General features: G+C 31.2%; 3 protein-coding genes across 8 annotated transcripts; 2 read left to right on the plus strand and 1 right to left on the minus strand.

The window, feature by feature from the left end:
* Positions 1 to 9,065: 9,065 nt before the first annotated feature.
* LOC139486767 (autophagy-related protein 13-like) lies at positions 9,066 to 24,189 on the minus strand. Its single transcript, XM_071271704.1, has 5 exons — positions 23,756 to 24,189; positions 19,118 to 19,680; positions 14,135 to 14,302; positions 13,332 to 13,662; positions 9,066 to 11,819 (listed from the first exon to the last, which is right to left on the minus strand). Exons 1-5 carry the CDS (start codon positions 23,906 to 23,908, stop codon positions 11,610 to 11,612), a joined length of 1,425 nt encoding a protein of 474 aa, XP_071127805.1. The 5' UTR covers positions 23,909 to 24,189; the 3' UTR covers positions 9,066 to 11,609.
* Positions 24,190 to 24,260: 71 nt separating this feature from the next.
* On the plus strand, positions 24,261 to 37,567 carry LOC139486777 (post-GPI attachment to proteins factor 2-like). Of its 6 annotated transcripts, none has more exons than XM_071271735.1 (7): positions 24,262 to 24,449; positions 27,739 to 27,750; positions 29,355 to 29,613; positions 29,959 to 30,074; positions 30,761 to 30,869; positions 33,243 to 33,440; positions 35,761 to 37,567. In XM_071271735.1, the coding sequence occupies exons 1-6, from the start codon at positions 24,300 to 24,302 to the stop codon at positions 33,389 to 33,391; spliced, it is 795 nt and encodes a 264-aa protein (XP_071127836.1). In that variant the 5' UTR covers positions 24,262 to 24,299; the 3' UTR covers positions 33,392 to 33,440; positions 35,761 to 37,567. The 6 variants fall into 6 exon arrangements, with proteins under 6 accessions (XP_071127839.1, XP_071127836.1, XP_071127835.1 ...); XM_071271734.1 differs by having other exon boundaries at positions 24,263 to 24,449; positions 33,243 to 33,391; positions 35,761 to 35,887; XM_071271740.1 differs by lacking the exon at positions 24,262 to 24,449 and adding an exon at positions 24,645 to 24,758 and having other exon boundaries at positions 33,243 to 33,391; positions 35,761 to 35,887.
* Positions 37,568 to 44,881: 7,314 nt separating this feature from the next.
* LOC139486755 (mucin-2-like) lies at positions 44,882 to 53,693 on the plus strand. Its single transcript, XM_071271693.1, has 5 exons — positions 44,882 to 45,060; positions 45,532 to 45,629; positions 46,899 to 47,183; positions 50,181 to 52,108; positions 53,380 to 53,693. Exons 1-5 carry the CDS (start codon positions 44,897 to 44,899, stop codon positions 53,584 to 53,586), a joined length of 2,682 nt encoding a protein of 893 aa, XP_071127794.1. The 5' UTR covers positions 44,882 to 44,896; the 3' UTR covers positions 53,587 to 53,693.
* The last annotated feature ends 18,396 nt before the right edge of the window (positions 53,694 to 72,089 follow it).

A 72,089-nucleotide genomic window follows, 5' to 3' on the forward strand; every position in this document is an offset into this window, starting at 1 on the left:
ACTGCCAATACACCAGCTAACTTTTATTTTAGTTTATACATGTACCAATGCTATTTTATTGCCTGTTACAATGTTGTTTTGTCATGAATTATTGAAATTCACCTTTTATTTTCAACAAGTATGACAGAGTTGAACATTACTGTAAATTCAGAAATTATTGCATGCATTTATTATTGCGATGTTTGAAGATTTAATGAAAATGTGAGTTTAATTATTGAGATTTTTAGGAAAAGCTAGGTACAGATATGTGTATTTGATATATCAGAATGTGAATTCTTTATTATTGGGAAAAAAACTAGCAACAAGTTCTGAATTAACAGTATCTAGACTATTTGAATACATATGTAGTAGTTTAGTCTGTTATTATCATTTGAATACATATGTAGTAGTTTAGTCTGTTATTATCATTTGAATACATATGTAGTAGTTTAGTCTGTTATTATCATTTGAATACATATGTAGTAGTTTAGTCTGTTATTATCATTTGAATACATATGTAGTAGTTTAGTCTGTTATTATCATTTGAATACATATGTAGTAGTTTAGTCTGTGAATACATATGTAGTAGTTTAATCTGTGAATACATATGTAGTAGTTTAGTCTGTGAATACATATGTAGTAGTTTAGTCTGTTGTTATCATTTTTTCATCTTCATTTAAATAGATTTCCATTTATGCTGTACTAAATGTATTATATTATATTATATATATATATTATTTCTATTAGTTAAATTTTTATATTATTTTTTCACTTGTATTATATTTTTTTTAAATTCATCTTGTATTGAATTCTATGGGGTATGTTTCACAAAGTGCATCTTATTTCATTGTATGGTAATTTGATGCGTTGCAGGCTTGTTATCATGTACTAGTTTATTGAAGCAAACAAAGTCTTGGGCTGCTGAAATAACCTTGTTTTTTTGGAACTTGAATCTTCTGCTTAATTTGTAAAATCTTTTTTAATTCATTTAAATAGTATACAGAAAACTAAGTAGACAGCAATATGACTTCCATTTAGAGATTATTTATATACTAGGTTATTTCTACAAAAGTAATCATTCTTGTTTCAAAGGAAATTAATTCTCAATAAGGGGAGACAATCACAGCACAATATGAAAATTACTAGGTAAGTAAATAAATTCATTGTGTAACAATGCAAATGGTATCAAAAATATTTCCCTAAATCATTCTTATTCCAAGGCAGATGAAAGAAATTATCTTTTTCAAAATTTATAGGTTATTGCTGTGCAAAATTTACACTTAAAGGATCTTAATTTAGATTGTTACTTCCCTTTGCTTCACTTGGTTGCTATTGAGAACTTGAACATCTTCATGAATAAAGCTTTAGAGAATAAAAAGTAAATCATATTATTCAAAGATATGAGACTAAATTATTTTAGATAAAAGCATTTTAAAAAATGAAATTTGGCATAAAAAGGATTATAAAAATGTGAATTATTTTTTTTGTAAAAGAAAGATGTCTTCAGATTTTTGAATGTAATAATCATTAAAAAACAGAGTGTTAAACTGTAGTAAACAGGTACAGGAAATGTATCAATACTCTGAAAATATTTATAATCTGAGTAGTATTTGATAGAATGTTGAGAAAATTACGAAAATTACTATTATTGTGGAAAACGCAATATTCATTTTAAAATATAACTGAAAAGTAGAAGAGATGTGTATCAAATATTATGTAATGTTAAAATTGTCAGTGTTATTCTTGGTGCTTTTTACCTTTCTATAAAATGAAAATTATTGTTATGTGCATTGCCTAGGGTAACTTTTAATGGCATGCTTCTGTCAATAACCCTTACTCATTTGTCAACCCAAAGTGGTTCATATTATTATACTCTGTTGAAAACTAATAACTGTTGTAATAAATATTGTTCAGGTAAAAAATCTCTTAAATGTACAGTAAAGTAGTATAAAAAAATATTTAGGTTAACCTATTCCTCCGAGCAATTTTATGCCATTAACTTTTTATACCCCAACTTACTGAAGCTGCAGTTAAAAACAATCATTGGGTTTATGGTCCATCTGCTCTATATGTCTCTTAACACCTTCTTAACTAGTGGCTGGACTAATAGCCCTACAAACTGAAGCTGCAGTTAAAAGCAATCATTGGGTTTATGGTCCATCTACTCTATATATATCTCTTATCTCTTAACTCCTTCTTAACTAGTGGCTGGACTAATAACCCTACAAACTGATGCAGCAGTTAAAAGCACTCAGTAAGTTTGTTGTCCATCCTCCCCATGTATCTATTTTCTTCAAAACTAGAGACTGGACTTCATTCACCTTCTCATGTCATGGCTGTACAAAGCAATCAACATTCTGTATCTCTAATTACGATAGTAGAGGGACATTATGTTTTCTGATCTGTGCGTCTGTTCGTCTGTCCGTTCGCTTGTGCGTTCGTTCTCTCATCTGTTCCTTCGTCCGTTCGTTCGTTTGTCTGTCCTGCTTCAAATCAAGTTTTTGGGTCAAGGTAGTTTTTGATGAAGTTGAAGTCCAATCAACTTGAAACTTAGTACACATGTTCCCTATGATATGATCTTTCTTAATTTAATGCCAAATTAGAGTTTTTACTCCAATGTCATGGTCCACTGAACACAGAAAATGATAGTGCGAGTGAGGCATCCGTGTACTATGGACACATTCTTGTCTTAAAAAGTGACTGGACTGAGGTGAATCTTATCTTTCATAGCTAATGGCATTGTGTGCATCCTATTTTAATTTTTTATTTGATTTTGGTTTTTTTTTTCGTTTCAAACCTTTGACTTTGCCATATTGAGAAAAGGGGTAGGCATCAGTACACACAATTCCTTCTAGATCTTAATCAATATATTTCAATTTAATACATGATTCTAATGTGCATTACCTTTTGGGAATATATACCATATTACAACATGTAGTACCAACCAGAAAAGCAGAATATGAATTTACAATCTTTCCTCAACAGTTTTTTATACTTATCAATTTGGCTCTAACAAAATAAGCCACTTGAAAAAAAGTTCAACAGATGGATGGTTCTTGCTTAAATTATTGTGTTCATACAAGTCTAGTATCGGGTTAGTTCTGTCCTAGTCATTGTCATTGTGCAATTTATAAAAAGTCAATATTAATTTTTGATATTACAGATATTTGGGTTTTTAAGATTCCTTTTAACTTTGTCCAAATGCAAATCAATTTAATAATTAATGATTCTTCTATAAATGTATTTAACCGTTTCTTCCCAACTACTGATCTTTATTTTTCAAAATTTTGTCTTTAGAGTGTTCAAGTAGAACTTTGAGTTCTGACACACCAAAACTTATGAAGTGCTATTTTATTTGCTAGCATTGCCATTTCTTATTTGTTTATTTGTTTAATTTTTTAAATTTTATTTTCATGTATATGTATCAGCATTCCTTAATATTGCATTCCAGTAGAAGTAACTAGTCTTTGTAATGTGAGATAAGTTTCTTAAGACTTGTAAGAAAAATTACCAGCTTTAGGGACCACATGATGTGTTATTTACTTTTTAGCTCATCTGGCCTGAAGGGCCAAGTGAGCTATTCTCATCACTTGGCATCCGGTGTCCATCGTCGTCCCTTGTTGGCGTCATTAAATTTTTACATTTTGAACTTCTTCTAGGGAACTACTTAATGAAGTAGAACTAAACATGAGGTGCTGACCAAGTGTTGTTACTTTGTAGCCATCCAGATGGCCACCAGCGGTGGACTTAGTTTAACATAGGACCCTATAGGAAATACAAACAAATGTCTCCTTTTAGAGAACCTTTGAATGGAATGAAACCAAACATAGCATGAATGTTCCTTATGAGTTGCTAACCAAGTGTTGTTACTTTGTAGCCAATCCATCATCCAAGATTGCCCCCAGTGGGGGACTAAGTTTAACATAAGACCCTATAAGAAATTTGTATAAATTTTTTCTTCTAGAGAACCACTAAATTGAATGAAACTAAACATGGCATGAATGTTCCTTATGATGGGCTGATGAAATATTGCTACTTTGTTGCTGATTTACTGTTCAAGATGGCCACCAGGATTTATTATTCAATTGAGGGACCATTATTAAACCAAATTTGGCCTAAATCATTATTTAAGTATTTGTTATGATTTTTATCTTTTTTTATATGATTTCAAAAACCAAAGTAGGGTCAGGTGAGCGACACAGGCTCTTAAGATCCTCTAGTCACTATTTTTATTCATGACTTTAAAATACCTCACTATATATAGGTATTTATTTTGCAATAATGCACTGGTCAGTTTTTGGGGCATACTTTGCCCTAAAGTTTTTAAAATTTTAATAACTTTCATAAACTATCCTTGATTTGTACCAAACTTGGACAGAAGCTTGTTTATGATCATAAGATAGTATCAAGAAGAAAATTTTGTAAAAATAAATTTCCACTTTTCTGTATTTTACTTATAAATGGACTTAGTTTTTCTGTGCGGAAACATTACATTCACTCTGTGGTTAAAGTTTTTAAAATTTTAATAACTTTCATAAACTATCCTTGATTTGTACCAAACTTGGACAGAAGCTTGTTTATGATCATAAGATAGTATCAAGAAGAAAATTTTGTAAAAATAAATGTCCACTTTTCCGTATTTTACTTATAAATGGACTTATTTTTTTGCCAGAAACAAAACATTCACTCTGGTTTAAGTTTTTAAAATTTTTATAATGTTCTTAAACTATCCTGGATTTCTACCAAACTTAGACAAAAGCTTGTTTCTGATCATAAGATATTATTCAGAAGTAAATTTTGTAAAAAAAAAATTCACTTTTTCCGTATTTTACATATAAATGGACTTAGTTTTTCTTCCAGTTAACATTACATACAGTCTGCAGTTAAAGTTTATAAAACATTTATTAGATTCTTAAACTATCCTGGATTTTTTACCAAACTTGGAAGCTTCTTTCAATCAAAAGACAGTATCGAGAGGGAAATTTTTATTGATGTTTTTCCTCATTTTTGTTGAGTCTGTGATTAACAGCAAAAGTAGGCGAGACACTGGGTTCCGTGGAACCCTTACGAATTTTTTTTTAATTTAATTCAAATTCGTGTTTGAAACTCGCAATTTAGCTTGTAGTAGTACAAACTTCATGTTTGTTTTCTAGTCCAAAAGTTTGAAGGTCAACATAATAGTATTAAAGAAAAGGGCATTCTGTGGCAATATCATGTGATAGTGCTATGATAGATTTTGAAGAGTTTTGGAAATAATATTTAAACTTTATTTATTTGTTAAAAAATGTAAAAAATCATGCATAGAGGACTTAGTTTAGTATGTATACATGCATATTTTCAATAATTTCCATGTAACTAGTTGCATATGGCTTTACAACACATATTCTTATTTATATTTATAACATAATATTCAGATTTTTATAGGCAGAAACTATTGTGTCTTTACATGTTTGTTAACAAATTTGGTTACAGATGAGTTGATGTAACTGCATATAAGTTTTTATTATGTATATGTATTACCAATAAATTTTAAGTAAACTACAATGGTTGTTATTCTTTTTCTCATTTTATTTCAAGTACCGGTAGGTTATGGACACCAATTTATATTGATTCAGTTATTTCTCCTTATAATTGCTCTTGAATAATTTGATGTATGTTGTAATGTTTAAGCTGTACTAGCCAAATTCAATCATTTTCTCTGCCCACTATAAAATAAGAACCCGAGGCCACATGATGTAAAAGTTTGCAACTATACATCATTGTACTACATTCACAACTATACATCATTGTACTACATTCACAACTATACATCATTGTACTACATTCACAACTATACATCATTGTACTACATTCACAACTATACATCATTGTACTACATTCACAACTATACATCATTGTACTACATTCACAACTATACATCATTGTACTACATTCACAACTATACATCATTGTACTACATTCACAACTATACATCATTGTACTACATTCACAACTATGAGCAAACACAAGGCATATACTTGTATGGATCGGAAAATTTGTATTAAATCTGAAAGATTTACATTGAGAATGCAAAAATAAGATTGTCTATCAAAATTAAGCATATCAAGTAACATTTGGTCCAAATGGTTCTTGAAAGATTATTGTCTTGCCTGTGACCAAAGTGGTAGAATAAAAGACTTAGAGAATTAAACAATCCAGCGTCAGAAGTGTAAACTATTTGTTAAGAAGTTTCTGTCTGTATTGCGTCTAATGACTTCAACCTCACTTTCATGGTTCATTGGCTGCTTAAAAAAATAGGGTTTTTTTTTTTGTCATACAAATTTCATGCTTATTATGAGTAATAGGATAACATTGTTTAGTAAATGGATTCCTTGCAATGTCTACAGAACATTTGTTCGGGTAGGGTTCACCTGACCACAACCTCAGTTCATGGATAAGTAATCAGGGTTTGGGTTGTGTGATCCGGTTTCTTAGATACTATAAGCAGTATGTCAACTTTATGGGTTTTATGTAATGATTGAAAGATGTACATGTCAGTCTGGCAGGTTTCATCAGACTGACCTCATTGTAATGGTTCATGAGAGAGTTTGGATCTTCAGCGAAAGGTCATATCTATTGAAGTAGATTGTAGAGTGTATCTAGTTTTAGTTGACCTGACCTCATTTTCTACATAAGAAAATGCCTGTACCAAGTTAGGAATATGACAGTTGTGTTCCATTTGTTTGATGTGTTTGAGTTCAATATTTGTTATTTTACATTTTTCATGGTTTATTTGTCATTTTTTTTTCTTTTTCTTGGTTAAGTCTGTTTCTTAGATACTATAAGTACACATCAACTATATTTGGGGTATCAAATAATTGTTAAGTGTGCATGGTGTGTATCATCTGACATTGACCTTGTTTTCATTGATAATCAGTCAATATGATTCGGTTACAGTGATGCCACCAAAATTAAAACTTGATCTGTATTTTGTGATTGTGACATTGTGTATAAGTTTCATAACATTTGGTTGAGGCAAACTAAAGATATAGAACGGAAACATAAATTAAGCAATTTTTATGTTTATTGAGGGGCATAACTGAAGAACGGTAAAAGTGATGCCACCTAATTTGGAACTTGATCTGTATTATGTGGTTATCAGTATTGTGTATGACATTAAGTTGAGGCATACTAAAGTTAGAGAATGGAAACAAAAAAATCAGCAGTTTTTCCATTTGTAAAGGGGCATAACTCTAGAACTGTTAAAGTGATGTCACTAAAATTCAAACTTGATCTGTGTTTTATTGTGATAAGCATTGTGTATAAGTTTGAATGAGACAAACTAAAGAACTAGAACAGAAACCAACTTTGGAGGTACAAAGGTTCAGACAGACCAGGGTAAAACTTAATGCCCTTTCCGCTACAACAGGGGCAAACAAAATTTGTCTGAACTTAAGAAAATGCCTATACATGTGTAAAGATAGGCATAACAATTTAGGGTAAGCAGAAAGGCTGGAAACGAAACTCTTTTAGATTTCTGCCCTATCTCATCTTCACTCACTTCTCAATAATAAATTAAAATACCATCAGTATCTTACAGTTTTAATTTCTCCTTTATTAATAACAAAGACAACATGACTGATGTCATGATTTAACAAGTGACATTTTGTACATAAAAAGTAACAAACAGTGGTTAAAGTGTCACATTCACTTGCAAAATGACATTTTCAACATCAAGAAAATCACATCCTGGTTGTCTGTATGATTAAGGGTGGTACCAAACACCTTGACTAAAATTAATTTGGCTAAATAGTTTATCATAAAATTTTGACAAATTATTTACTGTGAACCTTTGACAAAAATATAAAAATTTGACAAAAACTTGAACCGCACACTTTATCTAAAAAAAAAAATTGATATTTAGCAGTTTGACAAACACTAACTTTGATCATTGAGAAGCTTTATTAATATTTCATTAACAATTAAATGTGAATAAAGAGTTCAGTTGATTTTTACAGAGTTATCTCCCTGTAGTGTTATGTACCACCTTAATAAGTACAAATCCTTCAAATTCCATTGATGATGTTAATGTTCTACCATTCTACAGGTATTAAAGCACATTTCCCAGTGAATACTATTAGGTTAAAGATAATAACATACACAAAATAAATTTAGGGTGGGAAAGTACACAAAATCTAGCTATACTGTTAACAAACCATACAAAAAATAAAAACCCACCATTAGACAACCTCCTTTCTAAGTAGCAACAACTATTGCATTCAGTATGAAAATGAACTGCATATAAAAATAAAAAGATGTGCTATGTTTAACAATATTAATGAGACAACTATCCACCAGAGACCAAATGATGTAAAATTGAGAATGGAAATGGGGAATGTGTCAAAGAGACAACAACCCGACCATAGAAAAAACAACAGCAGAAGGTCACTAACAGGTCTTCAATGTAGCGAGACATTCCCGCACCCGGAGGCGTCCTTCAGCTGGCCCCTAAACAAATATATACTAGTTCAGTGTAGTCTGTTTCACATGCATCTATAATTGAAAGCAGTGTGCAAAAAAGTGACATTTGTAAAATATTTGCCCAAAAAATAAAAGCAGTGTAGAAAAAGGGTCAATTGTTCCTGGTTTTTTTTTTTTAATCTATGTACGATCTAAGCAATTTAAACATCAATAGCAAACAATTTTTAAATCATCTCTTTTCAAATACTTTAAATTTAGAGCATTACATGTTTTTCATTACTGGATAAATCAAATGATAAATATCTCTCAATAGGCCTTGTTGGGAAAAAATAATCTGCTGATGTACTGCAGCAAATATATCAAAATTTTATAAATCTTAATTAGAATGGTAAAAAAAAAATATTCAAAATTTCAAGTAAATATCTGTATCTGTTACACTGATTGATTGGGTAGTTGCTTTACATTGTCTCAGCACTAAAAAGATCTTTTATGCAGACATTTGTTACTAAGATATTGATACCTGCAAATACTTAAATATAATGGGGAAGTTTGATTTTGTTCCTAGATAGATACAAACCATTCATTTATTTTTACCTTGTTATCTTTGTAAGGTTTTTTTTTGTTTGTTTGTTTAAAACTTAATAAAAGTATTGTAATTGAATAAAAATATGCACAAATGTGGACACAAAAGCTTTCAGATGCAAACAAAATAGTAAATGCATCAAATTTGCCATGTTCAGTAAAGTAATCACACTTGGGCAGTTATGTTACAGCAAACTTTATTGAGTGTGTAGATAAAGGTAATAACTTGTGTTAGCTTAAAGTCATTATTAGGTTAGGTATACTACCCTCCTTTTGAAGCAGTCTTATCCTACAGACAAATAAATTGGTTACCTGTCAGACTAGTCTACTCTAAAAGGAGGGTAGTTAATCTAACCTAATAATGACTTCACAGTTCAGCTATCAAGCACGCTAACCAAAGATATTAATTTAACCTACACACTTAACACTTAATGAAATCGGATGTAATCATTATTCAATTCACTAATTATAATAACTTACAACAAAAATGTTCATGAACAAATAATGAAATTAAAAAGTTCAAACCAATACTAACAAATGATGCAACAGATTCAAAGATATTCGACGATTTGTCCGTTTTAATTAAGTTTGTTCCGTAATTTGCCTATCTTACGTTTTGTCTGCTGATGAAAAATTATCACTTTAAAAATGTGTTTGTTATTTTTTGAAATAACAGTATGTTAACAAATATGACCAAGAAATGATTTTAACTGAAAATATTTTCCTCACAACTTATTCTTTGTAAAATACTAAACAAATCCACAACATCATAATCAATGTGGCAGTGGCATAAACCTTTATTCTATTTTCATCAAAAAATTGTGTCAAAGCTAGAAAATTTTGAGCTGAATGGCATTTGGATAATTTTGACTTTAGGCAGTTGGAGCTCAGACATTAACACATTTTTTTTAAATTTACATGTAAGTCAAACTATTTGTTATGATAAATATATTTGAACAATTTTAGATTTGTCAAAGTGAAAAAATGACAAACATATTTAGGTTAATGTTACATGTATGTATCATATGAAACTGGATGTACAAAAATCAATGTTATAGAAATCGTGAAAGTGTTTTGCCTCTATCCCATAGGTATTAATTTCAATTGTTTTAGTTAATAATAATAATCATCTTTTGTATACATGTATCGCAATGATTTGTCATGTTTGATATTCATGTTATCTGAAGTATAAAACAAAGTTACCAAAAACCTACAAAATGCACTAACTTGCTATTTGCATCTATGTTGCATCTATGTTGTGTGATCAAAATCTAGTATATTCTTGCACTAGTAGCCATCAGTGAGGTATGAAACTATGGATTCAAGATAAAGAACAGTAATAAAAGTGTTATTCCTTTACATGAAGTTTTGTTGGGTGCTTGTATGTATTTTTTGTTATATAAACTAATTATAAACATCACTTGTTTCCAAATAAATCAATATTTTTTCAATGAACAATGAAAATTGCCTTTCATGAACAAAAGTGTTTTCATAAAATATAGGAAATGATGCACTTTAATAAATATTAAAAATATATCAATATTTATATAGAAAATAATTCTATAACTATGAAAACTGCCCTAATGTTTTCAACATTATTATTTACATGTGTATATATCAGATATTAAAGTCTGTAGATGATACATAGAGAGACTGTTTATGTGATTATAAATACATGTGTACAGTTTATATTCTGCTATCTTTCAAGGTATCTTTCAAGGTATCAGTTGTAAAATGCGCAATTTTCATACTGAGTTTGGCTTAACATGCTAAAAATTAACAACAACACATTTTCTTCCATTGAAAATCCTTTTTTTTTGTGTGTGTAATTTGTAGAGTTTGTAAAAACTTAATATTTAAAATTCATAGAACTTCAATTAAATCAAAGTTAAATTTGAAAATAAAAACAAATAATGAGAATTCATTATTATACTAAGGATACAAATTTTCATGGATCTTGTTGGTTTAGGTAAACATGGTAAATTACAATTTAAAAAAAGGTTAGGTTAGTATAAATTTTTCTTTAGGCTTCATGAAGATGTAGGCAAAAATAATTTAGAAAAATAAAGGAATCTACACTTCTCCATGCATTCTTGTTAAAGCAAAACATCTTAAATATATCATTTATAAACACCACTTTTTAACACTTTTACAAAATAAAAATCATTACTGACAATAATGCACTGGGATCAACCCAAATCATGAATCTCAAAAGTAAACAAACTACCAAACAGTTATCTTTTACAGTAGACACAAACATGACAAACTGATTCAGCAAAAATCACAAACATTTATCTGGTCCAGCCATTCCCCAAATGTTTTTTGGTCATTTTAATTGCACCATTCATCAACAACAGAAAATGAAATTCCAAAACTTCTCCTACGAATCATTCATTCCAGTGAAAATTCCACAACTACACTCATTGCAATGAAGATTTGTCAATCTCTGCCTTCATCAAGTTCATTCAGGTGAAGTTTCAACAACTTCTGCATTCATACCAGTAAAGATTCCTCAACTTTTGCATTCGTTCAAGTAAAGTTTAACAACTTTTCCATTCATTCCGGTGAAGATTCCACCACTTCTCCATTCATTCCGGTGAAGATTCCACCACTTCTCCAATGAATGAGTCAAACTCATATACATTAGATTCAAACATGCTTAACTGGTCTGTAATTTGTTCTAATGTTTCACCAACTGTAGGTTCTTCTGTGAACATGTTCAGACTAGGAGCTAATGAAAAATCACGGTAGAACTTTCCAAGGTCTGTATTAGGATCTGCACCAGCAAATGGTGTTTTCTAAAATAGATAAAAATCATATTTTTTCAATTAATATAAATATAATCTAAAACAAATACGCATAATACATTTCTTTTCACTTTGCATCATGTTGATATGTATGTGGTGTTGGGATTCAAAATTTTTAAACTAACATGTGAAAACTAAATTTCAGAATGATAAAAAAATGATATCAAGAGCATTGAAAAGTAAATGAAAGAATGAATGATAAATGGTGATTTCGAAAATAGATAATCAATACTTTTTTTTTTTTATATTAATGTTTAAAAAATATATATAAGGTACACTGAAACTGAGGTTATTTATAGGTACATTTAGGTACAATAAATATGATATACAATCAAATATCTTTTTACTTGACATTATACAGTCAGGGGTACTACTGGTACAAGTAATTTTTATTTACTTCAAGAAGTAAAAAAAAAAATTTAAGGAATGACTAATATTTTTTCTGTCTATGAAGAAATAACATAAAAAATTTGGTGCACACTGAATAACGTGCGTATAATATTACAGTTATTTCTTATAATTTAATTCTAAAATCCATTTTAAACCGTAGAAAACCATGAAAAAACGTTGATGACGTCACGGTCACATGACTAAATTATGTCTATGGGCAGATAACAAAATAACGTCAGCCAATCAGAAGACACGTTACATCCAAAATTAAATTATACACATATAAGAAAATTATAATGTTTGAATAATCTCCCCTTGATTTTCTCAAAAATTCACTTGTATAAGTAAATTTATCTTACAATCCCACACAAATTTTCAAGTTTTGAGATGTAAAATCATCCCTTTAATGTTTTTCCCCAGAATAGCTCATAATTTTTTATTAGAGTTCAATTTTTCATCTCATTAATGAGGGGGGATAGATCCTTTATCAGGACTCAAGGATCAGGATTTCAGGATTTACCCTTTCGGGATCCAGGAATTTTTTTAAATTTCAGGATGTCGGGATATAAATTTATTTATATTCGGAACCTCAGGATTTTGTGTTTTAAGCCCGAAATTTCGGGATCAGGACCCCTCCTACCTAAATAAAATTCACCAGTATAAGTATCCTACAAATTAACTTATATGTGTATATTTTTTTTTACTTCTTCAAGTAAATAAAAATTATTTGTATAAGTACTAGAAGTACCCCTGACTGTTATATATGTCAAGTTTGTGGTGTTAGGGTTAAAGTTTCATAACTTTAAAAGATTCTTAATCAGCATAATGATAAATGACTAAATAGCATCCCAAATTAAATGAAAGAATTTGAAAGCATAATTTTTTTGTATTTTGGTTTGTTGATAAAAAAATAAGTGGCTTTGAAATGCTTGGAGACAATTATCTAATTATAAAAGAGACCAATTGAGATGATGTTATGTTCTATTTTGTAAGTTACTGACTATTTTGTTTTTTTGTGTATCTTGCCTATCAGCATGGCATCTTTAAGTTACCCGATCTACACCTTGGTAAGTTATTGGTGGAAGACAGAAGACAAATAAACAAGAAACCTACCAATTCCACCATTACAAAATCATCTGGAGGTAATTCTTGACTAATAGAACTATGATTTGACAACACACTCTCATGTAGTTTTTCCCCGTCACCACTGGCGTGACTAGATGATTCTCTCCTGTCACTATCACATGAATCGTTGCGGGATTTTGATGATTTAGAAAGTTCTTTCACATTAAGTACAGTTTTGTCATCTATTTTTATATCATCCTGTATGAGGTTAAGAAATGGAATGTCTTCAATGTCTGATTTACTGTCCCGATGAATTTTGTTGTCAGCAAATGCTCCTATTTTCTGGTAGCTTGTAAAACTTGTCTGTTTTTCTGGATTGCTACAAATATATATATACATGATATAGAAAAAGGTATTCAAATTATGATTGCATTTTTTTTTATGTCTGACTCTCAACATGCTGATATATCATGTACAAAATGTATATACGTTTTTTGTAAATTCACATTGTTTTTTAAAACTAAATTAAAATAAAATCCGAAGGGAAAATATGAATTTTTAGGGTAACTCTAGGTTTCAGCATGAAAAAGTGTGCAAAAATCAAAACTTTTGAAATTTTCATGCCTATCTTTTCATAATGCAGAAAAAAGTAAGCCACATGTGATGTTATCAATAATCTAGCTTGGCTGTAGATGAAAATAATTTTGATGATTTAATTTTTCCCTGAGTTTGCTTTTTTTTTACAAAACCATCACCTTCTGCAGGCATTTGTTATCTACATGTATGACATTACTTTTTTCTCATTAACTAACATGTAACAAACTGAATAGAATCCATGACATATATCTTACCTGTGTGCTTTTGAATCATGATGGTTACGCGGGGATGTGTTGTTTATCCCGATCGGCTGTGATCGTGGGATTTGACTGTTTTTTAGAATATTATCCCCTGGACTGTTTGTAAATGTGAAATCCTGTGTCTCATCAGACCCCTGACATAACTCATCTGCTACACTCTCACTGTAATGTAAAAAGAATATAAAATATGGATATCATGTTAAATTAGAATAACTTTACAATATTCTTATTACATGTACAATCTATTTGTTGTTGGGATGTACAAGTACCAGCCCATGTCCACTCTATGCTTTTTGTTATATATGTATTCTATTTGTATCCATCTCATGAGTTAAGCTTTTTCAACTGATTTTAAGAGCTTGTTTTTATGTTGTACTGTTACACCACTGTCCCAGGTTAATGGATAACATCTTTAACCCCCGCAACATTCTACATTTATGTGCCTGTCCAAAGTCAAGAGCCTGTAATTCAGTGGATGTCGTTTGTTGCTGTGTTACATATTTGTTTTTATGCCCCACCTACGATAGTAGAGGGGCATTATGTTTTCTAGTCTGTGCGTCCGTTCGTCCGTCTGTGTGTTCTTTCGCCCGTCTGTTTGTTTGTTCTTCCTTCCGTGCGTTCGTTCGTCTGTCCCGCTTCAGTTTAAAGTTTTTGGTCAAGGTAGTTTTTGATGAAGTTGATGTCCAATCCATTGAACATGGAAAATGATAGTGCAAGTGGGGCATCCGTGTACTTTGGACACATTCTTGTTCATTTATTTTTTGGTACATTAAAATTAGGCAAACTGCACAAGTGAAGAGGCAGAGGCTACGTAATATGATCAACAGATATCAGCTCTCTAAGTGACCGCATTTTAAATTACAAATGTTTTTAGTGAGAACTTTTGCACAAGTGAACAATAGGATAATGAACAATTGGATATAGGGGGGAAGGAGGGGGGGGGGGGGTGTATTAAACCATCTGTGAGATATTTGTTTGAAAAATAATATTCATTAAAACATTAGAACTTTAAAAGACGTGTGTGCATGTAAAATATTTTGCAAGGTTGCAGCCAATTTTCCTTTTCATTTGCATTTCTTTATCAATAGTTTATAATGCTAAAACAAAGTTGTTTAAATCTCTGATTTAAGCAGATATTTATGTCATGTACTTCAACATTTAAAATATTCAATATATAGATTATAGTTGCATAAAATACAGAAATTTAAAAGCTATTTTCTGAAAATTATGGTCACAGTGTAGAACTTACCAAACAGACCCAACAGATAGTTGGTCAACATTATGTGGCATTGTTATTAAAGTCCAAAATATCAAATAAATTTCCAATAAATTAGAGATGGCTAATTTTTCAAATCAATAATCTTTTGCAAAAAATATTACATAACTGTCAACTTCAGGTCATAATTTATATTAGTGATTAATTGGGGATTTCCTGATTTTTTTTGTCACATGACAGCATATATGAACACATGATAAACATTGATAAAGGGAAGAAAATAAATAAATTACTAAAACTGAAAGCAAAAGAGGAAGTATAATCCAATTCGTTCAAACTATAACCTAATATCTGGGTCAACTCTTAAATTAGAATATTATAGTTTACAGAAAATATGGTAAACCCTAAAGTTTCAATAGCCATTTTATAGATGTACATGTATATATGCAAGATATATATGCATGTGTGTCATTGTTATCCTTTTCAGATGCATATCATACATGTCATAATAAATGCTGGTTACTTGAATTAAATAGAGCTCTTAAGTCTACAACGTCAGAAAATCCATCTGTTCGGACATGAGCTATCTAAATATGTTATTATTGGGGCAGCATTTCAGGGATTTCCTTTAAATCTATAAAAAGCTACATCTAAATATATTAATGCAGCTATATGCACAGTCAACGTTCTTATCTCTCATTTGCTGAATCAATCTATTTATTAATAGGAAATACATTGTACGTTGTACATGTACAAATAATAATGTGACATATTTCATCTTTCCTCCAATCAGATTGTATTATACATGTTATATTTTTATATGGTTTTCATGTAAATATATGAAACCTAGGAAATCATTCAAATACATGTAGTATTATAATAATAATGCATATTTATATCTTTTAATGTTTCTTAAAAGGACAAGAAACAACAATTGTTTCATATCTCCTAGCAAACAAAAAAATAGGCTAGTAAATCATTTGTAAATAGGGAGATAAAATAAAAATAACAAGCTTTAGCAAAACTGCATATTTTTTTTTAATTTTACATAGAAATGTTCCAGACTTTATTAAATGTTCTTCTATAATAAAAATGTAAATATATTGTCCTAGGGTAGGCATGAACATTAAGTGTAGGTTATGTAGCTTTAGCTAGACAAAGACAAGAAACATGACTGAGTCTGACTTATATTTTTCTTTTGGTCCTAGTACATATGTAGTACACCATGTACCCATGCTGCATACAATAAATAACATATGCAGTCTGTGCCAAACAAAATAGGGTTTATCTGACCGAAAAAAGAAATTTTAACTTTCTACCATTTATCAATGTTTATCATGTTTATTCAACTAACAAATATTTATCATGTTTATGTGTACATGTCATGCTGCCCATCAAGGGCCTTTGATTGGAATAATAAATATTCTTATTCTTCTTATTCTCTACTTATACACGTAAGTCCTATCTGATATTTTGTCGGACCACTGACATGACTGAGTTTGGGATCCGCTGCATTTGCACACATTCCCATGTACAATGATGTACAATGTAGATAATAAACATGAAAGACCAAATAAGACACCTTCTGATATTAAACATTTGTTAAATATAAATGTTTCTTTTTTATGTATATACAAAAAAACAAAAAATAAAAGAAGTGTTCATCTAAAAATAATTAAGTTCTGGGTTTACCTCCATATCATCCCTTAATGTACATGTAGCTTTAATACTTACATCCTCATGATCATGTACATGTACAAGTGAATTTACTTAATACTCAAAGAATGTGTTTGGTTAAGTACTGTTTAAGCATGTAAAACAAAGATATTTCTGGTTAAGCACCATTCGAGTCAAAAACATTTCTATTGATATATTATCTACAGTGGCAGGGGGAAAAAATCTTAGGGTAACCCCAGTTTTAATTGTTTTAAATCTCATCATGTAACAGATAGAAATTATCAATGACAATAAAATCCTACAAAAAATTGCCACAATGGAAACCTCTAAAATTAACCCCACAAAAGGAAATCTTTCTACAGACATGACAGCATATGCATAAAAAATATTTTTTCTTCAAAAATTAATCTTTTTACCTTGGATAGCTACGTAATCTGCAAGTATACCCTATTTTCTGCCAGGAAACAAAAACATAGTACAAATGTATAAATACACTACAATGTATTCGTTACATGTATATAAGATAAAATAAAAACTTTTTTAAAAGGTCCCATATGCATATAATGTAGGTCACAACCAACATGTACAGTTGCACTCAGGCCTTGGACAAACGTTGGATGAAATAGAATAATTTATTAGTTTACTTTATTTTATAATTTAGATTTTATACATGCATTATATATGTTACACATGCAATAACAGGTGACTTCAGAATGTGAAAAATAACGTAACTAAGGAATTTTAAATCTTGTTAAGCATGTTAAGGGTAGAAAGTTTCAGACTTAAACATGTTGCATATGAAACAATATTTTAGCATACATGTACATCTACATCAATGTACATCGACATGTATCGATATCCAACCCAACAGAACAAGGTTCCAATTTAATCAATGTTCATTTTCTTGGTTACATGTATTAACCTCAAAAACATCCTGCTTTCTGTTATGGTGGGCCCTATTACTAGATCATATACAATACCATTTATCTTTAGTTGGTACTTATACATACATGTGCATTATCATGATTATATTTGAGCATTGTGGTGGCAAAAAGTATATTTGATTCTAATTATATCATTAATAAGTCCATTTGTACCGTACCCCTCTACAATTTGACAAGAAAAAAGGAAAGATATTTTATAACTTTTTTTGTATTCAACATGTTCAATGAAATCTTGATGCCTCTGATACACCTTTGACAGACAGGCAGTTTTTAATACATGTACATGTAAGTTAACTGACAAATCAATCAGATCAACCAAGGCAAACAATGTAAAGTGTAGTATCATCAGGATCATTATATTTTACTAAAGGCTAACAGCAGATCACAAAATCGTCAGCCCCTTGCTGTCTTGATAATTTGTAGGCCGGTGTCACACGCGATACACTTAACAAAGATTTGAGTGCAATACTCATCCTGTTGTACACAGCATATGAGACTTTGACATTAGGATCACAGCTATCGTGATTAAGACTGATGAAACATGTATCATGATCATTATATTTTACTAAAGGCTAACACTATAGGGAAGCTTCCTTAACTTTGTTTAACATAATTACCATGATTACTGTCATCATGGTCATGACTGGAAAAATTATGAAAGGTATATTTATAAGATTTTGAACGTGTACATTCATTTGACATTACATGTACATAAAATAATAATTTGGAAAGTTTTTAAGCTACATTTTGTATTTAAGGGATGTATCAATATAAATGTAATGGTTATTATTTGAATAACTGTAATTTAAGGTTTAATTGTAATTTACAATGATTATGTAATTCTTTTAAAAAGGCAGAGGTCTAATTACATGAATTATAAGGGTTGTTATCAATAATGTTTCTTATGAGTGGAGTGATATAATATATATGTATAAAACTGATGAGTCTGATGTACAATGTACCTAATGAATCCTCAAATCTATTATTTCTAATAATAATTCAAAATACACGTACATTTTGTACATGTACCACCACTAATTGTTACTTTAAGCTTGTAACATCTGGGTATTTACTTTTATTTTGCCATGTATCTGTGACAAATTTTGAAGATAACAAAAACTCTTTAAACTGTGTACTTACTTTCTTTTATATCCCAAGGAACAAGGTTTGGGGGTTGTTGGTCTCTTAGGACTAACATTGTCTTTTTTAAAATGGTCATCTTTTACTTCAAAAGGTATTTCTTTCATAGTTTTCTGGGGTGTGATTAACAGTTTTGTTCTATATGCTAAATTAATATTGATGGTTCCAACTGGTGTAGGGACAGATCCAACCTTTGCTGTCTTGTAATCATCTCCAAGCATGAAAAATTGAGGTTCTCCATTATAAATCTTGTAGCAGATCACAAAATCGTCAGCCCCTTGCTGTCTTGATAATTTGTAGGCCGGTGTCACACGCGATACACTTAACAAAGATTTGAGTGCAATACTCATCCTGTTGTACACAGCATATGAGACTTTGACATTAGGATCACAGCTATCGTGATTAAGACTGATGAACCATGTTTCTAGAATCATTGTGTCTCCGTCAGCTGTCTTTAAAGATATTTCAACACATACACTTTGTCCCAGTAGAGTTTTCTGTCCAGCCAGTGTTTTCTTTGCCTCATTGTGAACTTCTGAGATATCTTTAATTGCCAAATTGAACTGAAAAAAAATATTAAACAATTTTGTACTTTAAATAGTTCATGTATTGTATATTTACATACAACTGTTGTAGCATAAAGATATACATGCGATGTACTAAAAGGGCCTGGGAAAAAAAATACCATCAGTGTACATGGTGTATATCAGTGCTCCAGCTAGAAATCAAAAGGGGCAGGGTGCCAGTGGAGGGCAGGGCACTTTTTATAATAGGAAAAGGCACTGCTCATTTCTTTTGTTTACGTTTCTGTGTGGATCACAAGTTTGCACTGCTCATTTCATTTGTTTACGATTCTGTGTGTATCACGACAGGGATGATTCCAGGTGTTTTCAAATGGGTCCCTTGAACATCAAATTGGGAATTTTTTAAGCATTAAATCTAAGACGAAATAACATTATTTTCCTGTAAAAACGGAAAATGTATATTATTAAGTTTAACCTGTACACTGATATTCATGTAAGTTGTAACATTTTGAATAATTCTGGATGGGCTACTGTTATTACATGAATATCATTGAACATGATGCACCAGTCTAGCATCTTAGCTATAGTTACCTAGGCCTATTACAAAAACATACATTTCAGCTAACATAAACTATAGAAAAAAATCATTCATCAGGTATTTTTTCAACAGCAGGTAAACTCTATACATTTACCTCGATTCAATTAGATTTCAAATTGAACTGGTCAATTGTGGAATTCAGAAAAGCAATTACAAAAGTTCATATACTTAATTGATAAGATATTTAAAGCATTGAACCTGTGTTCTTTAAAATTATTTGAATCATCTTCAAAACTTTTGAAATAGTTCCATAATCATGGTAATGATGACATCGTATTTCATGAATGGTCTGTCATCAACATTATTTTCAAAAAAACGCTCAAACTTTTGTCTTTTGAGGAAATAATTTCTTTTACAAAACAAGTTTTCATCATGTTATATAACCAGCTCTGCTGGGCGATCTGCTTTTAAGAGATCGGCGCCCATTAAACTTTATCCATCAACGTTTATATCAAAATTTGAATTTTCTCTCTGCCGAGGTCTGCTTTGACACCCATTTTTATCAACCTGCTGGGTGATCTGCTTTTACAAGATCAAATACTCCTATAACATATTATATATATTAATCAATTGAATTCGGCTGATAAAATTGTTTGCCACATTTTGACATTATTAAATCGTTGTTAATAGAATGTGATCGTAAACAGCATTCTTATCTGGATTTTAAAACGTTGACAACAAACTATGAAAAATTATAATTGCCTTAATCGGTGACAAAAACTTTTCCGGAAATATCGATTTTTATTTTATTTTCCTGAATTGGGAATTCATTTTCATGTACATTTTTTGGGGCCGCTGGACGATTTAAGGGCCGCTTAGCCGCCCTAAACTATATAGTGGAATCATCCCTGCACAAGTTAACATTCTTTTTTTTTTTACTATATATGCAGAGATGCAACTAATCGGACCTAAGGGGCAGAATTTATGCAGGTCCGGCAAAACTCGTAGCTGTGCAGGACCTGATAGCCGGCAATATTTAAGTCCGCTTGGGTCCGCCAAAACTGAAATCCCCGTCGGCCCCGGCAGAGTATTTTGTTTATAAAATTGCGATCATCTTTAATAAAAGTAAATGTCCTGTTCCCCCGCATTTTCTAACTCCGGGAACCAGTATTTCCGCCCAGTAATAGTCTTTCGTACCTTGTCCATCTCGCCCCGAACAATTCTCCGTATTTCCGTCATGTTTTTTGTTTTAGAAATTCGCTCTCTAGGAAGGAGGTCTATTAAGCATAGTTGATAAGTTCAGGAAATATGTCATGGCCGATAAAATTAATAGCATAATTTCATTTGATTTTTGAGTGAAAATATGGGTCTGGCAGAAATTTGATGGGTCTGGCAAAACTTGGTACCCTGTAGGCCCCATTGTTTGACAGGAAAAAAAAACTGTTTGCATCTCTGTATATGTTGTCAATAAACATGATAAAGATGCATAAGTTGTTGTTTTGAATATTTATTCAATAAAATTTGCATTAGAAAAGTAATTCATACTACATGTTCATAAAACATGGCAATACACATTCATACATCACATCACTGTCATGACTGTTAACCAAAAGAGGCAAAATAAACTTCCTATTCTTCCCCTCCCCCTCTCCTTCCAAAAAAACAACATCAACTAAACATCTCATAATTTAGCATACATGAAGTGGTATTTCAAAATTTTCAGCTAAAGTTTGGCCCTCAAAACTTTTATTCATTGTTTGTGTCTTGGAATTATTAAATATAGCTTCATCTGTTCATTTCTCATAATAGTTTACTTTAACACTACCATTTATGTAGAAATTTAAGTACAAATATATTTCTTACTTTAGATATATAAAAAAGGATTACTAAAAGTATGATTATCAAAAATAAATTGCAATATATTTTTTTTTGTTCAAAGACAGTTACAAATGTATTAAACATGTTATCTTTAAGGTAATGTACACATGCACACATGCCACAATAAAATCAGTTACAGAAAATAAATTTGCGATGAAAACATCCAGTGAATGATATAAATAAAGTGGAAATAGATCTATAGACTTTTTTTTTTTTTTTTTCATCTCTGTTCTTATTTGAAAACAACACAGTGTAAATTTTATAGTCAATGTGCAGCACCCCTCAATTTCCTTCTCTCTGGTACCCTCACTCTACATATTCAGGTCCAATCATGTCTTGGAAGATTTTCAGTTGCACAGGTTTGTCTGTTCAGGAACATTTTTAAGGTGAAAACAAGGCCATAAATGCATAATTACAAAACCCTGGTTATGTAGCTCCAATTAAGGCTTAAAAAAAATAATGTTGTGTTTCCGACCACCCCCTTGAAATTTTGAAGGGACGGTAGGTAGGGATTTTTTTTTTTTTTTTTTTTTTTTTTTTTTAATAATATTATGCTTCATTGCTGTCTCGGTTTTGCTTAAAGGCATGGACACTAGTTTAGGATTTAATAGAAAGAGATTGACTACCCACTTTAAAAATCTCCCCGAGATAACTTTTAGTTTACCCCTTTTAAAATCCCCCTGAAATAACTTTTAGTTTACCCCCTTTTAAAATACCCCTGAAAAAAAACTAAGTCCAAAACTAAAAAAAATTTGGGCAGCACTTCCCCTAAGAAATTAGCTTTTTAAACCCAATTCCCCTATTTCAGGACCAAAAGTTTGGGATTGTCAGAGAAAGAAATTGAGAAGATGTGGGGCAGATTCATTTATAGGAACATGAACCAAACATCATCCCAAACCTACAGATAGACAAATATATTACATACACTGTTCCTGGCAGGACACGTACTTTCTTTTGGCAAAGCATCTGTGGCTTTTCATCAGAATGTCTAAAGCGTTGATTGGCTGACCAGTTTCAGATGGATTAATATCATGTTCATTTTGAAGAAGGGTCTGGCATGCAAATTTGATAAATTTAATTCCAAAAGATTGCATTGTTCCAACAGTTGTGTACGTTATTGTCATCAATCCCCAGTCATTTTTCTCCGGTCATTTTTGCCGGTGGCCGAGCACAAAATTTGTGTTGTGTTTTTTTTTTTTTTCATCGATGTTAGACATTGGATGAATTTCATTGCTAATGTCAAAAAAGGTGTTACTTTCTGTAGAATTTAAAAATATTTTTATCTCCGCGAAATGGTCATACTTTCCGCGTTGTGTTGCCATGTTCAAACACTGACAAACGAAAATAACTACTGCGCATGCTCCCGCATATATAATTAGCCAAGAAGATTCCACTTTCCAGTACATTTCTAAAAATAAGCCTCGAGTTTAAAATTAGCGTTGTTTTCTTTTGGGGCGATAAAAAGATCGAGGGACTTAGAATTTTTTTATTTTCTTTCAGAAAAAACGGTCGGTAGGTATACAAATTATTTTTTTTCCAACATCAGCTTTAAAAACTTTTGAGTCGGGGGCCTGAAGGACGGTCGGTCGGGTGACCGGAAACACATTTTTTTTTTTAGGCCTAAGGGTTTAAGTTCACTTAAAAAATAAAAGCAAGGATGCTAAAATAATAATTTATCTCTGTATCCTAATTTCTTACCCAATCTGCTCCTGTGGCACTAAGCTTAGATTTAGTTGATATTTTTTCTCCAAGTCTTGACTGAACTATGATCTGCAAGCTCTTGTAGATGAGAAACTTTGTAAATTTTTCCAAGTCTTTCCTATCTTGATTACTTAACTTTGACCCTGACATAATGATGATTGGTGTAATAATACCATAAATGACTGTCACTGTCAACAGTTGAATTTGATGAAACCAAAGTATGTCAAACCTTAATTCGACTATTCCCGTCGGTTTAAATCAATGACAATATGTCATTTGAACCCTTTATGACCAAGCCACTAATTTGCAACAATTATATGTCGAATTAAATTTGCAACTTAAGCATATTCGCTTATAATCTAAGCTTTGTTTCCACATTTTCGCTTTGTCAAGTGCCATGTTTACACGTTGAAATTTGAAAGGTCAAGGGCAAAGTTCTTCGAGATCGGGATATCGTAAACGTTTGAAAGAACGAAGTATCATATGTTAATTTTCAAGAGTAATCAGCACCAAGAATAAACAGAATAACCAAAATCCGAAAATGGGCTCCCAAGGAAATGGATTACTTTTCCAAATCACCATAAATAAACTGGCAAAGATAATGCTTTTTCTTCCATTCTTTGGAGCAGCATTTTGCATTATTTGGTCGATAATTTTCGACTTTGAATCTTCAACTTCTACACATTGCAGGGTCAGTTGAGACATTTTACAAATTTTAAAACCCTGGGTATCACTATGAACACAAAAAAGAAAGTAACAATAACAACCATTTCGTACCATTATTTTATGAATGCTAGATTTTGGCATGGTTTGGGGAGATTCTCATTTACAATTGTATGCAAACACTTGGAATCACACCAATACTTGAAAACATAGGCAAAAGTTTAAAGACATCACAATTTAATGTGATGACATTTGAAAAAAAACATGATTTTTTAGTAAAACCAAAAGGCATGGTGAGCAACTTGACAAAAAAAACCAGGACTTTATGTTAAAAAAGGTCAGGATAAACTAATAGATTTTTTTTATGTCCAGGCTGTTGAATCAACTACAATCAATGCCTTATACAATGCAATGTTTAATATGCCTTCCACTTATAAAATAATTTTTACCCTCATTTCTAAATGTATTTCATAATCTTCTTTGAAAATTGGAGTTATCTCTCTTTGTTTTGAATGGTAGTTGAATCAACTACAACCAATGCTTTTTACAATGCAATGTTTGATTTTTAAAGCAATTTTTACCATTCAGTGCCTACTGTTCTAGGGTACGTAAAGCCCCTTTAGAAATGAAAAAAATTGCTGAATTTTTCATTTCTGTTCTCCTACTTAGTTGTCTCCACTAAATGTATTGAAATGTACATTTGTACATATAATGTTTTGTATCTCCAAACACAGTTTAAGGGGGCTCACGGTTTTAAATCAAATTTTTTGTTTGATATAGGATTTCGCTATATTTTTTATATAATAAACTCATCATAGATACCAGGATATAATTTAGTATATATGCCAGACATGCGTTTCGTCTACAAAAGACTCATCAGTGACGCTCGAATCCAAATAAAGTACGAAGTTGACGAGCATTGGGAACAAAAATTCCTAAAAGTTTTGCCAAATACAGCTAAGGTAATCTATGCCTGAGGTAGAAAAGCCTTAGTATTTCAAAAAATTCAAAAATTTATAAACAGTAAATTTATAAATATAACAATATCAATGACAATTCATGTCAGCACAAAAAGTGCTGACTACTGGGCTTGTGATACCCTCGGGGAAATAAACCTCCACCAGCAGTGGCATCGACTCAAATATTTTTAATGCACTTAAAAGAAAAATGGAAAAAAAATAAAATGGGGTCAACGTTTATTTAAGCTCACAATCTGCCTCCGAAAAAAGCATACATTTTTGTCAATGTCCTTTTTTTCTGTTGAACTAATAGGAGAAGCAGAGGTAATATCAAAATAAAAAAAATATATAAATTACAGAAATCGCTTAAATTTTCCAATTATTTAGTTTATGTATAGCTTATTTGAAAACAATAATAAAAAATATAGGTCACAGATGATTTAAAAAATATATGTCAATTTTAATGCCACAAAATTTAATTTTTACATCAAAGGGAGATAATTTGGATCTTTTTCACTAACTAGCTTATATATAGTGTAATGAGCGGTATGTATGAGCCATAATTTTTGCTCCATGATGTATAAAAAGGGTGAGAAATTCAGATTAAATATATCATTAAATTGATATCACTTGCTTGCTTGATTATATCCTTAAGCATGTTAGTATCTGAAACTAATTGGATGTCAGTATTTATTTCTGATGCAGTTATGTTATTTTCACTGACTAATGTTAGGTATATATGCTATAAATCTACTTATTTTGACATTTGCAACTAATTTATATTCACAGGTTTGTATACATGTATACATTGTACATGTAACATGATATGATGATATTAAAAACAAATATTAACTGAAATTCCATAGTGTCAGCATCCTTAAGAGGGAACCGTCAGCAGTGTGACTGTTTTATATCAGTTTTTCATTTTAATATATAAAACTGAAAGTGTTACTCTCTGGGTGTAAAATGTATTTCCTTAATACATTTTTACATTTATAAAAAGTATCTTGTTTTAGCATTTTTCTTTTTCAAAGTCAAAGAGAACTAAGAAATTGGCTGATTTGTCACTGCTTGTTTGTTTGTTTGTTTTATATAATATTTTAAATGCTGCGTTGTTCCTAATTACTGAGATTTATACTGCACTCGTTCAATTTGATATTTCTATGTCATATACAGTCACTGACCCGATATCACTTTTCCTCATGAATATTTAAATAAAAGTTGCCGAAATAACATTTAATTATTCATACGACCTCTTCAACCTGTTCTTGTTTCCAATGCATACAACGATGTGTGGAACGACTCAACCTTGTTTCTTTTGCAATTATTGGAAAAACATATTTCATTTATTAATATTGTTTGTTTGCAACCTATAAATCATTAATTTGTTATGCTTATGGTTGATATTTTAGTCCATATTCAAATGATTTTGTTCACCATCGAGTGTGTACATTTCATTGTGTTGAAAATTTCTCCGTGAGCATGGTATGAGGCCTTTTTAAAGGTGATTTCCCCAAATATTTAAATCAAATAAATAACCTTAACACATTAAACAACAATTGAAAATGTTTTTTTAGAATGCAGTATAAAGACAATAATAGTGCATTGACTTGACATATCAATGATACATGTATAAGGATTCGGCACGAAAGAGGGAAATAGCTCGGCACAGCCTTGCATTTCCCCGTTTCTAAGCCTCATCCTTATATCGTTGATATGTCAAGTCAATACACTATTATTGTCTATTTATAAGGTTGTTGACATCTCTTTCTGCTTGAAGGATGCTTATCGGGTATCTAAAATATTCTAAAATAGGGAAATAAATTTATAGTTTTTGTTTTTTGTTTAATTGATATATGACAGACATAAATGTTTTTGATTACCAGTAATAAAATTGAGAAAAGGGGAGGGTACATGATGCCTTAGTTGACCAACCCTGCCAAAGAAAGATTAAAGTGCCAAGCCATTGTTTTCATTTGATTATATGAATAAAAAAAACGTTCCATTTTACATAATTTTGATGTGAGATAACAGGTTTAATCTTAGTTCCAATTTTATGTGCACAACATAGATGTGGGTTCACACTGTGAGATCTGTTACAAACAGTTAACTGATTTTGGGGGGAGAGGGGAGTGTCTCAAACAACAAAGACTTACTAATGAAATTTTTAGTTTCAATCACTTAATTTAATCAATCTTAAAATTGTTATTATTAACAGTTCATAAGTTTGCTCTCGTTACTTTTCAATGATAACATGCACATATATGCTTATATTACTATAGATGCAATGTGTATATATATAATAAAAACTTGTCAATTTCTACATCATAGCATATTTTTCACTTTTATTTTATTTAGTTTCGCAGCAAGGTAACATTGAAACCAAAACAAGAACAATTACCATGACATTTTCTGAAATCATTTGTTAAAAAAAAACTCTTTTGAAAGTTCAAAATTAAAATAAAAAACCCAGATCCTGTTGTTATGGTTTTTATTAATTAAAAAAAATCTTTTAGGCTTAGTTTTTGATATTTTTGTATGATATTCAGTATTTGTGTAATTAAATAAATTCATGGTAATTGTTGTTTTATATTGTGCATGTTCAAGATGTTGCTACAATTAAACAGCTTTTTGGTATTTAGTATAATTTTACCATGGAAGCTTCACATGATACTAACAATTACATGGGGTGTTATTTGATATGTAATTAAGAAAGGTTGTTTTTTGAAGTCCTGAATTTAAATTTTTTTTTAATATATTTTAGCATGTACTGTTAAAAGGAATGTAGTTATCAATGATATAGATGATTGTTGTCTATAAATCTAACATGTGTTAATAGTCATAGGAATTATGAATTATCCATGGTAAAAATATAGGAGCGTAATGTGTCTCATCAGTAATTTCTATGTTTTAAATGATTTCCAAACCTCTAGTTTCCATCATATGTATATACATGTATATATAGTCAGTCGGCTAAAAACTATATCCAGCTTTCTTAATATATATCTCGTGTCTCTCTCCTGTATAAATGTAATCAATAGATTCTAGTTAAAATCCTCAAGTTTTAAAAAGAATTTTATACATTATTTTCTTAAAATGAAAGTTGTGACAGACAGTATAATAGTTTTGTTATTATTAGTAAAGAAATCTAACTGCATGATATGTTTTACTTTCATCAATGGTTTTACCTAATATAAATATTTTCTTTTATTAGATGCATGCTTTAACTTATCAACAACTGTTATTTAATCTTGCTTGTGCCAATAGTTTTTGTTTCCTATGCAATGAATGCTACTTTATTTATTTATATACATGATATACCTGAGGGTAAATTCAGAAATTTTTGTGTGCATTTATTGTTGCCATTTTTGAAGAATGGACATAAATATTTGATAAATTATTGCAATTTCAGAAAATGCTGCGTTTTAATAATGCCACAAAAATCTAAATTTATCTTGTACCACTTCATTAAACCTGTTCTGATACATATGCAATAATAAATCATCACATAAATTTCTGAAATAATAGTGCCAACACCATTAAGTGCTAAGTATTCGATTTTCTGGTGAGGTTGATTTCAGAGTAAGTATTTATGATAATTGATATTTTATAAGTAGGAGCACTTAAGGATCCTCACATCATGATTGCATGTAGCATTAAAGTAGATCTTTAGGGTTACAGTCATGAATTATTCTTCAGTGATTTGTGAATTGTTCCATCTATTTCCATGTTAAATTATTCTTCAGTGATTTGTGAATTGTTCCATCTATTTTCATGTTAAATTATTGATGTTATTTTATTAGATGTTTTATGAAAAAGTATTTATGCTAGCCATTAATGTTTGGAAAACTGTAGTACTAAACTCAATAATGTCAATCATAATTTGTTTTCTGCTATCTTTTACATTGTTATTATTTTTGTGATGATTTATTATTCATTTGTACATTAAGATAAATTTATATTTTTGTTTTCAGGTCAAGAATTATCTCCCTTCAATAAGTTCAGCTATAGGTGGCTACACACCTCAAAGATATGTGTGGAGAATATGTATTGCACTTCACTGTAGTCCACGTTTCTTTATAACAGCAGGATACTACACATTTAACACACAATTCAATGTGGGAATCAGGAACAATATATACAAATTTTTAGCAGGATTATGCGCTATTTTGAACAGTATAGAAATTTTAGCTTTAGTTGTGTTGACCAATATATCTTCTATAGAAAATTTTAGTAAGTGGTTTTCTATGAATACTTAAATTTTTTATATTTACTGCCAAATTATGTTCAAGACTGTACTTAGTAACCACACAAAAAGTAAACTATCAAACTAATTATACTCCTGAGTCTTAAGACTAAAGACATGAAAGACAGTACTATTAAAAATAAAGGCAATTTGATAAAAAAAAAAAAATGCATTGCTAGCTTCTTTTCTCGAGTACTCATACAGAAAAATAACAAATTTTGAAGAATAAAATATAAAAGAAATTGTTCTCTCACCCACATTTTATGGAACAAATGTCTGAAGAACTAGATTTCCAACTGTCATGTTCTAACAATTATATTTTTTAATTGTAGGTATTCATGAGAATTCTTTTATAACTTTCATGGTAACTTCAGAATGTTATATGTTATGTAGCTGTATAGTATTTAAATGGGGACGTACCAGTAATGGTAAACAGATGACTCCAAAAGTAAGTACATCTGTTCTCCTACACATTTCAACAGTCATGCTGACTGACAGTATTAATTTATATACATAAAAAAGAATCTGAATTTTGAAGGAGGAAAGTCAAAACATGCTAAAGTCGAACACCAGTAAATATAAGAAGATGTGGTATGAATGCCTATGTGAAAAAACTCTGTCCAAGTCACAATTTGTAATGTAGGTCAAGTAAGGCCTTCAATGGATCCTTGGCTCAGACCGAATAGCAACCTATAAATACCAAGATAACACAAGTTTATCCATGCTTTTCTTTTCAGGTTGTTTCTTGATATTGCCAAAGTTATACTTCTGTTGTATTTTTATGTATTTTTTACCTATAACCATCATATTTAAATGAAAGAGAAATAACTTTTTTTAATAGGAGATAAACTGTATGTACACGTATTATAGTTTTGATTTACATGTATTGAGACTTTTATAGAAAAAAATAATCTATAATAAAGGTATTGCAATTCCTTTTGTAAACAAATGTCTTTTTTCATTATAACCATGTGCTATTTTGTGTTGATACAAGTTATGTAAAAAAAATAAGTTATTTTAGCAAATTAATTCACAAATATATGAATATGCTAATTACCAATACATATATTTTTTGAAGTGATGAAAACTTTTCTTAGAATGTTCTATTATGTATTGTTGCATGTTTATTTGTAGGAAAAGAAATCCTTTCATTACAAAATTGCATTATTCCTGTTCAACATCAGTTGTTTCTTCATAGCAATTTACCTTTACCTCCGACATAATAGTTACTGTGAAGCTGGCGGTAAGTGATCTTTATTATAGTATTAATGAGTGGGTATTTTTATAAATTAATTGCCCTGTTATATGTCCAAGGTCTGTAATAATGGTCGAGGAAGTCTGTAATGGCCCGAGGCAACGCCTGAGGCCATTATTACTGACCAAGGACATATAACAGTGCCATTATAAAAACACCCATTTCTTAATACATTTATTAACCAACTGAAAAAAAGTGTATGTGTTGCTGCCAACTTGATGTACTCTCTTACTCTTTTAATGACAGTTTAGTTTGAAAAAAAAATTTGTACTTCACCATGATCGAGCTTTAAATATACCAAATATCCAAGATATTAAGTTGAAAGAAGTTATGTGTTGAAAACAGGATGAACAGTGATCCCTTTATATGGTTCTTTAATGTTTGTTGCTGGTTATTAAATTAAATAAAATACAAAAAGGTATTATACTCTTTACAGCTTAATTTTATTAAATCTATTAAAAACCCTAACTGGGCTTAATACAGACAAGCTTGGCATTAATACAGGGCCATTACAGAAAAACAGGGCCATTACAGAAAAACAGGGCCATTACAGAAAAAAACAGGGCCATTACAGAAAATATGTTATTTTTAATAACCAGTCATTTTTGGCAATAATGTACTTAGTTGGTTAATAAAGTAATCATATCTGTCATTGTATGAGGTAAATTTATATATTGTATTTATAGACATGATAGATATATTGTATGGATTTCTGACCATTATTTGATTTCTATGATTTAAATATAACAGACTTTTTCTTGTATAAAGGTTGTACCAAACACTTCGACAAAAAATAATTTGGCTCCTTTAATTTTCATAAAATTTTGACAAAATATTTACTTTGACCTTTTGACAAAATAAGATTTAAAAAACTTGAGCCACACACTTAATCAAATTTCTTTGGATATATAACAGATTGACAAACACAACTTGATCATTGAGAAGCTTAATATTTCTTTAACAATAGAATGTAATTAAAACATTCAGCTGATTTTTACAGAGTTATCTCCCTGTAGTGTTATGTACCACCTAAAGAATTCATTCAGATTAAAATACAGATCTGTGTTCTAGCTTTAATTTCAAGGATCTGACAAAACTCAATTTTATTTTTCTGCTCTGGTAATTATTCCATCAAATGAAATTTCAGCCTTCAACTTTTTGAGGGTGTGTATTAATCAGACAAAACCAGAAGATCCTGATAGTCATCTAGAACAGAAAGTATAATAGAGTGCTAAGTATCATTGAAAGAAAAGCTTGCATGGTCACAAGATCTAAATTTTAATCAGATTTTTAAGAATTGAAATCATAATCTTCAGATGGAAAAAAACCTATTTAGAATGGGAAAAGAGTAAAGAAATAGTTTCTCACTATTCTGTGAAAGTAGAATAAATCTTAGAATAGATTACAGTAGAATCTGTTTGATATAGTTTACTTTGTATTGTAAATTTTGTTATCAATTGTTATAATGTATAAACATAAGCTTTTCAAAACTCCTTTCCTCAGAAACATTTTATTACATGCATTGCCTACCCTTAATTTTTGTCTTACATGTACATTTTTTATCCTTTTAAACACCTGCTTCCCACCATCCGCTAATGCACTAGCCATGCCAGTTGCTGGTTAAAATGCAAAAGTTTATACACCTTTGCAGAGATAAAAAAAAATAATTATAAAGAGTTTCTTTTTACTTGCACATACTAGATATACACATTTTATGCATAATATTACTATTTTTATAAGGAATTTAACACAGGCAATATAAGTATATATATATGTAATGGTTTAATACACAAACATAAAAGATTAATTAATTAAAGAAATACATCTAAAATAGTTTCATATTAGCATTACATGTAAAACAGCATATGGTTGCAAGACAATGCTTGCTTGGATAGAGCTTACATATTTTTCAATTATATGTAAGTTATAATGTAACATATGGTGTCTGTTGTTTATCTTCCTTGTTATGACAATAAAGGAGTTTTCTGCCCTACTGAGTATTTTTTTTTTGTAATAATAGCTGTCTTTTAAATATTTTTTTATCTCTATTATATTGGTTTGTTCAAATGATTATTTGCTACAATAAATGTAGAATTTCAAGTTTCCTATGTCATTTTTATATACTAAATATAAATAAGGTTAGTTCTATTTCTATTTCTGTATTTTTAAATATATTTAGGAGATTTTCTAATGTTCTTAATTTAGATCACAGATATCTGAAAATCTAAAGTAGTTTAAAACATACTAATATTTTCATGCCCTTAAGGAATAGGAAAGGCCTTGGAATTTACATATTGGTTCCCAATCAGTATATTGAGCACAACAATCCCAAATTATGCACTATGATATATTTTCTTGCAGTTTATTCCTTGTTTTCCGCTTGTGAATACCTAGTTGTATTTACCAATATTGCATTCCATGGCACAACCATTATTGACTTTGAAGGAACAGTCAATACCATTGCTCCGTCACAGTTGGTTGGAGATAAAATTTCAAAGCGATATCGATAGGTAAATCATGCACCTAAGAAAAAAAGAGGCTCAAGAATGTTTCTTCTAAGTATAAATCTTTTAAAAATGCTTTTTATTTAACAAAATCTATTGCATCTTTTGTTTATGGATTATCAGTTGCCATATATTGTGAATTCATTTATTTTCGTGGGTACCATTTTTCCTGGTTTTGCAAATCTCTGCATACAAAGCCTAAAGAAAATTTAGAATTCATTGTACGTTTGAATTCATGGTTAACCAGTACCCATGAACCGCGAAAAAAATTATCCAACCAATAAAAATGAATCCACAGTACAAGTCAGGTTATATGGATGTTATTTGGCAGGTTTTAAATGGTGTCATTTATATCAAGAGTTCCAAGTGGTGAAGTTGAAATCATCACTTGGAAAATTTCACTGATGCCATTACAAATTGGTTGATCGTTTCACAGATGATGATGGAAATGTTACAAACTTTGTTACCACAATCCTGACCTCCTTTTCCTCTAAAAATGACCTAGCAAATTAGACTAATCACTTGGTTTGAACTTAAGTGAGCAACATGACAGGTGCCACATGAGTAGAAGGATCTGCTTACCCTTCTAAAGCACCTGAAATCACTGGAGGTTTTTGATGGAGTTTTGTATTGGTTAAATACTTGTGTACTGTTTGTTTTAATCTAGTCTTATTCCGCAAAATTGTGTTTGGGTCAAGTTAACTTTTTGAAAGTCAGGGTAACAGCTGATACCTGTGTTGCAATGCTGTCCCAAGTGTATCTACAAATGTGTATCTAATACTATCTATGCAGTTATGATGTTTATGTTTGGTATTCCTTCACTAATTTTTTTTACCCAATTGTTGGCTTTGGACCCAAGGTTTGTCTTGACAATGAGAAATTTATTTGATATAGGTCAAGGTAAATCAAGTCTTTACATGTACTTTAATGAAGTCAGGTTCATATCTATTTTTGTTTGTCTAGATCTTAGTAAAAGATTTAAAACACATCTGTTATACAAGATATGCATAAAAGGTCATGTATTGAAGGTCAAGGCTAAATCTCAAATCCACTTAAGGCCCATTTGATATGATAAAATCATGTCTTTGTCATGCTTAAATACTTGACTTTAAAGTTAGAGGACCTTGTAATGTTCTCACAAATTAGGTTACAGCTACCCAAGCTTAAATCTAGTGTGACCTAGTTTCACATTGATTATATTAAGGTTACAGCTTGAAGATTTATACAACTGCAATATGAGAATACCATTCTTGAGCCATAGTGATACTAATTTTAAAAAAATTAATCCAAATTGTTGCAGGTTTTAGTTCGGATTTAGTGGTGTTTCTTAAATCTTCTTTTTGTATATATATAAATTCCTTCTTTATTAACCCTTGTTACATATTTGCATTTTGTGCAGGTAAAGTAACATTAATAAATTAGTGTTCTTCATATACTAAAAGATATTGCAATGTGTTGACCAAGTGAAGAGCAAAAATGTCACAGCCTATCGCTTTCTTAATTCCTGGCTTGAAACTCACATGTTTGTGCACACACACAAACACACACCTGCACGCACAGTAATGTTACTTTTGATTTGTTTAATCTTTTGAACATTTTCTTTCTAATCGGATCAAATAACTACAAACTATACATTGTTGGCGGATTGGTGAATGTAACAGGCTCCATTTCAATTTTGTAAATTTTCTGGTCGATGTGATTGGACTTTAAACATGTTAATCATATTGAAGGCAATATTTATTCACCCAGGGATATCCTTTTTGCAAGTTTTTTCACAGAGTTATTTTAATGACTTCTAACTGAATGATTTCTATTTTATTCTTACTTATTTTTACAACAATTTCAGTTTTTTTAAGACCAGCATATTATGAGCTTCTGACACAATTGTTTATTTATTTACATAAATGGTTCTTTACATTTCTTATTCTACTTCCTGGTATATCAAACATGATAAGATGGTACACAAAATGTTATGTTATCTTATATATCACAAAAATATGTATAAAATGTTAAAAGTAATTATATAAATTTTTAATACTATTGATTTTGAATATCTGCAAAAGAATGGAGATAAATGTATAGCTACTTCAGTTACTAGGTAGTGTTCATAAAATTAAAAAGATGTGGTATGAGTGCACAATGTATAAAAAGTAAACTATTATAGGTCAAAGTACACATAGTCTTGGCTCACACAGAACTACAAGCTTTAAAGAGCCCCACAATGACTAGTGTAAAACAATTTAAACAGGAAAACCAAGGGTCTTATGTATAAAAAAAAACAAGATTAGAAACAAGAAACACTTATGAACCACATCAACAAACGACAACCATAATCAACAGGATCAGTATGTATAATTATATGTTATCTATTTCAGTGTACAGTCAGTTCGCCTTCATGGAATATCTAGTAGTGTTATCTAACATAGCATATCATTGGACAATGTGCTTAGATTTTGACGACTATGTTTTGGGATTGCGTAAATGCGCTGAAAGCATGGAATTAATCATCAAAACTGTGTAGCATTTAGGACAAGTGCAAACTTTTTTTCATTACTATAACAAAAGATGAGCTTTATAACTTTCATAGATTGAATCAAATGCCAGAATGGCCAAAGGAAGTACTCTTTATATTTATTTTTGATTTTTTTATGTAATATACTTACAGAAGGAAGGGCTATAGTGATCATTGTATCTTTCATTCATTTTTCCAGACATTGATGATATTTACTTAAGAATGTACTTAGGTTTTGGAATTTGTGTTAGATTTTCCGACTCCTTGTTTTTTCCCTATGATACAGGGTAAAATATTTTGCCCCATATTGGCCCATAACACCCTTTTTTCTTTTCAAATAAGACTTCAATAACTCATTTAAAAGGAGCTCCATAACCTATTTATATTATGAGCTTATTTTGTTTCTTAACTAATGTTCTTTTCGACTTTTAGTATCAATTTTAAATTCTTGACTTTTAAAATTTCACGTAAGTTCATCCTCGAGAATCAAATAAGTTATTCAGACTAAGGTATCCTCTCTTACAGAAACTTGGGGTATAGGGATTACTGTATTTTTCATTTACTTGTTTTTAATCCACACTTTGTATCCACAAGTCCTAAACTGGCAATATTTCATTGAAGCATTTAGAATACTTTTAGTATCTAATGGTATTGGGCAACTCCTAGTTTATCTTTTATGCAAATTATTTAAAAGGTTTCTCATATCAATACAAGTACAACATATACAGTATCATAGCTATACCAATTTGTGAGCAGTTGTATAAATTTGTGAGTTCTTTAAAATTTCACTGCCGTAATTTTGAATCAAATGAGTTACAGATTAACTTTAATATTCCAGTGAGAGTGTTCATTATGTTAAGATTTCTGATAAGACTTTTAAATGTATTCTTTTTTCATGACCATGATTCATATAGTTAAATAGAATGTTAAGAAGAATATGTTATATTCAGACTATATGTAGACTCACTAAACAGCTGACCATTCATCTTTTGCATTGAACAATCAATAATATTTCAATTTAAAAAAAAAACTTAACTTTTATTTGACAAACATATATAACTGTTACATTTTTAAAATCAATTTTTCCAACTTTTCAATAGAAATGACTTAGATTTTTCATTATTCCTCTGAAATGATTTAGAATTAAGCGATTTATAAAATAGAAGACATAGATGAACAGACAATGAATGGTTGTTAACTTGCAATATTTTATTTACAAAAAAACCAGATAGTTTTAATTATGAAAATAGTAATATTAAGTGTTATTTTAATTTATCATATTCAAATGGATAAAATGGTACGAGTGACATTGCTTTAATAAACCTTAAACAAATCATGGTATTAAATTAAACTTTTAAAATCAGTTTTAGTGCATATCTGAAAGTTTTCATAATAAATGACACAAATGAGTTGAGAAATTGCTGAAGAATAACAAAAAATGTAGTAAGCATATTCTTACAAATAAATACACTAACACAAATTACTGAATATAAAAACTGAAGATAGGACGTCAACTTCAGACAAATACCAGGGCATTTATTGTGTAAATTACACATAAAATTATATGATTATTGATGTAGTTTTAATATTATGTAAAAACTTGCTTGATTTATATGTTTCTATGTTATTGATTAAATCTGTGATATTTTCTTTAATAAAATGTGCAATTAGTGTTTTTATTTAACTCACCAGAACTAGGCAATGACCTTATAATAACAATTAAATACCAGCTGTCAAATGCAATTGTAAAAGTGCACAATTTATTGTCAATTAAAAACAATAAATTCTTATAAAAGATTGACTATTGATTGATTGAATAACTGTGGGCTCATTAATATTCATAGGAAACCACTAATTCTTAGCCATGTTCAAAGAAGTGGCAATTATCTTGAGGATTGTAGAGAATAGAGTGAGTGGTGTACTGAAATTTGGAAGTCTCGAAACTGTTGAATCCAATGGATTTTAACACTCTGATTTGGAGGATCCAAAAATCCTCTCTTTTACTCCTTTGGACATCTGTCGTGGGGTCATTTAGATTGTTCCAGAGGACTTCAATGATTTCAAATGACATGTGGTGAATGTTGTGCCCTGTCTGGTTGTAATGTTTACCAGTGGGTTCCATTGACTTATTTTTGACACATCCAAGAAGTTCGCCAAGTCGAGGTGTAAAAGGACATATGCTTTTACCAATAAATTGTTGTTTACAAGACTTGCATCTAATCATGTAAATGATATTTGATGTTTTGCAGTCACCAATATAGTTTTGTCGAGCCTGCGACCTTTGTTCAAGAAAGCTGAACATAGGGATAGTGATCCTGTGGTGCCAGCGGCTACTATGATGGGGGGCCTTAGCTTACTTCTTAAAAAGCTTTATGTTTTAGAAGGTGGAAGACCTGGATACTTCATTATTTGTATATAGATGCCTCATGTTATTAAGTTTCTGTCTATCACATGTCTATTGTGCTTGACCTCATTTTCATGGTTATGTGACTTCTTGAAAGAAAAAAAAGATTTGTTGATATGTTAATTTCTCTCTTTTTATGAGTAACAAGATAACTATATGTGGTATGTGCGTACCTTGTAAGGTCCTCATGCCTGTCAGTCAGTTTTCAATGGAACTCAACCTCATTTCATGGATCAGAGAGCAAGGTTAAGTTTTGGAAGTCAACTCCATCTCAAATACTATAAGCAATAGGTCTAGTATATTCTCTGTATGAAAGGAATGTAAGGTGTACATGTCCAACTGGCAGGTGTCATCTGACTTTGACCTCTTTTTCATGGTTTAGTGGTTTAAGTTAAGTTTTTGTGTTTTAGTCTGTTTGTCTTATACTGTATGCAATAGGTCTATTATATTTGGTGTATGGAATGATTGTTAGGTGTACATGTCTAGCTGGCAGGTGTCATCTGACCTTGACCTCATTTTCATGGTTTAGTGGTCAAAGTAAAATTTTTGAGTTTTGGTCTTTTTATAAAATACTGTATGCAAAAGGTCAACTATATTTAGTGTATGGAAACATTTTATGATCTACATGTCAGTCTCACAGGTTTTATTTGACCTTGACCTCATTTTCACTGCTCATTTTTAAGTGTTTGTGTTTGGTTTGTTTTTCTTAAACTATAAGCCATAGGTCAACTTTATTTGTTCATAGTATGGAAAAATTGTACATATCTGCCTTGCATGGTTCATCTGACCTTGACCCAATTTTCATGGTTTGTTGGTCAATGTTTAGTTTTTCTGGGTTAAGTCTGTTTCTTAGAAACTATAAGCAATAGGTCAACTATATTTAGTGTATTGAATGATTGTAAGGTGTACCTGTATTTCTTGTTTGGTTTAAATGACCTTGACCTCATTTTCTTGGATCATGTTAAGTTAATGTGATAGTTGTAGTAAAGCTTTATATTTAGGACTTTTTACATAATATTAATGATTAGTAAAGAAGGCAAGACATTTCAGCTTGTGCACTCTTGTTTCTATATTTGCATTCTGTGAATGTACTGGTGAAGGACCTTTGGAAATTAATCCAAGGACAATGGCTACATTCATCGCTGCTGTATTTGGTCAGCTCGTTTAATGTACTAATGTCTGAGGTGCCCGGCGAAATTGGTGGATCATGGAATGCTGCTCTAACTAGAATATATTTGAGGTTTTTAATTCTTCTGTAGGCAAAGAGAGGTTGTTCACCAAAAATCTGTTTGGTTGTTTCTTTAGTATGCAACAGCGGTCAAGTAGTGTCAATAATCTGTCTTAGATTTGGACTGACTGTTGTATAGCTCAACACCAGTGGAATTCTTGTCATATTTTTATACGATCGCAAAAATTGAAAAAGACGGATGGTTTCTGGATAATAACTTTAGTATAAGTAAATAGAAATCAATAGAATTGTAACACAAGGTTTATAACCACTAAAGGAAGGTTGGATTGATTTTGGGAGTTATGGTCCTAACAGTTTAGGAATTATTGGCCAAAAAGAGGCCCAAAAAGGCATATTTCTAGTTTTCAGACAATAACTTGTGTTTAAGTGTATTGATCTCTCTGAAATTATACCACACGTTTCCATACCACAAAGGGGTGGTTAGGAATGACTTTGAAAAGGGGGGGGGTGGGGTTATGGCTCAAAAAGTTAAGGTTTAGGGGCAAAAAAAAAGGGGGGGAACAAGGTTTTCTTGGTTAATGGACAATTAAGACAATTTTAAAGCAGTGTAAGGGATGTAATCCAAAAGTAATCCAAATATAATATGTTGGAATACCCTTACACTTTTTATGTATAAAGAAATTTTGTATTTTCTTGAGGTGGTTAGCTGTTAATTTACTTTAAGAAGTTACTATTAAAGTTATGCTGATGTATTATTTTTCTATTTATAAGACTTTTAAATTAAAAGCTGTATTTAAATGGGTAATAATGGTTGCATCTCCAATGGAAATTTGAATTGAAATTATAAGCATAACTTATAAGGAAAGATTTTTTTTTAAAAAGGGTGGGGGAGGTGAAAAAAAATTTGGAGGTGGAGGGGGGGTAAAAAGAAATTGGGGGAGAGGGGGGTACATTTTTTTTCTGGTTAGGGTAAATATGCAATGGCATAGTGTATTGTACAAAATAAAAAAAATGGGGTTATTTTTTTTTTATATTTGGGAAAGGGGGTGGGGGTGGCAATTGACAACATCAAAGTGTATTAGACAAAAGCAAAAAATTGAGCATATTACCAAATTCTAAGTTATTTGACTACAGTTGTTCTGTGTCCGAAACCTATTATGTGTCAAACATTTATTGGGCCCTGTTATCAAATTGGTCCACATTAAGGTCAAAAGGGTCCAAAAATAAACTTTGTTGATTTCATAAAAAATTGAATTCTTGAGATTCTGTGAATGGCCATATATTTAGATTTTGGATATTGGACAATAATAGGTAAAAAAAAATTAAGTCCATTAGACCACATTCATTCTGTGTCAGAAACCTATGCTGTGTAAACTATTTAATCACAATCCAAATTCAAAGCTGAATCAAGCTTGTATGTTGTGTCCATACAATTACTTGCCCAACTATTCAGGGTTCGACCTCTTCGGTCGTATATATCTGGTTGAGTCTTTTTTGACAGGATTAAGTAATGCTTTTCAGCCTTTTACTGCTGCCTTCTCAATGCTACTACTAAGAAGAGTCCCTCGGAATTTGTTATATTTTAACAATATTGCAGAGTGTTTACGGAAATCTGCGATATTTGTGCAGTTTCTTTTCATCATAAGGAACTGTCCATAAGGTCCAGTTGTCTTGCATGGTATTAGATGTTCCGAATCGTAGTGGAGGTACGAAAGGGTATCCATGGGTTCTTGTTTAGTTCAACCTCTACTGTGCCTAGTGTTTTACAGAATTTCACAATAGTCTAAGAATACAACTTGTTCTTCTGATATGTCTGCTGAAAATTCATGTATTCAATGAATCTATTGAGCGATTCTTTACCACACATCCAAATTACGAAAATATTATCATGAAAGAATGGCTTAAGAGGGAATCCACTAAGTAGTTTCTCCTATAAATGTCCCATGAAGATATTCTAACCATTAAGCCTCTGAAGAAGGTCCATTAAAGGATCGAAACCGGTCAGGCTATATTAAAATTAAAAGCTGTGGTAACGGGATTTTGTTTTAATCCACAAAAATAGGTTCACACGAAAGTAAATGAATAAACATTATATTTATCATCCCCTAATGTGTGCTACGTTTTACCTCATTTTCTCCCTTTTGTTAACCTTTTTAAAACAGTCTATAGAACTGAGGACAGGGGACTCTTAAAATATTTACTTTATTGTGTATATTAATGATCTTGTTATTTTTTATTTTCATTTTGTTATGTTGTGTCACATACTATAAATATGTAGTTTTATGGCAATACAGATTTGAATTAAATTGTTAACGAACACAACATTGCTTAGTAATCTGTTGACAGTTTCGGCTTTGCAGATCTATTAAATATTTATAATACATATGCCTAATGGTTGTCTTAAAGTTTTAAAGAAAATGCTTGGACGAAATCTTTTTAAATTTAAGTATGCTGTGACTTAGTGTAGATCAAGTCTAATTTTCAAGATTTTTAGTTGTTCTCATTGTTGAGTTGTAGACCTTTCAGTAGCAAAATTGATGTTTGTGCTCCATCTACAATCGTAGAGGAGCATTATTTTTTCTGGTCCTTGCGTCCGTTCGTTCTTCCATTCTTCTGTTCACCCATTCGTGTGTCCCGCTCCAGGCTAAAGTTTTAGGCACAGACACTTGTTTTCTATCCATGACTGTACACATTTTCCCTGTGATATGATCTTTCTAATTGTTAAGGTTTAGATTTTTTACCCCAATTTCACGGTCCACTTAACAGAAAAAGATAGTGCGAGTGGGACATCCGTCTACTATGGACACATTCTCGTATAATAATGTAAAGTTTAGTTATTTCCATTTGAACAGAAATGCAATTTAATAAGTATGTCATGTAACAATGTACTTTAATAGCTGTAGGATAATAGACCTTACTAAATACTAGGTAAATATTCCATTTTCAAATTTGTCAGTTCTTTGACCATATCATTTTGTGTCACAAACCTATGCTGTGTCAAATATATATTCAACCACAATTCAAATTTATGGCCTTATTGAGCTTAAATGTTGTGTACATACTTGCTCAACTGTTCAGGATTTGGCCTCTGCAGGAAAATCTGGTTTGCTGTCACTGTGACAGCCTCTTGTAGATTTTTTTCTACATTTAGGGAGCTTCCATTTGATTTATATGGGGGGAGGCTATGATGAAAAAAATTCCTTCCATTTTTATTTAGTTGTTTTATCTGTCCTGCCTTGTTATTTTTCACTCTGTTCTGTCCTGCCTTTTTTAAATAGTTTATCCTGACTATTTATTTATTTTTGTAGACTAAGAGGACAGATTACTTTTGCACTTTTGAAGCAAGATTTTTCATTTTCATTAAAACAAGGGACTGACTATTTATTTTCACAACTATCTTTATAATATTTTTAAACATACAATTTTTTAATTCATTTATTTTTTTCTTGAATAAAATAATGTAATACATGTATAGTCAAGTCATTAAAAACCATTTAATTAATCGTCATCCTCTGCGGAAATGAAACTTCTGGATTCCAAACTGCATTTATATGTAATGTACACGGTATAAAAGTTGGGCTGTATCTAGCCTCTTATAAAATTATTGCCAAATATTTTTTTCGCAGAGTGGAGCGAGGCTAAAACAAATTACGAATGGTTTTGGAGCTGCTGAAGGCCACAAGAAGCTATAGAACAAATGATGCGAAAATACGTCCTTTCTGGGCCTTTCCCAGACCCTTTCTTAATTCTAAAAACGCAAGTTCTGTTTTAATCATTTTTTGATAGTATTTTAGTCTCTTGAAAAGCAATATGTATGGATTCAGTGTAACATCAAACATCAAATATCAATATGTAGGATACAGCAAAAATGTAATTCAAAATACATATAGTCAATTTTACTGTGCTTTTTTTTTTGGGGGGGGGGGGGGGGGGGAGCGGTTTGCAGATTTTTTACCTGACGTGTAAATGATGTTGTTTTTTTTAAATTAAATTAAGAGGGGGCTGTGACACAACTTTGTCAAGTCACGGAGTTTTTATAGCACATTTCAATTACAACTTGGTGTAGCTTCTAACTGGGATACAATTTAAAGTAGTTATGTCATAAAATTAGCTAAAAATACTAAAATACAAGAAAGAAAAAAGGAAAAAAGGAAAAACTGGGAACATATAAAACACAAAACGACAAACTTAAAGTTAAATGTGGGTCTCATTGGGGTATAAGCGTGACGCGGGATTGCCGATTTTTGGTAAGCGTGACACGGGAAAGTCAAATTATTGTGTCGTGAAAATGGGAAATGAGGTCTAGCGGGACCCGGGAAATGACAAAAAAATGAGAATTGCTTACGTATATAGTGTAAGCGGGATACGGGAATCTGACAAAACAGTAAGCGGGATCCGGGATCGGAACCCCCCAATGAGACCCCCTTAAATGAAACCCATTTTTAGAAATTTCAAGTATATTTAAATATTATTTATACTTTCAGCCGTTTTCCGAAATTTGTGAAAAAAGATGAATTTTAATTATGAAGAATCTGGTGCCATCTCATACTTTAGAATACTTATATTAAAAGACCTGCCGCGTTATTTATTTTCAATGCATTGTAAGTTAGCTAGGTTATTTATTTTCATATCACCACAGAACAAAACATTTATTTTTGTGATTATCAAAGTTGAGTTATTTATTTCTAAAATCCTCCTCTTCAACCCCCAGAATATCAAATTGTCGTCCCCTTACCAGTACAACATAAAAACAAAGTATAAAAATCAGTTGAAAAGGGCTTAATTTTTTCTTTCCAATGCCCATGGTGTGAATATGTTAGTTACTCTTCGTTTCCATCTGATTACATGTATGATTGGTCGAGCTTCTATCATCCAAATGCTTTATTATGATGATAAAGCATTTGGATGATATTGTATTAAATACTATGAAATTATTGAGTCAGTGTAAATGCATGAATGTCTAACTATATAGGACAAAAAAAAGGTAAAATAAAAAAAACGAACTCCGATGAAAAAAATTCAAAACGGAAAGTCCCTATTTAAACCGAAAGCTTTAAAAACACATCAAACAAATGGATAATAGGACTATAGAAAATGATGGATTAAACCTGGTCTCATATATAGCGAGGGGCGAACAAGCAATCATGGCGAATTGTGAATAACGCGGGTCGGGTACCAGTTTAATTTCTACATGACAATCCAAAAGGTCAACGTCAAAAAACGTCATAATCTGTGAACTTATCACCTAATTATTACGCCAAACTTTGTAGATCAGTGAGTTTAATTAAAATTTCATAATTACTTTAAATAAAATCAAATTTTCTCTTCACAAAAGTCAAACTGTAAGACAGAAAAGCAAAAACAGTTCTCCAGTCTGTTCATAAATCATACTTTTAAGATTCCTGCATGCATTATTTTATTCCTGCGCGTAGAGTAAACTTCTTGTTACGTCATAGTAGGTCATTCTTCCACAACTACGACATCGTAGCAGAAGAACATAAAGAATCTTTAGAGTATTTTAAAAGTTTTACCGAAGATTCCGATTGCTGCAGAGCATCATCGTTTTTCAAGTAAGTAAAACATTTCATTTACATGTGCTATAGGCTATACGTTATGGCTCCTACGTTATTGTATACGGACTTGTTTCATTGTTTGCAGACTTTATTTTTTGGTGTTGCTGTTGAATATGAAAAACGAGGAGCAAAATAAAAATTAGCTGTCATAAGCTAAAGTTGAAGAAAACTACCGCAGCGTCTTAAACATCACGCGTTTATTTTTTTTTTTATATATTAAACATCATTTTACTGCTTCAAAATCATACAAGTAAATAAATGAGATGCTTTCAACCCGATTTCCCGATATTAAATCTGCCGTCTGTATTTGCTGATCTTTGCTGAGGGTAATTTTTGTTTTTGATTTTTTTTATCCATTAATGATTATTGAAGGCAGTGCAAGCAAAACAATATTATAGACTGCTTACACGACACAATTATAGGTTAAGGTTTATCACAAAAAGTGTTAACATTTTTATTTTGTTTCAGAATGCCAGTGTTTCCTTCTCCAGGGCGCAAGTCTCGGTCTTTCCGTCGGAAATCATCACCGAAGAGTGTAGATGACATGACCCTTGCTCAGGAAAAGGGTGAGTAAATTGTCAGTCTGAAACCTAAAATGGTTTGTAATGTTTAAATCAAATAATTAGTTCTAACCTGAATCACAGTCGCTTGAATTTTAGTGATATATGTATGAAAAAAAATTAAAAAAAATACTGTATATATTATAGATATAACAGTATTTTTTTTCATTTTTTTTTCATACATATATCACTAAAATAAAAATAAAAAAAATTTTCATACATATATCACTAAAATTCAAGCGACTGTGCCTGAATACACCAAGTAGGTCAAACTGTAATTGAAAACTAAACTAACAGTAAGATTGACACAAGCCAAGGTATGTACCTACACAGACTAAGCAATATTTTGTTAGATTGACACAAGGTTTGTGGCTACATATGCTATGCAATTAAGTTAGATTGACACCAGGTATGTGGCTAAATAGACTAAGCAGTTAAGTAAGATTGACACCAGGTATGTGGTTAATACACAGACTTAGCAGTAAAGTTAGATTGACACAAGGTATGTGGTTACACAGACTTAGCAGTAAAGTTAGATTGAAACAAGGTATGTGACTACACAAACTAAGCAGTAAAAATAGAATGACTGACACATGGTATTTGGCTACATAGACTTAGCAGTAAAGTTAGATTGACACATGGTATTTGACTACACAGACTAGGCAGTAAAGTTAGATTGACACAAGGTATGTGGTTACACAGACTTAGCAGTAAAGTAAGATTGACACAAGCTATGTGGCTACACAGACTAGGTAGTAAAGTTAGATTGACACAAGGTATGTGGTTACACAGACTTAGCAGTAAAGTAAGATTGACACAAGCTATGTGGCTACACAGACTAACCAGTAAAGCAAAATTGACACAAAGTGTGTGGCTACACAGACTTAGCAGTTAAGTTAGATTGACACAAGGTATGTGGTTACACAGACTAAGCAGTTATTAAAGTTAGATTGACACAAGGTATGTGGCTACACAGACTAACCAGTAAAGTAAGATTGACACAAGGTGTGTGGCTACACATAATAGGGAGTACAGTTAGATCGACACAAGGTATGTGGCAACATAGACTAACCAGTAAAGTAAGATTGTCACAAAGTATGTGTCTACACATACTAATTAAGCAGTAAAGCAGTAATTGATACACTTAGTATTTTGCTACTCAGATGAGAGGGTCAAACAAACTCCCATCACAAGAGATGGAAAAGAGGGCCATACAAATTCCATCAACATCACTTGAAGAGGTAATAAGATTATTTTTCTCATTTAATATTATAGAGTCTACCAGAACACCACCATCACCACAATTGAAAGAGATTATCAAATTTTCTCCATCGCCACCACCACTTGATATTGAAGAAGTGATAAAATCATTTTCATCTCTAAACATTGACGAACAGACCACAACACCAAAAGTTGAGAAGGTGACTAGAATGAGAATGTCACCAAAGATAACAGAGCTAGTTAAATTACTACCATCACAAGAGGTAGATATTGAGGCCACAGAAACTTCATTACCAGTTGCAGTGCATATTGCTTCACCAAACATTGGACATGATGGAGGTAATAATTTTTCCATTTTTTAAAATAAACTTCAATCAAGCGTACAAAAGAGGACACTCTGACCCGATTTACAGTTGATTTTGATTATATTCAATAGCTGTCCTGTGTAATAACAACTTTCAGTAAACATAGAACCATTGAATCTGATTTTAATAAACATGAAGTTAGGATGAAGCTGGTTAGACACAGGAGATAGACATACATCCCTTCAATTTAGTGCTGTGCATGTTTCTACTGTATTAGGGGGCCTCGGTGCCCAAGTGGTCAAATTAGTTTCTACTTCTATAAGCCAAAATTTGTTCCTGTGAAAAAAATATCCAGTGGAACTTGAATCACAGGAAGTATTTTCTGGGAGATTAACTTTTTTCACAGATAATTTCTGTTTAGTTTGTTCTATCATTATAAAATAAGTTCCACACTTTTATAGAAAATAAAAATGTCCAATATATATTTCAATCTCAGACATCAAATAGTATATCAAACAAAGTTGTTAACAGTTATATAGGAAGAAATGTTTTATTGTCATCGACTCATTGTCCTTGGAACCTCACTGTTTGACCTCTGGTCCCTATTTTTACTTCTAAGGTTTAAACAGACAATTATTCATATATTTTGAGTAATCCTCATTAGGCCAAATAAAATAAAATGTGTATTACTGTTTCCTATTACCCTACCCTCCCTATTTTTAGCTTTAAAAAAGCTTACATTAAAGTTTCTTTGTCATTTTTCAATAAGCACTGTTAAAGTCAGAATGTCAGATCTCTCAGAAAAGTTTTTTTGCTGCAAACCTTAATAGAAAAAAATCTTAAGTATAAATGGAAAGATGATTTAAATATATTTGTGTGTTGCAATGAATTATGTATAACAACTTTTTAAATGATGCATATTAAGATATACAGAAATTTCAGGTCATGGGAGATTATGCTGTACTACTATGAAAAAATGTTTATGATTTAGGCTATGACATTGTATTTGAAAACAAAAACAAAAAGCAAAGTATTTAAGGAAAGGAGTTTTGATTATACTTGTGTGTTAGAATGAATTATGTTATAATGGCTTTTTAAATGATGCATAAAGATATGCAGAAATTTTAGTTAAGGGCAGATAATTCTGTACTATTATAATGTAAAAGACTTGTTATCAAGTTTTTGATATAGGCTTTGAAATAGCATTTAAAAACAAAACTATAATTGAAAAGTTAAAAAGATACCAGTAATATAATATACAATATTCATTAAGTCAACATTTTCTGTTTATGATGGGTTTTTTTTCAATTTGTACAATTCCAGCAAAGGGGAGATAATTCAGTGTTCAATGTAAGGTATTTTAGATGTTTTCTATTTGATGTTGCATGTTTGTCTTTATTATCTAACATTTCGATTAACCTAATTCAGTTTGTTCTCTCTTTATGCTTCCTCTATCTTAATTTAATTTATGCACTGCACAGTTTTCAATGGGTAGTGGTTGTTTCTGTGTCATTTATAGTTGCTGTTTTATACCTTTTTTTTTAAATATATATATATACAAGTGTGGACACAGATCAGTGCGGATAGTATGTTTGGATGTTTGACAGTGTTTTGTAAGACAAAAGAAGTTCTATGTTTTTCCCATATTATTAACTGTGTTGCACAATATGACAACCAACCTGAGCATTAGGAGAGTTGTTTATTTAATATTTACTTTTTTATGTTCAACTTAAGCTTTTAAAATTTTAATATGTTGTTACTGACAACAAAATGAAGGTCAAGTTCAATAATGATGATTTTGACTTTTACCATTCAGGAGCTATGGTTCTTGAAAGATTGAAAAATGGCATTTCCAGTCGTGTCCGTGCATTTACGCATGAACTGTTCAACTAAAGCTTCCCAAATTTTAATATGTTGTTTCTGATGAAAAAATGAAGGTCAAGTTCAATAATGTCGATTTTGACTTTTACCGTTCAGGGGGTTATGGTTCTTGAAAGATCGAAAAATGACATTTCCATTCATGTTGTATTTACTCATGAACCATTCAACCCAAGCTTTTCAAATTTGAATATGTTGATACTGATGACAAAATGGAGGTCACATTTGATATTGACGATTTTCACTTTCACCATTCAACAGTTACAATGTATGGTTCTTGTGATATTGCCAGGACACAAATAAATGTTAATAAATCTGGTTTGCTGTCGTTGTGACAGCCTCTTGTTGAAACATACTGTTATTAATTATATTATATAAATAAGAAAGTAATTTTACTTAATGAATGGCTATTCATTTTGTATTTATTGAACCATAAAATTCATTTTTCACTCTTCACATTGAATAATCTGCAAAGCGGATTGTGTCAAAAATTAGTTTTATGGTTCAATAAATTTAAAATAAATGATTGCCATTCATTATAAATAAATTGCTATCAAAAATAAGACTCAAATTACGTTTTATATTATTTATATTAACAATAACAACGTACACACATGTTGGCGTATGAATACACAACATCAGAATGGGCATGTCGCCATAAAAATTGACAACATTGAAAATAAAAGTAATACTTTAAACCAATCAGAAGACAGATTAGGAGAAAACATTTTTTTTTTCAATACTTTGTGTTTGAAATTTTCACGTTTTGTTTGTTATTATTTTTTTTATACCGATATATTTGTCATAGAAAAATGAAAAATGTTCACCTTTATAGATGATACTTTTTAAATTTGTTTATTTCAAGATGCATAATTTTATCATATTTTTAAAGTTTTTTTGTGATTAAATTAAAAGTGGACTGCACTTGAAGAAGCAAAATAAAAATCTGAAAATAAATACTTTAACTTACAATTTTTTTCATTCTTATAGACACTGCACTTGTAGAAGAAATTATCTCAAAATTCATACTTTCATCATCTTTTCAAAAAATTTTGGTGAACAAAATTACAGTTCATTGCACTTGTAGAAAAATCTGAAAATCTATGCTTTACCTTGCAGTTTTCTTTTATTGTTTAATGTTTTTTTTTTACAGAGATGATTATAGCAGGAACTGCATTTACTACTAGAGCTATCAAGATAGATATTACTACTCCTAGAGCTATCAAGATTGATACTGCTACTCCTAGAGCTATCGAGATTGATACTACTGTTCCTAGAGCTATCAAAATTGATACCACTACTCCTAGAGATATCAAGATTGATACTACTACTCCTAGAGCAATTGAGGTTGATACTACTACTCCTAGAGCTATCAATATTGATACTACTACTCCTAGAGCTATCAAGATTGATACTACTACTTCTAGAGCCATTGAGATTGATTCTACTACTTATAGAGCTATCAAGATTGATACTACTACTCCTAGAGCTATCAAGAACGATACTACTACTCCTAGAGCTATCAAGATTGATACGACTACTCCTAGAGCTATTGAGATTGATACTACTACTCCTAGAGCTATTGAGATTGATTCTGCTACTAGAGCTATCGAGATTGATACTTCTACTCCTAGAGCTATCACAATTGGTATTACTACTCCTGGAGCTATCAAGATTGATACTACTACTCCTAGAGCTATTGAGATGGATACTACTACTCCTAGAGCTATCAAGATTGATACTACTACTCCTAGAGCTAGAGCTATCAAGAATGCTACTACTACTCCTAGAGCTATCAAGAATGATACTACTACTCCTAGAGCTATCAAGATTGATAAGACTACTAGAGATATTGAGATTGATACTACTACTCCTAGAGCTATCAAGATTGATACTTCTACTCCTAGATCTATCAAGATTGATACTACTACTCCTAGAGCCATTGAGATTGATTCTACTACTTATAGAGCTATCAAGATTGATACTACTACTCCTAGAGCTATCAAGATTGATACGATTACTCCTAGAGCTATTGAGATTGTTACTACTACTCCTAGAGCTATCGAGATTGATTATACTACTCCTAGAGCTATTGAGATTGATACTTCTACTCCTAGAGCTATCAAAATTGGTACTACTACTCCTGGAGCTATCAAGATTGATACTACTACTCCTAGAGCTATTGAGATTGATACTACTACTCCTAGAGCTATCAAGATTGATACTACTACTCCTAGAGCTATGAAGATTGATACTACTACTCCTAGAGCTATTGAGATTGATTCTACTACTCCTAGATCTATCAAGATTGATACTACTACTAGAGCTATCAAGAATGATACGACTACTCCTAGAGCTATCAAGAATGATACTACTACTCCTAGAGCTATCAAGATTGATACGACTACTCCTAGAGCTATCAAAATTGGTACTACTACTCCTAGAGCTATTGAGATTGATACTACTACTAGAGCTATCAAGAATGATACTACTACTCCTAGAGCTATCAAGAATAATACTACTACTCCTAGAGCTATCAAGAATGACACTACTACTACTAGAGCTATTGAGATTGATACTTCTACTCCTAGAGCTATCGATATTTATTCTACTACTCCTAGAGCTATCGAGATTGATACTACTACTAGAGCTATCAAGTTTGATACGACTACACATGCCATTGATGGCCATGATCGACGCAAGAAGAAGGATAAAGTGCTCAAAAACTCAAAGCTAGACGTGCCAAAATCTAAGAAGAAAAAGCCTATTGTTCCTCCTCTTGATCTGTCAAAACTTGGTGAGCGCAAAGTTTTGCCACCATTGAAGAATGCACCAAAAGCACCAAGAAAAGGTGTAAACATGAATTCTTTAGCCAAGGAAAACTTCACTGATTTCAACATTGGTAACAACAGGAGAATGAAGGCTCCAGAACCAAAGCTGTCCAACAGTACACCTATCCTGCAGAATCATGTTTTTGTGAGACCAGCATCTTCTGTAAGAGATAACAGAAAAACATATCCAAATAAAACTGATACACTAAATGGTCCAAGGAACCAGCATGATAAGAAGACTGTCAGACAGGTAAGATAAAATATAATGTTGACTGATGCCATTAATGAAAGGGACAATAAGGTAATATCACCTGATTAGAGGGCTGTCGGAAAGGTAAGATAAAGTATAATGTTGACTGCTGCCATTAATAAAAGGGACAATAAGATAAGATTATATCACCTGATAAGAGGACTGTGAGACAGGTAAGATAATGTATAATGTTGACTGATGCCATTAATAAAAGGGACAATAAGGTAATATCACCTGATAAAAGGACTGTCAGACAGGTATTATAAAATATAATGTTGACTGGTGCCATTAATTAAAGAGATATAAGGTAATAGCGCCTGATAAGAGGACTGTCAGACAGGTAAGATAAAATATAATGTGACTGGTGTCATGAATGAAAGGGACAATAGGGTAATATCATCTGATAAGAGGACTGTCAGACAGGAAAGATAAAATATAATGTTGACTGATGCCATTAATAAAAGGAACAATAATGTAATATCATCTGATAAGAGGACTGTCAGACAGGTAAGATAAATTATAATGTTGACTGATGCCATTAATAAAAGGAACAATAGGGTAATATCATCTGATAAGTGGACTGTCAGACAGGTAAGATAATGTATAATGTTGACTGATGCCATTAATAAAAGGGACAATAAGGTAATATCATCTGATAAGAGGACTGTCAGACAGGTAAGATAATGTATAATGTTGACTGATGCCATTAATAAAAGGGACAATAAGGTAATATCATCTGATAAGAGGACTTGCAGACAGGTAAGATAAATTATAATGTTGACTGATGCCATTTATAAAAGGAACAATAATGTAATATCATCTGATAAGAGGACTGTCAGACAGGTTAGATAAAATATAATATTGACTGATGCATTGCCATTAATAAAAGGGACAATAAGGTAATGTCACCTAATAAGAGGGCTGTCAGGCAGGTAAGATAAAATATAATGTTGACTGGTGTCATTAAAAGAAGGGACAATAATAATAATAAAAAAAAGGTAATATCACCAGATTGGAGGACAGTAAGGCAGATAAAATGAAATGTATTATTCCACTGTTTATACATATTGATCATGTTGATGGTTTATAATCTGGTATATATTATAATTTTATTGGTTGAGACTTTCCCACGTGTCATTGACCAAATCTGCATGTTCCCCTTTGAAATATCATATGTAAATTTGTCTCCTGAAAAAATACCAATGGAAGAAGGTGATATGCAAGCAAACTTCTTATTATAATCACTTTAATCTATTTACTATTTTTTCTAGGTTATATACAAGAATAAGCCAGTACTTACAAGGAAAGATGAGGGCACACAATTAGAGGTTCTCAAGCTCCCTGATATTGTTAAAGGATCCCAGTTGATAGATAAATCCAAGATTGTACCAAAGCAATCCTGTGAATCTAGAAGAACTGCTCCAAGGCGTACAGCTAGGAAACCTGCTAACCAGGAGAGACCACCATTTTGTTTTTAGATGAAGTCTTCTACATATTTCTCACATTTATACATAAATCATTCTATATACTAAGTAGGTAAAACTATTTTCAGCATTTATACTGACTATGTGTTCAATCATTTCAATTTAGTAATCTATGATTGGTGAAGTTTATGTTTTGATATTTTCAGTATATATTATATCTCAGGGAATCAAATTAACAGAATTTAAATGTATTTATATATCCTGCCCTTTTATACATAGCAGTATTTTTATGCATAGATAGATGTTGTTTTATCTTAGTTTTTGAATTTTTCTTTAAATTAAAATAGTTTATAAAATACAATATCCTGAACATTATTACTATAAGTCAGATCGGTTGATCTTTTCCTTTATGCAAAACCATTTATTCAACCTTCCATACTGAACTCTTTGATTATTGCAAATCAGAAATTAAAAGGTCACTGGGATCTAATTTTTATTCATGTTAAAATCTGATAAGGTTCAATTTAAATCCAAAAATCAGTTTATATCTTTCATATTTTTTTAGTGTGGAGAAAAAAAGGCTTTCATTTTTTATCTCATTTTTTTTTTTAATTTACTGATAAAAAAACTGCATTGCTCTAAAACCTGTTGAATTAAATTTAACCAAAACAGCACAGAATTTAAATTGTGCATCAGTACTACATGATTTGGAGACAGGGTGCGACCTCTTGTTTGCATGATTAGGTCGTAAGTCACTGGCGTGTATGAAATAAGACCGTAAACTTGACCTGCTACAAATCAGATAGTTACCATTTGGTCTGAGCTTCAAAATTTTCTTTTTAAAGGGTAAGGGTTAGGTATTTTGGTCTGGGATTTAAAATGTTCTTTTTTTAAGAGTGCGGGTGTGATCTGGTATTTTGGTCTGGGATTCAAAAAATTTCTATTTGAGATCATTTTAGCAAGAGTAATGCAGTTTATGCATCATATTGTATTTGTAAATTCAGTTTCAAAAAATTCAAAACTTCTTTTTAAAATTGGACTTTTTAAATTATAGATCTGTATTTTGTTTTGATAGAAAATTTGCAAATTTACTATTTTATTTATATTTTTTTCAATTTTATTGAATATTTTTCCTTTTATTAAAACTGTACTCAAATTTTAAATACAACCTTAATTCCATGTTATTTTTCTCAAAGTTCAATTATATTCTTTGGTTAATTAACTTTTTTTTCTTTTTTTTCCAAAGGAATAAACTAATTGTTAATTATAAAGGTGACATTGCTTTTAATTAAGCTGCATTTTTAGTAACACATACAATAATCTGAAATGGATTCTCTTATTAATTTTGTTCTAATCTAATACTTTAAAATTTTTTTTGTATGTGATAATAAAAATTCAATAAAATTATAGGCAGCTAACCCATTTTTTATGTACTTTTTCTGGATTTTTTATACCTCATTTGCTGAATACTCTGTGCCAAAGCGCAATTATATTGTCTATATATGTAAATAATATTGTTGAATAAAATTATGCAAAGAAATGTATAGATATAGGAAGATGTGGTGGGATAATCTGTTTTTATCCATAATATATATATGTGAGGGAGCAATTCAATCCAAAAGATATGAACAACGGAAATAATTGTCAATGAGACCGACACCTCTTTACAAATATTATCAAAAGAGATATCAAGCAGAGAACAAACTGCTGTCTTTAATGATAGGGTTTATTTCGAGACGAGACTCACAAAAATAAACCTATAAACAACCAAAACTTTACATTGACAGATGAACCATGAAAATAAGGTCATTTATGTGATACCTACTAGACAGACATGTACAACTTACAATCATAAAATACACCAAATATAGTTGGTCTATTGCTTATAGTATCTGAGAAACAGACTAGACCAGCAAGCCTAACATTTGTTTAATTAATGAACAATGAAAATGAAGTCACGGTCTGACGAACACTACCAGAAAATATGATTGCTATACCACAGCCGTAAATTACATGCAGGCATGTAGCTATAGCGGGCTGGCAAAAAAAAACAAAATTAAAAATAATTACCCCAGAAAATAAAAAAAAAATTGGTTAAATCATGCATTATTTTAAAAGCCATGGTTGTTAACTTTGGCCAACAAGGTGTATATCATAATAGCAGGGTGTGATCGATATTTGGATCTGTATATATCGTTGAACGGTACCCAATTCCTTTGAACACGTAAAATTTTCCCGTCAATATACTTAGCATGATATTTCCCTGTGGCTCATTCTCGGCATATTAAAAATTCTGCTGTCTCCATATGAGTCTGAGGTTGAAACTGGTCCCTACTCGAAAGACATTAAGGCTCTATTGCTAATGAGTATACATGATATCCCATACCCTGATGACATGCCACAAAAGGTCACAGATGGAAAACTTGTTACCTCTATTAAGAAGATTGGGACAAAATGTACAATAGAGCATGCAATCAAACACATACAGTTCTACCGAAATATAAAACAAATACTATCGATTCTGTTAGCCTTGCCAGTTGGGTTTTGCAGTTGTGAGAGATTGTTTTCTGCGCTACATCACCCTTAAACATGGAACAGGTCAACAATGACATAAAGCAAATTGTTTGGTCTGGCTATCTATACATAGCAGTGACAATGTTTGCAATATTGAATGTACTATTAGGTCTATACTGAGAAGTGCTAAAGAGATGGGATTCGTTCGATCACAGAAAAATTGCATAAGTATTTGATAAAGCTTAACGAACCAAAACTTTCAGTATAAAGAAACAGTGCTACGTTATAATAATTTGAATTTGATCAATAACATGAGTTATTGCGTTAGAATTTTTAGTTGGAAATTGTGTCTGGGAAACGAAGTTAAAATAGCTAGATTGGGACAGCAAAAAAAAAAAAACCAGGATAAACCACAAAAAATACCCAATTTCAGGCAGGCCTTTCATTGTAAGTTCGCAAACTGTTTCCCTAAAACTTAGTAAAAAAGCTTGTGAAAAGTAATATATCTTTACAGGCACACCTAATCTAACCCTGAATTATAACTGTATTCATTATATTCCAGGCGCTTATTTTTTTAAATGTACTTAAAAATCAAACAAGTGGTGGCTTCTGGGGAGGTACATTGCATACAGGGAAAAATGCCCCAAAAGATGTAATTTTCTGCAAAATATGGATCAAAAAGTTTTTCCAGGCAATTTACGGTCCTGCATACAATCATCGTATGCTCTAAATATAGTATCGGAGGTTATCTCTAAACTACGGTAAAATAGAGGCGTAAGATACATAAGGGATAATCAAACTCACAAGTCGAAAACGAACTCAAATAAAGAAGTCAACAAAAGACAAACAACAGTATACGTAACAATTAAAAACTTTGAAAACTTAGAGCAAACAGCATGAACCCCACTAAAAGCGGGGAGAATCTATACATTTATAAATGAACCATGAAATTAAGAACCTGTACACCGTTCAATTATTCCATACACCAAATAAAGTTGACCTGCTTATAGTACCTGAGAAATAGTCACAATAGCGCTAGTATGAACACTACCTTCTCTTGATTTGGATTGTGATTATATATTTAATTCTGTATAGGTTTCTGAAAAGAATGAAAGCGGTAAAACAAGTGAAAAAAAATTAAACTTCTACCTAGTAGGGTCAAAGATCCAAAATCCAAATACAGGGTTTGATTCAGCTTATATAAAAGCAACAGTAGTAAACACTGTTCAAAAGTCGATTGAGTGAAAAAATCCGGATTACAATCTCAAACCGTGGGAAACGCATCAACTAGCAGAGAAAAACAACAAAACAATAGAACAAGTGCAGCAAAAACCAACGACAATGCAACAAACATAGAAACCAACTATTACATTACAACTACCTTATTCCCGACTTGGACCCAATTTCACAAAGAATTTGTCGGTTTTCATCAATCGACAATATAAGTTAACTTAAAGAGTTCGCTTCATAGATAAATACATATATATAACTTCAGTGTTCTGAAATAATTTACCCAGACTAACATACAAATTTATCACGAAATTCTTCAAAAATAGGAAAAAAACACGACTTTGAAGAAGAAAAAAAAACGAATGTCAACGGTGCAATATTCAACAGTCAACATTAAAAACAATCTCTTTTTTTTAAATTTATGGTTTCCACTTTTTTTCCATTAACATTTTTTTCACTATTCAAAATTCGTTATCATTATTCGACATGCTTTTTAACAAAAGATTTTAAGCATCATCTTTTAAATATTCAACATTCAACATCCCTTTTGAACATTCATAGTTTCAAACTTTTTTTTGGTGAACATTTGATTTCAACATTCAACATCCTTTTTCAACATTCCTAGTTTCAAACTATTTTTTTTGGTGAATATTTGATTTCAACATTCAACATCTGTTTTCAACATTCATAATTTCAAACTATTTTTTTGGTGAACATTTGATTTCACATTCAACATCCGTTTTCAACATTCATAGTTTCAAACTTTTTTTTTGGTGAACATTTGATTTCAACATTCAACATCCGTTTTCAACATTCCTAGTTTCAAACTAATTTTTTTTGGTGAACATTTGATTTCAACATTCAACATCCGTTTTCAACATTCCTAGTTTCAAACTATTTTTTTGGTGAACATTTGATTTCAACATTCAACATCCGTTTTCAACATTCCTAGTTTCAAACTATTTTTTTTGGTGAACATTTGATTTCAACATTCAACATCCGTTTTCAACATTCCTAGTTTCAAACTATTTTTTTTTTGGTGAACATTTGATTTCAACATTCAACATTCGTTTCTCAACTTTCAACCATCATTTTCCTCATTTATCGTTTATTTCCCTCAAACAGTATTCGAGATTTAACATTCAAAATTCGTTTTAAATATTCAACATGCATTCAACATTCAACGGTATTATTTGTTTTTCAACATTCGACTTCAACATTTAACATTCATTTTTACTATTCAACATTCGATTTTGATACTCTTAGTTTGGTATTCAATAATCGATTTCAACCACCAATATTCGTTTTCACATCCAATATTCATTTTCAATATTTAACATTTGATCTTATTATTCAACATTCGTTTATTGTGTACTAGATAATGTTGTCTGGTAGGCAACTTATGATCGATGTGGAAAGATGTGATGTAGCGACGGTAAACGAGTATATAATCCCTTTTCAAACAGTTTAGTATGGCGTTCATTATCACTGAACTAGTATATACATTTGTTTAGGGGGCAGCTGAAGAACGCTTCCGAATGCGGGAATTTCTCGCTGCATTGGAAACCTGTTGTTGACCTTCTGCTGTTGTCTGTTCTATGGTCGGGTTGTTGTCTCTTTGATACATTCCCCATTTCCATTCTCAATTTTATCACTATATTTCAAATCCCGGTCTTTAAGTTGCTTACTCTATTTCTAACGTTCCTAAACTGCTCTGTTCAACATTTCAGATTTACGTGCATATTCTAATTTTATTAAAATCATGTCATTTATTGGCAAGAAATATGTTTAGGTTTGAAAATCGAATAGAAACAAGTGTTGAAAGTTGAAAATAAATGTTTAGCATGTTTAATTTTGAAAACGAATGTTGACTTAAAAATCGAATGTTAAAAACGATTGTTGAATGTTGAAAATCGAGTGTTGAAAAAACGAATGTTGAATGTTAAAAATGAATGTTGAATGTTAAAAAATAATGAATGTTGAAAAACGAATGTTGAAAGTTGAAATCGAATGTTGAAAGTTAAAATCAACTGTTGAATGTAAAAAAATAGATGTTGAAAAAAATAACTTTTGAATATTGAAAGCTTAAGCGAATGTTGAGTGTTAAATAATGGAAAAGAATGTTGAATACTGAAAAGGAATGTTGAATGTTAAAAACGATTGTTTAATGTTGAAATCGAATGTTGAATATTAAAAACGAATGTTGAATGTTAATAACGAATGTTGGAAAAGAATATTAAAACACGAATGTTGAAAACAAATGATGAATGTTGAAAAACGATTGTTGAATATTGCTATCGAATGTTAAATGTTGAAATCGAATGTTGAATAATGAAACGAATGTTAAATGTTGAAATCGAATGTTAAATGTTGAAATCGAATGTTGAATGTTAAAAACGAATGTTGCATATTGAAAACGAAAGTTGAATGTGGGAAAACGATTATTGAGTTTTGAAATCGAATGTTGAATATTGAAAACGACTGTTGAATGCTGAAAATGTATGTCGACTGTTGAAAACGAAAGTTGAATTGTTGAAAATTGAATGTTGAAAAACGAATGTTGAAAATTCAATGTTCAAAACGAATGTTGAAAATTCAATGTTCAAAACGAATGTTGAATGTTGATTGAGATAGTTGAAAAATCACGGGAAGCCAATATGTATTGTACAAGTATTTGAAAATAACATGCTAGGAATTATATAAATCGGGTAGGTTGCTGATGGCGTGTTTTAGAATTTATTGGATTATACTCACACAAAAAAAGTGTAACCGTAACTATTTGATATAATTCACCACATTTTTTTTCATATACGTATCCCTTTACAGATTTACGTTTTCATAATGTGGTGAATCTTGTGTCCCAATAAGGCTATAGTGAAAACTAAATATTTTGAAAAGATATTTTTACCACAAAATTTTATTTATTAGCACAAAAATCATCAAAAAATATTGATGCACAATAACATATTTATAAAGAGAAAATTGTAAAGCTAAGATTATCACATATAAGAAGATGATCAGAATATTACACGCATTTGAAATATTATATTTATAAACAATTATACAAAACAACATGAACAATTAAAAGAAAATAAATACCACATACCGAGGAAAATTGAAAACGGAAAGTCCCTCACCAAATGTCAGACCCAAAAGCTCAAACACATCAAATAAATGGATAACAACGGTTATATCCCTGCCTTGGTACAGTTATTTCCTCATGCCAACCTGTTAACCTGTTAACTTTAACACTTGTCAACCTATCGACCTATACATTTGTCATCCTCCTGTCGTTATGTCGACCTTCTTAAGTTGTCGACCTTTCAACATATCGACCTTAAAACTAGTCAACCTGTCGACTTTTACACTTTCCGGCCTTTCTAATATAATGTCAACCTGTTGCTCTCTCTCAACTAATGTACATATAAAACCGATTTACTTCCAAAGTTAAACCAATTTACTTCTCTGTTCTTCCGATGGAACTACAGTACGGTGTATCCTACATGACCAAAAATTAAAAACACAGTTTTTTAGGTTTACAATTAATTTAAAAGATGACATATAAAAAGTCTGTTTATTGTTAAAAGCTCACAAAAAACCCGATATTTATACAATCTTTACTTTTCTTTTCAGTTAAAAGGTTTATCTTCATATGATTAATTTTTATCCAAATATTGAAATCAACCATCACATCAGAATAATTTCCACAACGTTTTACCAGGCTATTTGTGATGTATCCTAACGTATCAAAATTAAAAAGTCTGTATCCTTTTACCATAATTTTGATATTGTGCAGCACTTGTTAAAAAAATCAATCGGACCAGAAAGAATGGTTTAACAATAGAGATTACGGAAGCAGCAGTATAAAGATATCAGCATAAGACCTATAAATACAATCTAGATCACAATGATTTAGAAAAATCACGTTAATTAGATTTTAGTGAGACCCTACATTATAATTCGATTTACCCGATATTGTATACATCCAGGGTAGTAAGATATATCACCTAAACCGTCAAATATTGCAATTTCAACTTAGTTTGTTCAAGTTAACAGATAAAAGAAGATAGGGTATGAGCGCAAATAAGACAACTCTCTGTCCAAGTCACAATTTATAAAAACAAACCATTATAGGTCAAAGTACGGTACTTAACACGGAGCTTGGCCCGCAATGAACAGCAGGCTATGAAGGGCCCACAAAAACAGGAAACAAATGATCCCATCATATAAAAAACGAGAAACGGAAACACTTATGACCACATCTAAAGACGACAACAACTAAACATCAGGTTCCTGACTTAGGAAAGGTGCAAACAAAGGCAGCGGGTTAAAACGTTTTAAAAGGTGCCAACCTTCACCCTTACCTGAAACAATAGTGTAACATCACATTATAGAAAGACACAGTATGAAATATCAATTGAAATTGCTCAACTCAATCAAAAGACATATAAACAAAAACAGGTTAACATACTCTATACGAATAAATTGACACATGCAATGAAAATATAAAAATTAATAAAACAAGGAGTGGGATGTTAATCAATAACAAAATGACAACCATAACCTTGGACAAAATGCCGTCAAATAAAATAACGTACACGCACATAAAAATAATTTTGTTGTAAGGTATACAGTTATGGAGTACAGTAATATTTTTGTTTCAAAATTACCTTTGTAGGTTATAGAACGAAAACAGAAGTGAAAATTAATAGTCATACAAAACACTGGTATATATTAAAAGTTTTGAGACGAAACATATAACTGAATAGGTAAACATTAATAACAAAAATGCCTTATAAATTGTACCAAAAGGTCAATTAACACGAAAGTACGATTTGAAAGTATGTTTTAAAACTGTATATCATCTGTTTCCATAATATTGCAAAACTCATTCCATCGTGTGATTGGAGAAAATAGTACATCATACTTTTCAATGAATACATGGGCCTTGGGAGATGAATATATTCAAAATTATTCTGAGCTGTTATTTGAGAGGACAAGGTTTAATTTGAATTTTATTCATATATCCTAAATCGAAGATCTTATTGCGCGTCTTTTAATACGTTTTATTTCAGATTCAATTTTTGCAACAAAACGCAATTTTCATTTTGAAACTAATTAAAGTTGTAAAAAATCTTTAATACGTTATTCACAGAAAAAAAACCCTCTTTCGGTACTTTTAAATGAAAAAAATCTTTTCGTTGTAAAATAACTGCAAACGATTGAACTTAGAAGTTAGTTCACCTTTATTTTTCGGCGGAATGGTTTCAGAATATCTTTGAATAATTAAGCTTCTACATCAACTTTATTCAATTCGTTATAGTCAGAAGTTTATTGAACAGCAGTATATATAATCTCAAGCGACACAATGGCTGCCATTTTATATTTTTTTCGGTACACAACTAGATTCGAAAAAAATTATTGTTTCAATAACAAGTTAAGGTCTGACCACCTAACATATTGACATTGAGGTTTGAATAAATTTGATTCATATGTGCGAAGCTTTTATACAAAAAATACATAAGTTACCTTTGTAAATAAAAACAAAAATAAAAATGTGTCATACTATGATGAGTTAAGCAATTTTAAACTGATTTTTATAGTGCGTTCCTATGTTGAACTGTTTTACCGCTTTCTTAGGTTAGGGCAGGGTTGGCATCACGCTAACATGTTTAACCTCGCCACATTCTGTATGTTTGTGCCTGTCCAAAGTCAGGAGCCTGTAATTCAGTGATTGTCGATTGTTTATGTGTTACATATTTGTTTTTCGTTAATTTGTTTGTACATAAATAAGGCCGTTAGTTTTCTCGTTTGAATTGTTTTACAGTGTCATTTCAGAGCCTTTTATAGCTGACTATATGGTATGGGCTTGGGTAATTGTTGAAGGCCGTACGGTGACCTTTAGTTGTTAATTTCTGTTCTGTGTCATTTTGGTTTCTTGTGGAGAGTTGTCTCATTGGCAATCATACAACATCTTTTTTATATGACTTATCTTGCACAGATTCAAAGACATACAGTTTGAAGTTTTACTTTTGAAATTAAGTAGATGATCATCAACTACCAGTTGATTAAAGTGCCTGATTCCTTAAATATGTGCTACGTCCTATGTACAAAATACCCAATTTGATGTCAAATGATATATTTCATTACATTAAGCATTTAATAAAATGATATAATTATTCAACTTAACAAAATATCACATCTGGTTACAAAATGATACAAAGAATCTTAAAATGTAGAGTTTAAAAGCATATTTCACTAAAAATAAGTAATTTCTGGGGATAAGCGATATCCAGAAAAACAGTTAAGCGAGATAAATCCCAAATGGAAAAATATCCAGTTAAAATTGGTGATTTTCAAAACCTTAATAAATTCGTGTGTCTGATATCTTTACGACGTGCTGCGAAACAAAATCAACATTTCATAAATAAAGGGCGGAAAAGAAAGGAAAAAAAGGATCTTTTCACATTATACAAGATTCCTTAAGAGGGTTATACTCTTGACGTAGACGTAAAATCTTCTTCGGGAAAGATTTGAGACTATGAAATTGTACCCTGTCTGAGCATTCGATGTTGTTTTGTGTAGGGTTCATGTTATTCTTAACATTTTGTTATTTTACCTGTTTTTGTGTATTTCCTTAATGGATTTACGAGATTCCAGCATCGCTGATTTACAATTGTCTCGAAATTACCAATTTAACATCACTGAGTAGCTGCGGGTTTTAAGAAAATTTATAACTTAAATAACCAATAACAAATGATTGTTTTAAAAGTCGTCTAAAAACAACACCCAAGACAAGAAATCGTCCTCTCGAAACTTTTGATGTAGAATTTCCATCCGGCTTCAATGTGAAATGGTATGTCTGTCACAACATTTGATCCAAACGCGAGTGGTTCACATCTAAAAAGTATAAAATGATTGCTGTTTTAATTTATACACGTATAAATTCATTTTTGTAAAAAGTAAAATAACAAAAAAACATAGAACATAAGAAATGGAAAGTACGTTATTAAATGTCAAATGAAACGCTCAAACAGGAAAACAACTGTCATATTTCTGACTTGATACAGGAATTTGAAAATTTATAAAATAGCGAATTAAGTCTAGCTTAAATTCTTACTCGCATAACGTTCATTATAATGACAACGATGTGTGAAAAAAAAAATCTAAAATTATAGGTGAAAATATCAAACATTGGTTATAATAGTCAAATTTGTGTAATAATATTAATCACCCAGAAAACAAACAATTATGTCAGCATTGAAAAACAAAACGGCATATAATCACTCTAAAGACAAACCACATAGGTAAAAATATAAAACCAATAATGACCAATGCACAATACCAAAATGACCGGATGTATAGATGCCGAGCAACACGGAAAGGTAAGGATATATATTTAAATGGGCTAAACAGTTAAAGTTAAAGTCATACAAAGACAAATAAAAAGAACAGTATAACACGTAATTGGGTTGATTATCATCCTAGAATCTATACTTCTAGACCATTCTATTTGTGAAGTTGATACGGAATATCTTTTACAATGTTTTTCTATCGTCCGATAACCTTTGTTTAAAGGAAAAGACGTTCCTTGACATTGCCTTGGTTTATTAACTTTCCCCTCAGATACGGATGACATTTTATAAAGTCTGAGTAGCATCTCTAAGCTCTTGAATACCGAATTAGCTGGCAGATGTCTATCCCATATATGCAGGTGAAGTTGGTATAACTAACAACCTATTCATTTGTAGTTAGATTTCCATTTACTTTAAATGCCATAATTCAGTATTCGAAGCTTACGTACTGCGTTTCTTTCCTTAGAATGTGCTGTTCCAAGTCAGGAATAGAGCATTTGTTATCAAATAGTTCGTTCCTATGTATGTTTGTACTTGTTTTAGTTCCATTTCAGTGTTTCTTTGTGTTCATTGTTGTTTCATGTGTTTTCCTCGGTTTTAGTTTGTAACCCAGATTTATGACCTTTGAACACCTGTATACTACTCTTGCCTTCATTCAATCAATAGCATTTCGATCATAGCATAGGATCACATGATTGATTACAATTAATAATGGTATTAATTCATTTTGTATTTATAAAACAAAACTAGGCTCAAACCAAAAACCGAGGGAAACACATCAAATATAAGAGGAAAACAAAAACATACGCAACAAACGAACTATTTGATAACCGCCTCATTCCGGACTTGGTACAGGACATTTAAAAAATAAAATGGTGGGTGGAACCTGTTTTAAGGCTATGGCATGCCAAACCTCCCGTTTTTTGACAATGTTGAAAATTATTGCTAAACACTTCGTAAAGGGAATGGTGAAACAATGTTGAAAATTATTGCTAAACACTTCGTAAAGGGAATGGCGAAACAATGTTGAAAATTATTGCTAAACACTTCGTAAAGGGAATGGTGAAACAATGTTGAAAATTATTGCTAAACACTTCGTAAAGGGAATGGCGAAACAATGTTGAAAATTATTGCTAAACACTTCGTAAAGGGAATGGTGAAACAATGTTGAAAATTATTGCTAAACACTTCGTAAAGGGAATGGCGAAACAACATTTCTGGATGTTTGTCACATAGATTTGACCTTATGATTGTATCAAAACCTCTTTCCAGCGAAAACGTATAATACGATTACTTTAATAATTGATTTAGTACATCAAAACATATCTGGATCTCTACTTTTGTATTGCATTTCCGAGGAAAATAATAATACAAACTTCGATGTTAGTCTTCATTATGACCAAACTATACTACATAAGTTTTCAAAATGTAATCATTACCACGATTTAAGCTTCTAGTTTGATTTTCTAAATGGTCACATAGTGATTGCGAATTTATTCAAAAGAATATGTTTTTAAGATGCCTGGTAACATCAAAATGGCATATATTGGACGTATATAATGTGATGACTATTTGACATGTCTTAGTGTTGTATTAACCTACCTTACTAAATAATCGAGTACTCTCAGATCTGTGCCTAGTGTCTTTTTGTTGTTGGGATGTACAAGTACCCGGCCACGTCCACTTCTATTTGAAGTATTTGTATTTTTATCCATCTGATGAGTGAAGCCTTTTCTACTGAATTTTATAGTATGTTGTTATGTTATACTATTATACCACTGGCCAAGGTTAGGGGTGGGATCCCGCTAACATTTGTAACCCCATCCCGTTATGTAGGTATGTGCCTATCACAAGTTAGGAGCCTGTAATTTAGTGGTTGTCTTTTCTTTATGTGTTACATAAATGTTTTCCTTTCTTTTTTTGAATAAGTTAGGTGATCCTACCTTCATGACAAATGTATTGTTGTCCCCGCAGATAAAGCCCCAAACAACATCGTTATTGTGTGTAAAACTCATTACATTAACTGCTTGATAAACGAATTAAGTATTGACAATTCACTTGGAAACTCAACATATACCCTCGCGACACTTACCAAAGAGGACATCCTGAATAATCATAGGTCTGTTCTGTGTTCGTTTGGAATTTCAACCAAAGATGAAGAACTGGATCTTCCATCACTGTATTGGATACCTAAACTACATAAGTTTCTTTACAAACAACGGTATATTGCTGGGTCTTCCAAGTGCTCCACGAAACCTCTTTCTAAATTATTATCATCTATGTTATCAGCAATCAAAGACGGGCTTCAAAGTTATTGTGAAACTGCCTTTTCTAGAGGAAGCGTGAATCAGATGTGGATATTTAAAAATTCCAAAGATCTTTTAGAGTACATACAATCTAACTCTCTTTCATCTTGTAACAGTATTAAAACATTTTACTTGTTCTACTCTTTACACAAGTATTCCACATTCCAAACTAAGAGACAAATTGAAAGAGTTGGTATTGCTTTGCTTCATAAAAAAGAATGGTCAACGTAGATACAAGTATCTTGTCTTAGAGAGAGATACATCCTGCTTTGTAAAGGAACACTCTGATTCAAACAAAAAAATTTCTGAAACTGATATTATCAAGATGCTTGATTTCTTGATTGACAACATATTTGTTACGTTCGGAGGACGTGCTTTTCAACAGACTGTCGGCATTCAAATAGGAACAAACTGTGACCCTCTACTTGCCGACTTGTTTTTTTTTTATTATTATGAGGCTGACTTCATGCCGGAACCTCTTAGGAAGAAAGATAAAAAGTTAGCAATATCCTGTAACTCTACTTTCCGCTATATAGATGATGTTCTTTCACTAAATAATTCAAAATTCGGTGACTATGTGGAACGCATCTATCCCATCGAGCTAGAGATAAAGGATACTACAGATACAGTTAAGTCGGCCTCATATCTTGACTTACATCTAGAAATTAACAATGAGGGTCGGTTGAAAACAAAACTTTACGACAAAAGAGATGTTTTCAGCTTTCCAATTGTGAACTTTCCATTTCTAAGTAGCAACATTCCAGCAGCCCCTGCATACGGGGTATATATCTCCCAATTGATACGATATTCCCGTGCTTGCATTTCCTATCATGATTTTCTTGATAGAGGGTTGCTGCTCACAAGGAAGCTATTAAACCAAGACTTCCAAATGGTAAAGTTGAAATCATCCCTTCGTAAATTTTACGGACGCCATCACGAGTGTTATGGAATAACCATTTCACAAATGATATCGGATATGTTACTTACGTCGTAACTACAATCCCCTTCCCTTTCATGAATCTGACCTACCGAATTAGACTATTTACCGGATTTGTTATCACATAAGCAACACGACGGGTGCTACATGTGGAGCAGGATCTGCTTACCCGTCCGGAGCACCTGAGATCACCCCTAGTTTTTTGTTGGGGTTCGTGTTTTTTATTCTTTAATTTTCTATGTTGTGTCATGTGTGCTGTTGTTTGTTTGTCTTTTTCATTTTTAGCCATGGCGTTGTCAGTTTGTTTTAGATTTATGAGTTTGACTGTTCCTTTGGTATCTTTCGTCCCTCTTTCATTAAATTTCCTCCTTTGAATAGTTTTACATTGTCATTTCTGTGGCCTTTTATGGCTGACAATGGGATGTGGGCTTTGCTCATTAATGAAGACAGTAGAGTCACCTATAATTGTTAATTTCTGTGTCATTTTGGTCTCTTGTGAAGAGTTGTCTCACTGGCAATCATACCACATCTTCTTTTTTATAATTACTTAATTACTATGGCATTTGCATAATAATCTACAAGAGCAGGCTGCTAACGTGAAATTCAAAAAGTTTTCAGCTATCACACTTTGACAATAATTAATCATATCAGCATGTATTGTCTCCCATTAATAGGGGAATAGATTACCTTAGCTGTATTTGGCCAAACTTTTAGGAATTTTTGGTCTTGAATGCTCTTCAACTTCGTACTTTATTTGGCCTTTTAAATATTTTTTGATTCAAGCGTCACTGAGGAGTCCTTTGAAGCTTAAGTGTAAAAATTTAGTCCTGGTATATATGATGAGTTTGTTGAACATTTTTCATTTCTCTAATTATATAAATTTTGGGGTATGTGTGGGAGAGGGGGTGTTCTGGACGGACCATTCCGTCTGACAATTTTCAAATCAACTGCATCTGCATTAATAAGAATGTAAGAAAGTACGATTTTTGTATCAGCATTTTGATTATTTTAGCTAAACTGAATATGGCATCAGGTATTATCAGGTATTGTTCAATACTATAGTATTCAACTATATATGCAACTTGTTGTTTTTTTTATATCTGTTGCAGTATACAAGTGATTGTATTGGCTTGATTGTTTTAATGCATTTTTTATATACACGTTTAGTTTCAAGGTGTTGAATTAAAATGTGCTGTTCGGTTTACACTTTAGACTTGTTTTGACCCTTGTTAACAACATTTGTCATCGATTTTAAATGAACATGTTCTTAAAATCCGCTAATTTATTAAAGATTTTTCAGATTTTTTATAATTGCATTGGATTGCTAACTAATAAAGTGTGTTCGTTATTTTCTGTTTTCAACAACAAAAGGTGGTTTTCTAGCTATTCAGATATAACCGTTCAAGGTATAAACAGTTATAGCAAAAGAGGAAAACAGAAGACAGGAATATGTATTAAAATTTTTCGATACATTTCGAATTCTTGATTCATGTGTAACAATATTTAACAAAAAAGTCTTTTAAGACATAACAATATGAAAATGTAAGGACGGAAAAGTCTGTTAATACTTTTTTAACACAAACCTATTCATGGCACTGTTGAAATTAAAACCCACACAAGTAGTAGACAGTTGACAGCTCATAGCACACTCCTGTTTTGAACATTTAATGTCGTCGACTACAACTAGGTCAGACTTGGTATTATCCATACTACAGCTGTAAAAATATCCAGGAAATTTGTCTGAAACTATATAAAATGTATTTATAGATATAGGAAGATGTGGTATGCGTGTCAATGAGACAACTCTCCATCCAAATAACAATTTATAAAAGTAAACCACCGAACAGCAAGCTATAAAAGGCCCCAAAAATTACTAGTGTAAAACCAATCATAAAGGAAAACCAACGGTATAATCTATATAAAAACGAGAAACGGGAAATTCATTTATCCAAAAGCTTTAATCGAACCTCTATAGCATATGAAGAGGTTTTATTTCCAAAAGGAATTGATGCACCACAAACTGCTCAGAGTCTGAAAAGACCATATTTTGTGCTCGACCAGTTTGGTAAAACATATATTGTACTTGACAATACTCGACATTATCTCGACAGTACTTAACTTTACTCAACTTTAATCTCGACTTTACTTAAGTCTGATTGAATACTTGATGATCTTGGTGTAGTCTGAAAGATCTCGACAAAGGCTCGATCAGTCTCGACCAGTCTTATCCTGTCTTGACTCAGTCTTGGCCACTAAATTTAGTCTAGACTTGTCTAAATCAACCCATCTAACTCAATTATACATTGAAGTTACCGAATTCCAGGTTATTTTGCAGTTTGAATCATTGTGTGCAGATTGAAGGATATAATCAAAAGGTAGAAAAAGACAGAATCGAAAATCAATTTATAATTGTGACAGCTGTAGGGTTTGATGAAAATCCAAGTTGATTTGAAACAGTTATAGAAATAATTAAAGAATACTGTCTGAATTAAATCAAAATGAAAATTCTGGCTTTTTTTACCTTTTTATTAAATCCTTTAATTTGACAGCAATGTAGTTTTGTTATCTGCTGTCAAATTTAAGGAATTAATTAATAGGTTAAAAAAAGCTAGAATTTTCAGTTCGAACTGAAATCAGATTTTAAATTTGTTTATTAGTTTTTTAAATTACTGAGATTGTCATAAACTATACAGCTATATCTGTTATATATTTAGCTTACAAGATTTAATTAAAAGGCCAAGACTAAGTCTAGACTGATCGAGACAGGTCAATACATATCGAGACTGGCAGAGATATGTCGACACTGAGTCGAGACTAGTCAATCATTTGTCGAGACCATTTCGGACTCCACCAAGATTATTAATTACTTAATCAGACTTATTAAGTAAATCGGGACCAGAGTTAAGTACAGTTAATTACAGTTGAGTACTGTCGAGATTCTGTCGAGTCTTGTTGAGTAAAGTTTGTGCTCGAACGTACTAGTCGAATACACAATATTGACTTCTCAGACTCTGAACAGTTTGTAGTGATGATTTACGATAAGGGTGTTGTTTGGTACATCAACTCTATTAAAAGAACAGAAATGTTAAGTAAAACATATGAAGTTTAATGCTGTATAAAAATAAATATTGTACTTTATCAAGCGCACGTGTATTAAATTTTACTGGTTTGTCTCTTCATAGAATCTGGTTTCGACATTTATCCAAGCCATTCGATACAGCACTTTTTGACCCTCACCTGTGTTGGCTTCTTGCCTGTAATGTTTTAATCATCAAATGGTAATACGCCATATTTAGTATGCTTTTCACTTATTAAAGTTGGTAAGAAAAGGATTTTCTTTTCTGTAAACTTGTTTTGTTATATATTTATGAAGTATAAAAACATATAGATTATATAGAAAATATTGATCGACTAACGGTATAACTAAACTTATAACTTATCGATTAGAAAAAAAAACACATTCTCAGGGTAAAGAAACAGTTGAGTAGAATTTGCGACATGACGAGATTTTATGATAATTAAAAAAGACTTTTTTTTCAAATGAGTGAAATTTGCAATGTAAGATGCTCGAAAAACTCAAACTGAATTATCAAAAAGTATAGAGTAAAAGAGAAAATATTTAAATTTCTGAAGAATGAACGTAAATTGACGAAACAATCGAAAACACCCAAATTGGAGATAAACGTTGAACATTTACATATTATTGCATGCGATGAAAACAGATAACATTAGTTGAATAGTTATATGTCATTCCAACAGTCGTTTTGTATTAATAATACAAATTTCTATAAACCTTTCAAAAACACTTATTTGTATGCCCTCTTTGCCATTTAATTAGGGACTTTCCGTTTTGAATTTTCCTCGGAGTTCAGTATTTTTTTTTTATTTTACTTTTTTTAAATTAATACATGTTAAGACGAAAAACACATCAGTATAAAAAATACTTTACTGTTTCACCTCCTTCTAAAAAAAAATACCCCACGATGACTTTTGAATTAATTTAAATTCCACACATAGCACTTCTTCTTTTTTTATCTTTTTTAATCGAATCTATTTTATGAGCACCTGCACACAAACAAAATCACAAACACGAATGTTACCTCTTGTCGATATCGATGCGAAAACAACAAACAAATTAAAATTGCTTCTACTAGAAAATATATTGTTTATAATAAAAACACTAGATGACATTGATTCAGTACAAAAATGCACGTT

Source organism: Mytilus edulis, chromosome 8 (assembly GCF_963676685.1).
Source record: "Mytilus edulis chromosome 8, xbMytEdul2.2, whole genome shotgun sequence".
In the NCBI taxonomy this organism is placed as follows: Eukaryota; Metazoa; Mollusca; class Bivalvia; order Mytilida; family Mytilidae; genus Mytilus; species Mytilus edulis.

Bases quoted from the DNA above. Each gene is read 5' to 3' on its own strand.
- LOC139486767 (XM_071271704.1), bottom strand. From the start codon at position 23,908: ATGTCAGGGTCAAAGTTAAGTAATCAAGATAGGAAAGACTTGGAAAAA. The intron at 19,681-23,755 runs GTAAGAAATTAG...ATTTTTTTTCAG, and splicing joins GTGCCACAGGAGCAGATTGG to TTCAATTTGGCAATTAAAGA. The intron at 14,303-19,117 runs GTAAGTACACAG...TTTACATTACAG, and splicing joins TCCTTGGGATATAAAAGAAA to TGAGAGTGTAGCAGATGAGT.
- LOC139486777 (XM_071271735.1), top strand. From the start codon at position 24,300: ATGGGCTCCCAAGGAAATGGATTACTTTTCCAAATCACCATAAATAAA. The intron at 29,614-29,958 runs GTAAGTGGTTTT...TTTTAATTGTAG, and splicing joins ATCTTCTATAGAAAATTTTA to GTATTCATGAGAATTCTTTT. The intron at 30,075-30,760 runs GTAAGTACATCT...GTTTATTTGTAG, and splicing joins GTAAACAGATGACTCCAAAA to GAAAAGAAATCCTTTCATTA.
- LOC139486755 (XM_071271693.1), top strand. From the start codon at position 44,897: ATGCATTATTTTATTCCTGCGCGTAGAGTAAACTTCTTGTTACGTCAT. The intron at 45,061-45,531 runs GTAAGTAAAACA...ATTTTGTTTCAG, and splicing joins AGAGCATCATCGTTTTTCAA to AATGCCAGTGTTTCCTTCTC. The intron at 52,109-53,379 runs GTAAGATAAAAT...TATTTTTTCTAG, and splicing joins ATAAGAAGACTGTCAGACAG to GTTATATACAAGAATAAGCC.